Below are 72089 nucleotides of genomic sequence, written 5' to 3' on the forward strand. Positions count from 1 at the left end.
AGGCCTCTCTTGAACCCCTCGACTGAGTTCGCCATCACCACCTCCTCAGGCAAGCAATTCCAGATTCTCTCTGCCCTAACAGTAAACATATCAATAATAACATAATAATAACCACTACACACCTTAACCATGACCAAAGAACAGGCCCAAGATTAATGCTTGCAAGCCCTATACCCAGGTTACCAATTACAAAACAAAAATCTGTAAGTGAGGGTTACAGCCCACCACCAGGAACTGGAGACCATCGAGGCTCTCACCCTAATCTACCGCACATCACCCTGACCCTCCCTAACAACACAAAAGAGAAAATCCTGTCCCTATAGCCCTACCAATCTCTCCCTACCTGTCCCTCACTGACCCTCACTACCAACCTAATACTAACTACCTGTCCCTAAAGACTGTCCCTATCTGTCCCTCCCTGTCCCTACACATCTATCTGACCCTACAAAATAAAGATAAAAAGATAAAAAAGACTAACTCAACGCTATCACAGGCACACAGAACCTAACTCTCCCTAGGGCACATTAAAGGAGAAACCCCTCCATAGAAGTGAGGCCCTCCCTGCACCCAGCGTCTCAAACTCCAGCAAGCGCACTTTTGCCAGGTCACCCAGGATGTTCCTAATCACCTCTTCCCCGGGGAGGACTTTCCGCTGGGTAGAAACTAGATACCGTGCATTCCACATGTGGAACCTAGTTACTAAACTAACTAAGAAAACAGTGCCCCGATCTCGGCCACCAAGGGACCTGAATGCCCCATAGGCCCACTCCGCATAGGAAAGGCCTGCCAGCCTGGGCCAGCCAATGGAAGCACCCACCCTGCTATAGACCTCTGTATTAAAAGGGACACCGCAGCAGGAAATGCTCCATGCTTTCAAGCATACCGCCACACTCCTTGCGGGGACAATCCCGGTCATCAGAGCGTCTGCACTTCAGGTTGTCCCTCACATACAGCTTCCCATGGAAGCAGCGCCAAGCCAAGTCCCAAAACTTCAAGGGGATCCGCTTAGAGTTCAATAACCCGAGCCCCACCTCCAGATCCCATCTTGGGCAATCCCTGAGCGCCAGGGGCTTCTGAAAGTGGGTCAACAGGACCCTATTGTCAAGAAACCTTTCTCAACATGGTCCTGATCTCCCACCCTCCCAGACCCCACTGACGGATCACCTTCAGAACCGGGGTAGCATAAGCCAGAAGATGCCCATGAGGTGTACGAAGGTCCTTCACCTGCCCTCCTGTCTCTCATTCCTGGAAGAAAGGCCGAAACCACCCCCTACAGGAGAATACCCACAGAGGAGCCCTCTCTAACCAGAGGTTGGCGATGTTTGCCTTAAGAAAGGTGTTTACTAGAAACACCACTGGGTTGACCATACCCAACCCTCCTAGTCTCCTCGTGCGGTACGTGACCTCCCTCTTGATTAGGTTCAGCCTATTTCCCCATAATAATTGGAAAAAACAGGCTGTAGACCCGTGTCCAAAGAGGCTCTGGCAAGATGCAGACGCTGCCCAGATATATTAGCAAAGGAAGCAAATAGCCCTTGGCAAGACTAACCCTTTCCCTTAGGGTCAAAGACCAACCCTTCCACTGATTCACCTTCTGGGCGGCAATCTTAAGTCTGCCCTCCCAGTTTTGCTGGGGATAGTCCCCCGGGCCGAAACTGATGCCTAATATTTTTGCTGTGGCCTGAGGCCCTGGAAAGGTGTCCGGGAGATCAAAACTTGGATCTCTCCCTCCCAGCCAGAGACTCTCACACTTGTCCCGGTTGATCATGGATCCGGATGCCACCGAGTAGCGTTCAACCTCAGACATCACCCAATCTGCCTCCTTTTCAAGGATACAAAAAGGGAAACATCGTCAGCGTACGCCACTACCCTCAAGGCAGCCTCTGGCTCCGCCTGGTCCATCCCGACTCCCACCAACGGTCCACGCTCCACCTTCCTTAAAAGGGGGTCGATCGCAAACACGTATAACAGTGGTCTCAGAGGACAGCCCTGGCGGACACCAGACCTCACCTCAAAAGGGTGTCCGACCCAACCGTTCACGAGCGGAAAAGTCTCTGCCCCATTGTATAAAACTCTCAACCAATCAACAAACCTCCCAGGCAGACCATACCTCAGAAGGACGGACCAGAGGTACTCATAGTTAACCCGGTCAAAGGCCTTCGCCTGATCTAAGGACAGCAAGTACCCCTTCCAGTGACCTGCCCTGCCCTGCTCCACTGCCTCCCGGACACCGAGCACAGCACTAAATGTACTGTGGCCTGGAACAGAGCAGTGCTGGGCCCCTGAAAGGAGCCGGGGCGCAAACTGCACCAACCGATTAAAAAGCACCTTTGCCAGAACCTTTCGGTCCGTATTGAGAAGCACTATGGGACGCCAATTCTCAATACGGGATGAGTCTTTACCCTTTGACAGGATAATCAGGGCTGACTTCCTCATTGAACTGGGCAGAATGTCCGAGGAGAGACACTCATTAAACATCTCAGTCAAGAGGGGGACCAAAGAGTCCCTAAAAGTCTTGTAGAACTCGGATGTTAAGCCATCCGGACCAGGCGACTTTTTGGGCCGGAGCCCATCAATCGCCCGTCTCACTTCCTCTTCCCTGATTGCTTCTGTCAAAACATGAAGAGAGGGGTCATCCCCTGGCTCAGGGATGGTTTCAGTCAGGAAAGCCGACATCTCATCTCGATCAGGATCCCTCCTCCCCAAGAGGTGCAAGTAGAAGGATCTGACCACCTCCAGGATCCCCGATTTGGATCTGTTCAGGGACCTCGTACTGTCAATCAGTCCTCTCACCATCTTACAATTCACTGACAACCTGCAGTTTCTGTAAGGGTCGGGCGAGCGGTACCTCCCGAAATCCCTCTCAAAAACCAAGGATGTGTGCCTATCATACTGGCACCCCTTGAGCAAGGTCTTCACCCTGGAGATTTCCTCTCGGTCCCCTCCAGTCGAGACGAGCTGCTCGAGTTTCCTCCCCAGCTCCCGATACAGGCGGTACCTGTTCAGGCCCCTGAGGCTCGAGAGCTGACGGAAGAACCTTGCGACCCTTCTTCTGAAGATCTCCCACCACTCAGACTTACTGCTACAAAGACCTAAGAGAGGTACCTGGCTCTGAAGAAATTCCTCAAAGGACTGTCTTACTTCCGCCTCTTCCAGAAGGGACGAATTCAGCTTCCATAGGCCTCTCCCCATCTGGGGGGTCTCTGTAACATTCAAAGTAAAGAAAATGAAACAGTGATCGGAGAACTCCACCTCAACAGCGGACACTGCCGAAGAGACGGCTTCCTCCTTTAAAAAAAACCTATCTATCCTAGACCTACTGCTTCCCCTAAAAAAGGTGAAACCCCCGTGACCTGGGGTGTGCCGGATGTGGACATCCACCAGGCGAGCTTTGCTTACTATGCTATTCAAGGCTACGCTATCATAAGCCAGCCGGTCTCCGGGGCCTCCCCTATCACGGAGTCTGGTTACAGTATTAAAATCCCCACCGAAGACCACCTGCCGGCTTGTAAAAAGATAGGGCTTGATCCTCAGGAAGAGACATTTACGGTCCCACTTAGATTGCGGGCCATAGATATTGATGAGCCGAAGCTTCTGTCCCCTCATGAAGACGTCAAGGACCAAACATCTCCCCATTTCTACCTCGATCACCCGTCTACATTCCACCTCCGCGGTCTTAAAAAGGACCGCTACCCCGCTATACGGCTCGGCCGCAAGAGACCAGTATGAGGGCCCACTCCTCCATTCCCTCTTTGCTTTGTAGATGGACCCCAGGTCCGTTAGTCTGGTCTCCTGCAAAAATAAAATATCAGCCTCAACCCGGGTGAAAAAAATCAAAGGCCGTAAATCTAGCCGTATCTGACTTTATGCTGGCGACATTAATCGACGCCAGAGTCAACGGGGTAGGTTCCGCCATCATGGGTGATTGAGTTAGATGGCCTGTTTTTTAACCGTACCCCCTGATTTCCTCTCCCCCTCTGAGGAGGAGCCTGACTCACCCCTCCTCTTTAAAGACACCGAGGTGTCCATATCCTCCTTTACAGCACAGGACTTCCCAGAAATAGATTTCTCGCCCCTGGACCCCAAGGTAGTCCCCCCTCCAGAGGAGTGTGAATCCCCCGGAGGACAGACCTCACCACTCCCCGAAGGCACCCCAGATGTTGCGTCCGGCCCCTCACCCCCGACCTCTGGCACAGCAGAGTCATCGAGGGCTTGGAACCGATTGGAGAGGGGGATCAGAGGGGAGTCGGTGAGCCCTTCCGTAGGCACCCTAGTAGCCAGGGGGGAACTTAGATTTTTTAGCCTTGTTCTTCCGACTCTTACCGGTACGATTCTCACCCTTTTTTTAGGCTGCTCCACCACCTCTTCATCCAGACTTTCATACTGGGAAGAGTTATCAGAAGCAGCCAACTCCTCCCTCTCCATCCTCCGGATCTCCTCTCTCACCGCCCTCTCCCCAGGGCCTCAAAGGCTTCGGCTGCCGCCTCCAGGGTGGGGGCAGTCATCGCCCCAGTTGCCTAAGGCTTATCCTGCCCCCTGCCCTTACGGCGCCTCACCTGTTGCCACTGGTGGGCAGATGTACCAGCCTCGCCTTTCCTCACTGACCCCTCAGCTCCCCCCACGCCTCCACCCTCAGCCCCAGCAGAAGTTGCACCACCGGGGACCCCCCTGGGCTCCCCCCTGCCGGGCCAGAGATGGTGCTGGAAAAGGAAGGGGGGCAGTGGCTATACGGGTGACTTTTAGGTCACCACACAGGTGACACCTAATGTCACCACAGGCCGCGGCAAGATGGCCTACCCCGCCACACAAGGCACATTTCTGCACCTTGCAGCCTGCGCTGAAGTGGCGGGGATCACCGCACCTGTGGCAGACCTTCGGTTGCCCCTGGTAGAAGATCTGGATTCTGTCCCTCCCCAGAAATGCTGAGGAGGGGATGTGGGTGACCGTACCTCCTGAAACCTTCAACTTTACCATGAAGGTCCAGCCCCCTGACCAAATGCCAAATTCGTCCCTATTTTTTTAGGGACCTCGGTGACTTCCCCATAACGGGAAAGCCACGTCATTATGTCGACCCCAGAGAGTGACTCGTTACTTGTCACAACGGTCAGCCTCTTTACACTATTTTGGCGAGACACCGCCTGCATGGCAAAGTCTCGCCAGCCGGGCTCCCCCTTTGCCAGTTCGAAATTCGACCAGAAAAGCTCCAAGCCCTCCGGCCGAACAAAACTGACATCGAAGAAGGAGGTGCCAAACGGATGAATCAGGGCAAAGATGTCAGTCGCCCTGAAGCCCATCTTCAGAAGGAGCTCCACAACCCTCGCCCTTGGCGGGCACGCTTCACTGCCCCTCCACCGAAGACGGACCACATTCCGCCTGGCCACCCCCTGCCCAGCTGTCGGGAGGGACCAAACCGTTTCCCCTTCCCTTTTATCTTGGAAGGCAGCCAGGCCGTGTCTATCCAGCCAAAAGGCCAAGTCCACCACTCTTCCCTCTACTTCGATCGTCCGTTCTCCCTTTTTGAGGGCCTCCAGGAAACGGCGCCGCAAGACGCTATCCCTGAGGTCCAGAGGCGAGGAAACCCCTTGACTAGACCCCGAGGCTCCAGCCACCACCCCCGAATAACTCAGAGGACCTGTGGCCGGGGGGGCAGATGGACCGGCCCCCTCCCCCCTCCACCATCAGACACCGTACTCACACTTGCCACGATATTCACACTTGCCACCTTAGACGCACTTCCACTCGCATCCTCAACCACAGACACTTCCATACCCGCACCCTCCTCATCCACTCCATCAGTCACCCCACTCTCACTCACATGCACACTGGGGTCAGTATTATTTTGCCTCACCTTTTGGGTATTTCCAGGTTTTGTTTTCCCACTGCTACCGCCACCTACTGGTGGCATCTTCCCTGCTGGGGGGTTTGGCACACACAGTGCTGCTGTCCCTTTAAGAGTCCTGCTGCCATTGGGTTTAAGCAGCACTGTCTTACCTTCCACCACAGCAGGCACAGAGCTTCCTCCCTCACTGGCAGGTAGGAAGTCAGGAGCAGACCCGCCTCCAGCTCCATCCTGCCTTGTGGCCGGTGCCCCCAGCGCAGGTAAGCCCCCCGACACAGGGGACCCCGCCAGAAGGCGCCCTTGCTGCTATCTGCTGCAGCTGCAGTTCCTGCACCATTGCTGACCGCAGCTAAGACCATTTTTTTTTCTTTCGCTTGGGAAACCACGCCCCCAGCCTCCAGCCGCACAGGACAGCTATCCAAAGCTGCTCCTACATGGGCAGCGGGTGCCGAGGAGGCCACGCCCCCTGAGACCAGCTGCAGTGGGACCCCCAGAGCCGACCCAGAGCTGGATCTACCCCCAGGAATCCCCCTGGCGGTACCAGTCCCCTGAGGCACAGCACCCCCCACCACCACACCCTGGGCCACAAACAGCCTGGCCACAGCAACTCCAGCGGATGGCCCCAGGCTAGGCCACTCCCCCTCAGCATCCACCAGCGGCGGTGCCCCCAATGCAGGAGACCCCGATTTCACCGCAGACCCCGCCAGGGGAGCTTCCACCATTTTCTTTTTATGAACCATTTCTGCCGCAGCCCCCTCACCCTTTACTTTACTAGGTGCCTGGGTCCCCAGAAGCGATCCAGGTTTAACGGATCCGTAAGTGGGGGACCCAGACTCCTCAGCGCTCACCACCGGAGATGCGGTCCCGGCTGTCACTCTCTTGCCCACCACTGGGCCACCCTCCACATCATGCTCCATATCAGACACATCATTACCCCCTCCGTTACCACAAACAGAGGCAGCGCCCTGCGTGTCATGGCCTGTAATCTCCCCGCTCCCTCGCTGCGGACCCACAACAGAGGCCGAGCCGGGGTGGGTAGCGGGTGCCGCACAGCGGGACCGGGGGGCCCCAGAGAGGGGGACATACACAAATTTCTGCACAGTAGATGTTTTCTGCTTATTCCTCTTCTTAGCCTTTCTCTTCATCCCCCTCCTGGTTGCCTCGTCCTCGCAGATCTCATCCCCGAACCTCAGCTGGTTAAAACGGACCGGGGACTCGATCTGCCGGATCTGCTGCATGACGAGGCAGCCCCCCTCACTGCTACTACCACCATCCTCATCCTCCCCCTCACTCCCGCTGTCCCCTGAAGGGCCAGAATCTGACGGGAGAGCCACCTGCTCGGGGGCTATCCCGCTATGCAACGCCTGGAGGTTTCTTACCAGACCACCAGGCGGTGGGTAGGGCACGACCTCCTCCTCGCATTCCTCTTCCTCATCATCCTCCTCCACCACCTGGCCGGAGCTCCGTAACCCCTCCAGAGCCCCACCGGCCATGGCACTGAACCGGTCATCATTTTCCAACTATTCATGGGAGGGCCCGCTGCCATCCAGGATCTCACATCTCCAGCTTTCCAGGTCTTGTATGGATTTTTTGATCTTCTTGACCGCGGCAGATAGCTCGGCCTTCTTATTGCTGGAGGCCCTGTCAGACCTCTCCTTAGCTACCCCCAACTCCCCCCAGAGGGATTTTAGCTTCCTTGAGGCGTCCTCATACTCGCAGAGGTGTGCATGCATGCGGAAACAATAGCCCACGGCGGATTCTCTAGCCGCCTTGGTGCCCCAACCAAAAGGCACCGCTGCAGCACCCCTGCTCTTACTAGGCCTACCTCCGGGGGAAGGAGCCGCCGTGGCCTCAGGGGTCCTCCGGGTCTTCATGCTGGATCCCTTGCATGATCCTTGGCCAGATCTTGTGACCCGAGCCGGAGTTGGAGTCCTCTCACCCACCGCCGGCTTGGACCGGGAGGTGAGAGCCGGGGGCCAAGCCCCGGAGGCCAGTCCCAAAATGAGCCTTCTTTCCTGGGAAGGGGGCAGACAAAGTCCTGGATGGAAAACTTTACCTCCCTTCCCAGGAGCTCTCTCTAGGCAGCACACAGAGCACACGGCAAACAGCCTCCGCCTCTTCCTGTATGACACTCCAGAGCTGCACTCACTATTCTGCTGGTGCAGTCACTGTGTTCACACATTACATTACTGATCCTGAGTTACCTCCTGTATTATACTCCAGAGCTGCACTCACTATTCTGCTGATGCAGTCACTGTGTACATACATTACATTACTGATCCTGAGTTACCTCCTGTATTATACTCCAGAGCTGCACTCACTATTCTGCTGGTGCAGTCACTGTGTACATACATTACATTACTGATCTTGAGTTACCTCCTGTATTATACTCCAGAGCTGCACTCACTATTCTGCTGGTGCAGTCACTGTGTACATACATTACATTACTAATCCTGAGTTACATCCTGTATTATACTCCAGAGCTGCACTCACTATTCTGCTGGTGCAGTCACTGTGTGCATACATTACATTACTGATCCTGAGCTACATCCTGTATTATACTCCAGAGCTGCACTCACTATTCTGCTGGTGCAGTCACTGTGTACATACATTACTGATCCTGAGTTACCTCCTGTATTATACTCAAGAGCTGCACTCACTATTCTGCTGGTGCAGTCACTGTGTACATACATTACATTACTGATCCTGAGTTACATCCTGTATTATACTCCAGAGCTGCACTCACTATTCTGCTGGTGCAGTCACTGTGTGCATACATTACATTACTGATCCTGAGCTACATCCTGTATTATACTACAGAGCTGCACTCACTATTCTGCTGGTGCAGTCACTGTGTGCATACATTACATTACTGATCCTGAGCTACATCCTGTATTATACTCCAGAGCTGCACTCACTATTCTGCTGGTGCAGTCACTGTGTACATACATTACATTACTGATCCTGAGTTACATCCTGTATTATACCCCAGAGCTGCACTCACTATTCTGCTGGTGCAGTCACTGTGTACATACATTACATTACTGATCCTGAGTTACATCCTGTATTATACTCCAGAGCTGCACTCACTATTCTGCTGGTGCAGTCACTGTGTGCACTTCTTCTCCTGTATATTACTGTATATACCTGTACATCAGTGTCTCATAGGACAGAGGTCCTGATGTTATAACTCACGAGTCTGACACCTGTGATAGGACCACTCACTCAGCTTCATACATAGACACAGGAACCGTTTCTATTTAACGTCCCCCTGGTTTTTTGCAATCCCCATAAAGCACGTCACCAGAAAACGTAAATCCGGCCTTTCTCTGGCAAAAAGGTAAAACAAAGTAACAAGTGCATACAATAGTGCTGGTTAGAACCTGGCTTAGGTTCCAGCTTCCATGTCCTTTAGCAAAGGACATTAAATCCAGGATACCTGCAATCTCCATACGTCCAGTTTTGCTTAACCCCATAACGACCGCCGATACGCCTTTATAAGGCTATGTGCACACGTTGCGGATTAGGCTCAGGAATTTCTGGTGCAGATTCTGCCTCTCCTGGCCGAAAATGCAGCTGCAGATTTGTTGTGGTTTTTGTGCAGTTCCGCAGCGTTTTTTGTGCGTTTTTTTTACCCCTACGGTTTTCTATAATGGAATGGGTACAAAAACGCTGCAGGTTCACAAAAAAAGAAGTGACATGCTACTTCTTTTAATCCGCAGCGGATTTTCCGCAAAGTGTGCACAGCATTTTTTTTTTCTCATTGATTTACATTGTACTATAAATCAATTGCGGATCTGCAGCGTTTCTGCACTGCAAAAAACGCTGCGGATCCGCAGAGAATCCGCAACGTGTGCACATACCCTTACAGTGGCAGTTGAGTATTTCTTCCTCAGTGCCGCTTTTTAACGGCCCTGAGAAATAATGGTATAGCGCCCCCCAGCGTCGGAAAAATCACTGGTACCTGGGGTAGCGGAGACCCTGGAGAACATGATCAGGGCAGGTTTTTATGGTCCTCTGTCACCTGATCGCTTTTATTCATCAAATAACGGCGATCACAAAAAAAGTCTGATTTACAATTCATTTCTCTCTCTCCTCTAATATGATCTAGCATAGCAGCAGAGAGAGAGAGAAATGGGGTCCCGCGAGCCCCCACCCCAATACCTCAGCCATCCCTGGACCCTCCTGCTCCGTCCCCCGTCCTTCCACGTCATCTTCTTGGAAGAAAATGGCGGTTGCATGTGCCGTGTGCCCACCGAGATCTGCCAGCCTGTACCCGGCGACAATAGGAAATCTTTCTTTTTGGTTAATTTTGATCACTGTGATAGACACAACATGAAGAGCAGACTCACCAAAACTTGTCAGATGACAAATGCACTCGCAGGGTGCAGCAGACCCCTGATAATAAATGCTAAAGCAGCACAGGTGCAAGCTACTGATGAGCGCAACCACCCACTCGTCCAAACATTAGAGGGGTTGGCTGCCTAGTGGACAAAATGCACACAGGTAAGGCTTGCATAAGACACTATTCACACAGATAAATGTGATGCACAGTGTCTGGACAACCTAATGATCACGCCCATAGTACTAGCAGGCGGGCCGTCCAGCACTATATATATATATATACAGTGGGGCAAAAAAGTATTTAGTCAGTCAGCAATAGTGCAAGTTCCACCACTTAAATAGATGAGAGGCGTCTGTAATTTACATCATAGGTAGACCTCAACTATGGGAGACAAACTGAGAAAAAAAAATCCAGAAAATCACATTGTCTGTTTTTTTAACATTTTATTTGCATATTATGGTGGAAAATAAGTATTTGGTCAGAAACAAACAATCAAGATTTCTGGCTCTCACAGACCTGTAACTTCTTCTTTAAGAGTCTCCTCTTTCCTCCACTCATTACCTGTAGTAATGGCACCTGTTTAAACTTGTTATCAGTATAAAAAGACACCTGTGCACACCCTCAAACAGTCTGACTCCAAACTCCACTATGGTGAAGACCAAAGAGCTGTCAAAGGACACCAGAAACAAAATTGTAGCCCTGCACCAGGCTGGGAAGACTGAATCTGCAATAGCCAACCAGCTTGGAGTGAAGAAATCAACAGTGGGAGCAATAATTAGAAAATGGAAGACATACAAGACCACTGATAATCTCCCTCGATCTGGGGCTCCACGCAAAATCCCACCCCGTGGGGTCAGAATGATCACAAGAACGGTGAGCAAAAATCCCAGAACCACGCGGGGGGACCTAGTGAATGAACTGCAGAGAGCTGGGACCAATGTAACAAGGCCTACCATAAGTAACACACTACGCCACCATGGACTCAGATCCTGCAGTGCCAGACGTGTCCCACTGCTTAAGCCAGTACATGTCCAGGCCCGTCTGAAGTTTGCTAGAGAGCATTTGGATGATCCAGAGGAGTTTTGGGAGAATGTCCTATGGTCTGATGAAACCAAACTGGAACTGTTTGGTAGAAACACAACTTGTCGTGTTTGGAGGAAAAAGAATACTGAGTTGCATCCATCAAACACCATACCTACTGTAAAGCATGGTGGTGGAAACATCATGCTTTGGGGCTGTTTCTCTGCAAAGGGGCCAGGACGACTGATCCGGGTACATGAAAGAATGAATGGGGCCATGTATCGTGAGATTTTGAGTGCAAACCTCCTTCCATCAGTAAGGGCATTGAAGATGAAACGTGGCTGGGTCTTTCAACATGACAATGATCCAAAGCACACCGCCAGGGCAACGAAGGAGTGGCTTCGTAAGAAGCATTTCAAGGTCCTGGAGTGGCCTAGCCAGTCTCCAGATCTCAACCCTATAGAATCCTTTGGAGGGAGTTGAAAGTCCGTGTTGCCAAGCGAAAATCCAAAAACATCACTGCTCTAGAGGAGATCTGCATGGAGGAATGGGCCAACATACCAACAACAGTGTGTGGCAACCTTGTGAAGACTTACAGAAAACGTTTGACCTCTGTCATTGACAACAAAGGATATATTACAAAGTATTGAGATGAAATTTTGTTTCTGACCAAATACTTATTTTCCACCATAATATGCAAATAAAATGTTAAAAAAACAGACAATGTGATTTTCTGGATTTTTTTTTCTCAGTTTGTCTCCCATAGTTGAGGTCTACCTATGATGTAAATTACAGATGCCTCTCATCTTTTTAAGTGGTGGAACTTGCACTATTGCTGACTGACTAAATACTTTTTTGCCCCACTATATATATATATATATATATATATATACATATATATATGTGTGTGTGTGTGTGTGTGTGTGTGTGTGTGTGTGTGTGTGTGTGTGTGTGTGTATATATATATATATATATATATATATATATATATATATATATATATATATATACACATACATACATACATGCAACACATAAGGAACAACATAAAGGGGCCCTGCCGCACCCTGCAAAATGATGATAAAAAGTGCAAAAAAGATGAAAAATTGAATAATGTATATAATACATTAGATGAGGTATTAGTTACAATTTTGGCCAAAATGGATAAGCTCGCAACCCAACGTCAAGGGTCCTCATAAACTTGCGAGTCCTACTCTAATATCAAAAACAGCTAACATAGCTGCTAGGCAGCCAACCCCTCTAATGTTTGGGCAAGTGGGTGGTTGCTCTCATCAGTAGCTTGCACCTGTGCTGCTTTATCATTTATTATCAGGGGCCTGCTGATAACTCATCTAATGTATTATATACATTATTTAATTTTTCATCTTTTTTGCACTTTTTATCATCTTTTTGCAGGGTGCAGCAGGGCCCCTTTATGTTGTTCCTTGTGTGTTGCATGTACAGTTAGGTCCATATATATTTGGACAGAGACAACATTTTTCTAATTTTGGTTATAGACATTACCACGATGAATTTTAAATAAAACAATTCAGATGCAGTTGAAGTTCAGACTTTCAGCTTTCATTTGAGGGTATCCACATTAAAATTGGATGAAGGGTTTAGGAGTTTCAGCTCCTTAACATGTGCCACCATGTTTTTAAAGGGACCAAAAGTAATTGGACAATTGACTCCAAGGCTATTTCATGGACAGGTGTGGGCAATCCCTTCGTTATGTCATTCTCAATTAAGCAGATAAAAGGCCTGGAGATGATTTGAGGTGTGGAGATTGCATTTGGAAGGTTTTGCTGTGAAGTAAACATGCGGTCAAAGGAGCTCTCCATGCAGGTGAAACAAGCCATCCTTAAGCTGCGAAAACAGAAAAAACCATCCGAGAAATTGCTACAATATTAGGAGTGGAACAATCTACAGTTTGGTCCATCCTGAGAAAGCAAGAAAGCACTGGGGAACTCATCAATGCAAAAAGACCTGGGCGCCCACGGAAGACAACAGTGGTGGATGATCGCAGACTAATCTCCATGGTGAAGAGAAACCCCTTCACAACAGCCAACCAAGTGACCAACACTCTCCAGGAGGTCGGCGTATCAATATCCAAATCTACCATAAAGAGAAGACTGCATGAAAGTAAATACAGAGGGTTCACTGCACGGTGCAGCCACTCATAAGCATCAAGAATAAATAGGCTAAAAAACATCTAAAAAAGCCGCACAGTTCTGGAAGAACATTCTATGGACAGATGGAACCAAGATCAACCTCTACCAGAATGATGGAAAGAGAAAAGTATGGAGAAGGCGGGTACAGATCATGATCCAAAGCATACCACATCATCTGTAAAACCCGGCGGAGGCAGTGTGATGGCGCGGGCATGCATGGCTGCCAGTGGCACTGGGTCACTAGTGTTTATTGATGATGTGACACAGGACAGAAGCAGCCGGATGAATTCTGAGGTCTTCAGAGCCGCCATACTGTGTGCTCAGATCCAGCCAAATGCAGCCAAACTGATTGGTCGTCGTTTCATACTACAGATGGACAATGATCCAAAACATAAAGCCAAAGCAACCCAGGAGTTTATTAAAGCAAAGAAGTGGAATATTCTTGAATGGCCAAGTCAGTCACCTGATCTCACCCCAATTGAGCAGCATTTCACTTGTTAAAGACTAAACTTCAGACAGAAAGGCCCAAAACAAACAGCAACTGAAAACCACCGCAGTGAAGGCCGGCCGAGCATCAAAAAGGAGGAAACACAGCGTCTGGTGATGTCCATGAGTTCAAGACTTCAGGAAGTCATTGCCAACAAAGGGTTTTCAACCAAGTATTAGAAATGAACATTTTATTTAAAATTATTTAATCTGTCCAATTACTTTTGGTCCCTTTAAAAACAGGGTGGCACATGTTAAGGAGCTGGAACTCCTAAACCCTTCATCCAATTTTAATGTGGATACCCTCAAATGAAAGCTGAAAGTCTGAACTTCAACTGCATCTGAATTGTTTTGTTTAAAATTAATTGTGGTAATGTGTATAACCAAAATTAGAAAAATGTTGTCTCTGTCCAAATATATATGGACCTAACTGTGTGTATATATATATATATATATATATATATATATATATATATATATATATAGATATATATATATATATATATATATATATTAGTGCTGGACGGCCCGCCTGCTATTACTATGGGCGTGATACATAGGTTGTCCAGACACTGTGCATCACATTTATCTGTGTGAATACTGTCTTAGGCCGGTTTCACACGTCAGTGGCTCCGGTACGTGAGGTGACAGTTTCCTCACGTACCGGAGCCACTGAATCACGTAGACACATTGAAATCAAGGCATCTGTGCAGATGTCATTGATTTTTTTGCGGACTGTTTCTCCGTGTGCCAAACACGGAGACATGTCAGTGTTCGTGGGAACGCACGGATCACACGGACGCATTAAAGTCAATGGGTCCGTGTAAAACACGTACCGCACACGGACGCTGTCCGTGTGCAGTCCGTGTGCCATGCAGGAGACAGCGCTACAGTAAGCGCTGTCCCCCCCACTGGTGCTGAAGCCCCTATTCATATCTTCTGTGCAGCAGCGTTTGCTGTAGAGAAGATATGAATATTCCTTTTTTTTTTTGTTTCTGGTGTTTACAATAAAGATCCATGTCCCCACCCCCCTCCCACCCCCTGTGCGCCCGCCCGATGTTCTTAAAATACTCACCCGGCTCCCTCGCTGTCGCTGCTTCCTGTCCTGGCCGAACCTTCTACTGTATGAGCAGTCACGTGGGGCCGCTCATTTACAGTGATGAATATGCGGCTCCACCTCCCATAGGGGAAACAAACACGAAAAAAAAAAAAAAAAAAAAAAAAGAATATTCATATCTTCTCTACAGGAAACGCTGCTGCACAGAAGATATGAATGGAGGCTTCAGCACCAGATGCAGGGGACAGCGCTAAACTTTAGCGCTGTCTCCTGCACGGTGCATGTGGTACCCAGTGGGCACACAGGCGGCACACGTGTGCCGCACGTGTGCCACACTGATGTGCCACAGAAACGCAGGGGCACACGGACACGGATAATTCCGGTACCGGAATTATCTGGACGTGTGGGACTGCCCTTATGCAAGCCTTACCTGTGTGCATTTTTTCTACTAGGCAGCCAACCTATTATCAGGGGCCTGCTGCACCCTGCGACTGCATTTGTCGTGAGTTTGCTCTTCATGTTGTGTTTTTTTTTTAATTTTTCTATGTTAGCTGATCACTGTGATAGACCCTATCACAGTGATCAAAATAAAAAAAAAATAGTAAATCAAATTCCCCCTTTGTCACTTAAAAATTATCATATTTTTCCTAGGGTTGGGGCTGTGTTGGGGCGAGGGTTGAGATAGGGCTGGGTTTGGAGTTAGAACTGGGGGGTTTCAAAGTAAAAAAAAAAGTGATGACGATATGATGGCTAGTGTTGAGCACAAGTGCTCACGACTCTAGTTTGCATCGGGTGCTCTGGTATGCACAGAGTATTGCAGATCCCCACATTTTTTTTGGGGGGGTGTCTAAGAGCCACAAAACATGAGGGGCAGGGACCCGAGCACCCGCGATATTTGGTGCATACCAGAGCATCCAATGCAAACTGGAGTAGCGAGCACGTGCGCTTAACACTAATGACAACATATTCAATATGACGACCTAATGTTATCAAATTCTGCGTCGTACCTTTGGGTTCGAAATGCCCACTACCCCCTGGATAAAATCCTTGAGGGGTGTGGTTTCCACAGTGGTGTCAGTTGTGGGGGGTTTCCACTGTTTGGGCACATCAGGGGCTCTCCAAACGCGGCATACTGCCCGCCTTCAATTCCAACCAATTTTACGATTAAAAAGTCAAATGGCGCTCCTTCTGTCCCAAGCTCTGCCGTGCGCCCAAATAATAGTATTCATCCACATATGGGGTATCTGTGTACTCAGGAGAAATTGCACAACAAATTTTATCGTCCATTTTCTCCTGTTACCCTTGTGAAAATAAAAAAGTTGGATCTAAAGTAAATTTTTTGTGAAAAAAGTTAAATGTTAATTTTTTTTCCTTCCACATTGCTTCAGTTCTCGTGAAGCACCTGAAGAGTTAATAATAAACTTCTTGAATGTGGTTTTGAGCACCATGAGGGGTGCGGTTTTTAGAACGGTGTCACTTTTGGGTATTTTCTGTCATATAGACCCCTCGGAGTCACTTCAAATGTGAGGTGGTCCATTAAAAAAAAAAAAAAAAAATGGTGTTGTAAATTTTGTTGGATAAATGAGAAATCGTGGGTCAACTTTAACAAAAAAAATGATTGTTTCCAAAATTGTGCTCATGCAAAGTAAACAAGCGGGAAATGTTATTTCTGACTTATTTTGTGTGATATGACTCTCTGATTTAAGCGCACATCAATTAAAAGTTTGAAAATTGCTACATTTTCAAATTTTTTGCCAAATTTCCGCTTTTTTCATAAATAAACACAAGTCATATCTAAGAAATGTTACCATTATTATGAAGTACAATATGTCACGAAAAAAAAAAAGAATTAGTGTGATACGTTGAAGTGTTCCAGAGTTATTACCACATAAAGTGACAGTGGTCAGAATTGTAAAAATTGGCCTGGTCATTAAAGGGAACCCGTCACCCCAAAAATCGAAGATGAGCTGGGGCCACCGGCATCAGGGGCTTATCTACAACATTCTGTAACGCATTCTGTAATGCATTCTGTAGATAAGCCCCCGATGTATCCTGAAAGATGAGGAAAAGAGGTTAGATTATACTCACCCAGGGGTGGTCCCAGTATGATGGGCGTCGTGGTCCGGTCCGGGGCCTCCCATCTTCTTACGATGACGTCCTCTTCTTGTCTTCACGCTGCGGCTCCGGCGTACTTTGTCTCCCTGTTGAGGGCAGAGCAAAGTACTGCAGTGCACAGGCGCTGGCCCTCTGACCTTTCCTGGCGCCTGCGCACTGCAGTACTTTGCTCTGCACTCAACAGGGAGATAAAGTACGCCTGGGCGTGAAGACAAGAGGACGTCATCGTAAGATGGGAGGCCCCGGACCGCAGCGGGACCGCCCTGGGTGAGTATAATCTAACCTCTTTTTCTCACCTTTCAGGATACATCGGGGGCTTATCTACAGCATTACAGAATGCATTACAGAATGCTGTAGATAAGCCCCTGATGCCGGTGGCCGCAGCTCATCTTCGATTTATTTTTGGGGTGACAGGTTCCCTTTAAGGTCAAAATTGGCTCTGTCACTAATGGGTTAACACAAAACTCATCTCTAGAACTTGCACCTCCAGACCCACTCACATGCTCTAGAAAGCTGGGTATTCATCCTCTGGACTCCTCCCACTCTACAGCTGTTCAATCACCCTAGCACTAAACATGGCTGATTAACCCTTCTCATCACTTAGTGTGCTGGATGATTTTTCCAAGGTTTATATTACTGAAGCCAGCAACCTCAGTGATACATATCTCCCCTCTAGTACTTTGACAGTAACTTTGTCACACACCCAACAAGTTTCCCTTTTTTTCTGGGAGTCATGTTAATATGCATAATTACATTATTGCTATTATTATTATTATTTCGATCTTGGTCTCTTACATACAATTCCTCTCGGTGGAGTGAAGTCCTCTGGGAGTTCCCGATTGTACCCAAGCTCCTCATATCTTCTCCTTGGAATCTTCACACATTTCTAAATATTACTGTAGTGGAACATGTAATCAGGGTCATATCCTAAAACTGGGGGTCATGGAGGGGGCGGGGGGGGGGGCAGCCGTATGTTCTTCCAGCCATCACCCTACACCCTGGCTGTTACCAGGACATAGCCCGTTCTGTGGGCAGGCTGATATATAATTCCCATGATGTGCGGCCTCTAGAATCTCTCGAGTAATTTCGGTGCACTCGGTGGTTATGGATAATTATCACGTGGTCTCCAGGGTTTCTGTGTTCAGCTTCTCTGCTCTCTACGGTGACACAATTATGTGCAGAGTCCTCATGTTTAGAGTGCAGATATTCAGAAACACACAAGACCGTGGCCCCAGAGACTGGCACAAGCCCGAGCCCGCCCGCTGCTGTGCAACTAATGTGCCTACCCAACCTCTGCACACAGCCGCCGCTCTGTCCCTCCACATGGACTATGACCAGACCCCAATTTCTCAGGGTGCGTGAGGCCGTGTCATGTCAGTGCAGACAGCTCATAAAATACACTTTACATTATGGGGGACACATGCAGAACCACAAGAACCACAGGAGACACCGCTCATCATAAAGCTTTATTGTCAGCTCCAGATAAATCAGATTTCATACATCTGATTAATCTCCACAGGTTTCTGTACAGGATTCACATTCCCTAAACAGGGAGTTAAGGTGCAGATCAGTCGCGCTACAGCAAAGAAACAACTGCAAAACACAACAATTATCGAGACAATGTGACTGAGTAGTGGACCCACTGTAACCAGTGGTTGATCGTTCGGAGACAGTGTAACCGAGCTCTGGACCGCTGTAACCAGTGGTTAATCGTTCGGAGACAGTGTAACCGAGCTCTGGACCGCTGTAACCAGTGGTTGATCGTCCAGAGACAGTGTAACCGAGCTCTGGACCGCTGTAACCAGTCGTGGATCGTTCAGTGTAACCGAGCTCTGGACCGCTGTAACCAGTCGTGGATCGTTCAGTGTAACTGAGCTCTGGACCACTGTAACCAGTGGTGGATCGTCCAGAGACAGTGTAACCGAGCTCTGGACCGCTGTAACCAGTGGTGGATCGTCCGGAGACAGTGTAACCGAGCTCTGGGCCGCTGTAACCAGTGGTTGATCGTCCGGAGACAGTGTAACCGAGCTCTGGACCGCTGTAACCAGTGGTTGATCGTCCGGAGACAGTGTAACCGAGCTCTGGACCACTGTAACCAGTCGTGGATCGATCAGTGTAACCGAGCTCTGGACCGCTGTAACCAGTGGTGGATCGTCCGGAGACAGTGTAACCGAGCTCTGGACCGCTGTAACCAGTGGTGGATCGTCCGGAGACAGTGTAACCGAGCTCTGGACCGCTGTAACCAGTGGTTGATCATCCGGAGACAGTGTAACTGAGCTCTGGACCGCTGTAACCAGTGGTTGATCATCCGGAGACAGTGTAACCGAGCTCTGGACCGCTGTAACCAGTGGTTGATCATCCGGAGACAGTGTAACCGAGCTCTGGATCGCTGTAACCAGTGGTTGATCGTCAGGAGACAGTGTAACCGAGCTCTGGACCGCTGTAACCAGTGGTTGATCGTCAGGAGACAGTGTAACCGAGCTCTGGACCGCTGTAACCAGTGGTTGATCGTCAGGAGACAGTGTAACTGAGCTCTGGACCGCTGTAACCAGTGGTGGATCGTCAGGAGACAGTGTAACCGAGCTCTGGACCGCTGTAACCAGTGGTTGATCGTCCGGAGACAGTGTAACCGAGCTCTAGACCACTGTAACCAGTCGTGGATCGTCCAGACACAGTGTAACCGAGCTCTGGACCGCTGTAACCAGTCATAGACACTCCAGAAACAGTGTAACCGAGCTCTGGACCGCTGTAACCAGTCATAGACACTCCAGAAACAGTGTAACCGAGCTCTGGACCGCTGTAACCAGTCATAAACACTCCAGAAACAGTGTAACCGAGCTCTGGACCGCTGTAACCAGTGGTTAATCGTTCGGAGACAGTGTAACCGAGCTCTGGACCACTGTAACCAGTGGTGGATCGTTCGGAGACAGTGTAACCGAGCTCTGGACCGCTGTAACCAGTGGTTAATCGTTCGGAGACAGTGTAACCGAGCTCTGGACCACTGTAACCAGTGGTGGATCGTTCGGAGACAGTGTAACCGAGCTCTGGACCGCTGTAACCAGTGGTTGATCGTCTGGAGACAGTGTAACCGAGCTCTGGACCACTGTAACCAGTCGTGGATCGATCAGTGTAACCGAGCTCTGGACCGCTGTAACCAGTGGTGGATCGTCCGGAGACAGTGTAACCGAGCTCTGGACCGCTGTAACCAGTGGTGGATCGTCCGGAGACAGTGTAACCGAGCTCTGGACCGCTGTAACCAGTGGTTGATCATCCGGAGACAGTGTAACCGAGCTCTGGACCGCTGTAACCAGTGGTTGATCATCCGAAGACAGTGTAACCGAGCTCTGGACCGCTGTAACCAGTGGTTGATCATCCGGAGACAGTGTAACCGAGCTCTGGATCGCTGTAACCAGTGGTTGATCGTCAGGAGACAGTGTAACCGAGCTCTGGACCGCTGTAACCAGTGGTTGATCGTCAGGAGACAGTGTAACCGAGCTCTGGACCGCTGTAACCAGTGGTTGATCGTCAGGAGACAGTGTAACCGAGCTCTGGACCGCTGTAACCAGTGGTGGATCGTCAGGAGACAGTGTAACCGAGCTCTGGACCGCTGTAACCAGTGGTTGATCGTCCGGAGACAGTGTAACCGAGCTCTAGACCACTGTAACCAGTCGTGGATCGTCCAGACACAGTGTAACCGAGCTCTGGACCGCTGTAACCAGTCATAGACACTCCAGAAACAGTGTAACCGAGCTCTGGACCGCTGTAACCAGTCATAGACACTCCAGAAACAGTGTAACCGAGCTCTGGACCGCTGTAACCAGTCATAAACACTCCAGAAACAGTGTAACCGAGCTCTGGACCATTGTAACCAGTGGTGGATTGTCCGGAGACAGAGTAACCAAGCACTGGACCGCTGTAACCAGTCATAGACCCTCCGGAATCAGTGTAACCGAGCTCTGGCCTGCTGTAACCAGTCGTGGATCGTTCAGTGTAACTGAGCTCTGGACCGCTGTAACCAGTGGTGGATCGTCCGGAGACAGTGTAACCGAGCTCTGGACCGCTGTAACCAGTGGTGGATCGTCCGGAGACATTGTAACCAAGTTCTGGACCACTGTAGCCAGTAGTGGATCGTTCAGAGAGTGTAACCGAGCTCTGGACCTCTGGAACTAGTCGTGGACCCTCCGGAGACAGTGTAACCGAGCTCTGGACCACTATAACCAGTCGTGGACCCTCTGGAAACAGTGTAACTGAGGACTTGACCTCTGGAACCTGTCGTGGATCCCCCAAGACGATGCAACTAAGCAGTGGACCACTGTAACCAGTCGTGGACCTGCTATAACAGAGCAGTGGACCACTGTAACCAGGAGACAATGTAAGTGAGCTTCAGCCCCACTAGAAACAATGTAACTGAGAAGTGTACCACTGTAACTAACTGTAGACCCCCCGGAGATGATGCAACCAAGCAGTGGACCACTGACAATGCCAAGGAGGACCACTGTAACCACTCATGGACTCAGCGGAGACAGTGTAACTTAACAGTGGACGACTGTAACCAGTTGAGACAATGTAAACGTTTGGTGAACTACGATGGGTTGGACCCATCAGAGACGATGTAACCAAATGGGCACCTCATCAAAAATAAAATGTCTGTTTTCAACCCACTGGAAACAATGTATCTATGAGCTCACCCCACCAAGGACAATAAGGAGAATCTATCACAGTGTTGCAGCACTATTTTGAAATACAAATGTAGCAAAGTTTGGTACGTACTGATACCTGGACACATTTTTCTTTATGCTGACACTTCTAAAAAGTGTTTACAAAAAGTAGGCGGGTAATTGGAAGGGGATGGGACCACCACTGGTAGGGCAGATTAATTATCAACGACAATGGAAATTGTCGTAACATATAAAGAAAATGGACCGTTGATTTCAATGTCTTTTTTTTTTTTTTTTTTTTAAGCCCAAGATTTCCCAAATTTACTAAGAAATCCAGCTTTGAAGCCACATGCAAATAACCTGCAGGTGCATTAGAGGGGGTAACAAAAGCCAAAAATATGGAGATGCTCCCAATGTACTGCCAGGCTTATTTGCACAGCGCCGGCTCGTAAAATCATCCCAACAGGTTCCCTATAGGGCAACATTTGAGCTTCAGTTGGGTAAAAGAGGCGAATGTTTATCAATTCTAATCTGAATTAGTGAGATCAGGCCAGATACCGAGTCCCCTCCTTCCCTCCACGAAAAAAAATGGTGTCCCGCTCCACCCAACAGGTAAGAACATTTTTTGTGGCCCCGGCCTGAGGATCTGTAAACATGTATAGAAATCACAGAAAGTTCTGCAACCAATCTGCCGCGTGTGACTACACCGCACCATATAAAGCGGAGTCGCAAATCACAATATGTCCGAGACTCTAGTCACATCCAAAGCTGCAGTCACAATCCGACTGGTTGTTAATTTGAGGGGAAATCAGTGCATTATGGGAAGTCAGAAGTCACATGGCTGCGGAGCAAAACCAATTTATGTCCAAGGGCAACCAGCTGATTAGTGAATGCAGCTTTGGCTGTGACTGGAGTAATACAAGTGAAAAAACCCTTAAAAAAAAACCCCAGTGAAGTATTTAACGTCACTCTTATGTATTTGCCATGAAAGGTTGTAAAATGTTGAGTTTCCCTTTAACTACAAAACAGAAACATCGAGATGACAGAGTTCATGTCAGCGCATTCATGGTCCATAGAAAAATAGTGTCGATCTATGTACAGGTCAGAGGCAGAGGGGAACGCTGCTCGTCTCTACAGACACGATACAATAGAAATGTTCACATTGCTCCTGTAAATAAACCTCGAGGGTGTGACCCCATCGGCCGGACGGAAGGGTCGATCCTGGAAATCAGGATAGAGGACGGTAGAACGAACTCCAGGGCGGGGATCTGGGGTGCAGGCACTTTGGGGACATCGTCACAAACCATTGCCAGAAGAACCAGGTTTAGGAACCCTCCCGAATGCTATAGATATGGATCTCCATAGTATACGATCTGTGGCATTTAGTTCCTGGGGGGTGGGAAGTCCGTGTGACCCCTCCTCCGAGGAGCTACAGCGTGACTACCTCCCATCTATAAACTTTATTCATAGCGTCTTGCTGGTCACAACAGAACCACAGACATCAGGCTTGTGGGTTTACATTTCTGAAGAAGGTAATGGGGAGACCCGTCCTGGAGGTTGGGGGCTCGTGCTATAATAAGCATTAACTGGAAGCGCACAGACCTAGACACATGATTGGATAACTCGGGCCAGCTTCGCTCTGGTGCTCCACATTCTCAGATGGCGACTTTTTCCTCCACCAAATGTCATGTGCTTTACCCATGTGCAACTGAAGTTTCTTATACTCCAGTCACATCCCAAGCTGCATTCACAAGTCTACATTTCCCATGATGCACCACAGCAGACCATGCTCTGTACTGACACTGAACCAGCAGGCAGCCTTGTGAGGTCATGCAGCCTGAGAGCCAACAGAAGAGCAGCAGTATTGAGAGTGCAGCTCTGGATGTGATTGGAGATGGGATCAGCACAAGAGAAGTAAAGCCAATATACAAAGTGACTCATCATGAAAGCGAACGCGCAGGGGTGCAACACCCAACATCAGGGCGCAGGTAGCGCAGTCCCACCTCCCCACAAATTACACACAGCACAAGGACCCCCGACATGGAATAGAAAAGCACTTCTTGCTACTAAAGCCCCACAAACATCAAAGACATAAGAGACCCACTAATGACACGAGTTCCCTTGTAGAGCAGCTTCTCGTGGCACCGCAGGCGGAGGCTTCTCCACCATCACATTAAATACGGGATCAATTCTGATCATCGCCGCACAGGTCTCCGCCAGAATTAGCCCCATAAACTGCAGGACCCGAATGAGGTTACTGATTCCTGAATCTGCAGAATAGCGAGTGCAGCTCTGAAGCCCAAGATAACATTTCCCAGTATTCCGTTTGCTCAGGATCGCCTTCACACCTGGTGTCCATTCACATTGGGCTAAAACTGACAAAAATGGATGAGAAACGATCATCCGCCAGGCAATCAATCATTGGCTCAAGGGCTGGTTATCCAATACCCTACTTCTATCACATATGTGGCCTTCTTTAAGGGGTATTCTGGTTTGTCCACGGCATTGGTGATAATTGTTAGATTAAGCTAGGTCTCACAGATACCTCCAGGGCTGGTCATACGTGCACCCTGTGACTGCAAGGTACTGATGAAGATCACCAAGCTCCCCGTCTTCCAACTCTTCCTGCGCAAAGTTGGCCAAGGGAGAGTGAGGGTTCAAAAAGCCCCGATTCTAGAAATCGGTGGGACCTACACTGCTCCGACAGTTATCACCTATGTACAACATAGGTGAGAATGTATGTAAACCAAAGTAACCCTGTAGCTGCCATTATGGGATAGGAGTGTCTGTTCACAGACAAGAAGCAGAACAGAGAGTGCAGCTCTTGAGTATGGTCATTGGCTCTGCAGTTTATGTAGGACAATTCTGTGTGGCCTGTACGGCGCTGCTCATATTCTTCCAGTCTTTACATAAAGTGATATTTTGCAGAACAAACAGTCATTTCCCGACGTGCGCTGAGGGAAGAGTTTATTTCACAGCTGGGAGTGCGGCTCCTTACACCAGCCCGCTCTGCAGGTGTATGTGAAACTGGTAGGGCTGGTAGAAGATAGCCGACTGTCCTTGAGGGATGTAATAGTTGCTGAAGTTTCTGTCGCTCATGTAAGGGGCCGGCTGGTAATAACACGTCACGTTGGCCGTGTTGGGGATGATGTTCTGTTCTCCGAGGACTTTCAGAGCTAAGATGGTGATCATGTTAAGAGTCTGCCTGCGCTCGTGCCCCATCAGACACACCGTGCTCTCATTGACCACGGAGCGCAGGGTCATCAAATAGTCGTACTTGGTCTTCTCTTCCCCGATGAAATGATTGCGCAGGTAAGACTCGATTTTCCTCTGCTGTTCAGTCACGTCAGGAAAGTCAATGAAGAACCGGGAACACATGTAACGCTCCAGGCACTTGATCTCTGTCTCACTGGCCGGCTTGTAATCACGGACCAGGAGGTTGCTGTATTTTAGAAGTCCTCCCCCGCGGATCTCCTCCGGATTCCTGGTGGAGATAAGCTTGCCCCTTAAATGTTCCATTGCTTCCTGGAAATCTCCGTACATGCTCTCAGCCACAACAGTGGGGTAGGTATCTGGGGTCAGCTCACTGTCCTCATCCGTGTAGACATCGAGGATGGAGTCCAGGATGATCTGGAAAGAGTCCACACTAAACTCAAACTGTCTACGGAGGGAGTTCACAAACTTCAGCTCCACGTTCTTCCCGCTGTTGTTGGATAGAGAGATTAAGCTCCAGCGGTCATGGTCTGTGAACACCTTCACCATCTTCTGGACATACGCCTCGTTCATGGTGACCGCGGTGATCTTCTCCTTGTTGACGCATTTTGGAAGAAAGTCTAAGAGGGAATCCAAGACGATGTCCTTGACTGTCTGGAAGGCTTGCTCATCTGGAAGTTCAACGCCAAAAATGATGTCCAAGTCCTTGCAGCTGGTCCCATTCTGCTGCATGAGGATGTGACTGGCCGTGGAGCCGTTGAGTCGAATGTCTCGTATAGCGATTTTCTTCCTTATCAGCTGCTCCTTCACTACGTGAATAATGTCTTTGGGTTTCACCTCCATAGTGGGGAAGTTCCCCCGGCCATGGATGGGGACGATCTCCGTCAGAACCTGATTGAGGATGGGGACTTGATCTTGGCTCAGATTGCTGAATCTGCAGTCTGACTCTTCGGTCATGGCGGACAGTCAGTGATGAAACTGCGTAAAAGAAAAGGTTATAAGGGCGTTAGTACAGTATACAGAGGACAAGAGAGCAAAATCCACCTGCTCTAAAAACCAAAAAAAACTGCACAATTTTGGCCACGAAGTGTGAACAGATTTTTTCTAAATCTCAGATTCGGTAACTGAATCGCTTTCAGAGATAATGAGAGCTGGATATGATGATGATGATGATGAGGCGAGTAATGAATGCTCAGAAACAATTTTGTCCTGAAGCGTTTAATGCAGAGTGAACATCATTCCTTGGAGGCCGATGACAGCGATGTGCGAGCTCTAAGCGGCGCATCATCTCCCTGGTGTCTGCAGATAATTACAGGTTAATGAGAGGCGAAGTACGAGTGCGGCTGCTGCCTGGGACCTGGGGGCTGCGCTGCTTAACCCCCTACGGGGGGCCGACTCTGGAGCCGCTGAGCTGGGAGTCATCATCCTGCTGTATGACCAGGATATAGAATGGCAGGGGTGGGTCCGGGGGGCAGCGGGGCATAGACCCCCAGGTATCTGATAAGGGCTGTGTGGACCGGCACTATACCTTAAAGGGGTGGTGACACAGACAAAAGTATATTTTCAGTAACAGATCTTGGAATAAAAACTAACTCCACAATTGGATGTGTTATATATATATATATATATATATATTTCTGTCCTGAGATAATCATATAAATGTGCCCCTGTGTAATGGTCGTGTCCGACCGTGCAGGAACAGGTCTGATCATACCACATCTCCTGGCCATGGGAGGAAGCAAAAGCGTGTACAGACATTACAGCAGGCATCACAGACAACTCATTCTTTGGGGTAAAATATTGTTTAAAAACAGGCAGGGAAATGTTTTACTCACAAAAAAGAATAATCTGCGATCCCGTGCTGTCCTGTCTGAGTACTCTCTTTTGCTTCCTTCCCTGCTGTGGTACGATCAGACCATGGTCCTGCACGGTGAGACTCGGCCATTACACAGCAGGGCATGTGTGTAAGATTCTCTCAGCAGAGGAACAGTTCATTTAAACAACCAATTGTGGAGTTTACTTTTATTCCAAGATCTGTTGATTAAAATATACTTTGTTTTCGACACAACCACTAAGTATCTATATATGATGGCCCGGGCCGGTGGAATCACAGTTTTAAGGCTACGCACATGCAGTGCCACTTCTGCCCGCCAGATAGGAGCTGCTGTCTGTGAGCAGGACACGAGATAGATTGTAGGTACGAGCTCCGCATAGTGCAGGGCAGGAGGCTGCTCATCTGATCAGTCTGCAGGGCCCTGGACCCGCCCCATGGACGCTCTCTACGGGGCCCCGCCCCGCGGACGCTCTCTACAGGGCCCCGCCCCGCGGACGCTCTCTACAGGGCCCCGCCCCGCGGACGCTCTCTACAGGGCCCCGCCCCGCGGACGCTCTCTACAGGGCCCCGCCCCGCGGACGCTCTCTACAGGGCCCCGCCCCGCGGACGCTCTCTACAGGGCCCCGCCCCGCGGACGCTCTCTACAGGGCCCCGCCCCGCGGACGCTCTCTACAGGGCCCCACCATGTGGACGCTGTGAAGAGCCCCCGCCACACGAACGCTCTGCAGGGCCCCCGCCACGTGGACACGGACGCTCTGTGGAGGCTCCCTGTGATCTACTGCAGCAGTTGTGATGCAGATCAGAGTCAGTTGTGGTCAAAGTCATCGCACGATCTAATGATTATGTTACAGAAAAAAGATCTTTGCACCATGTTTATTAGTAAATAGAAAATAATCAAAAGTGAGAGTCCTCAGAGGCTGATGCCTTTTAATTGCTCAAAAGATGGCAACAAATAGCCGCTTTCCTGACCCCTGTGGTCTCTTTGTCACGCGTCAGTATAACACAAAATAGTGGAGTAATAAGAAGAGGAATGGAGAGAAGTATCAGTATGGGAAGAGACCGCATGGCCGGACATACTGGTGCTTCTCCCCTTCCACGCTCATACTTTATCAATAGTTCACCTGACACTTGATGAATGGACCGGAGGGGTCTAAGAAGCGGCTATTTGTCACCATCTCTCCAGTCAGCCATTAAAAAAAAAGCATCAACCTCTCTGGATTCTCGATTTTAACAATTTCGATTATGTTTTTCCAACTTGCATAAAAGTTCAGGCTGCCCAATAAATCACAGTGTCCCAGATAGAGCGACTGCAGACAACACTATAGAGGGGCCTGCACGGACAACGCCTGGGCCGAGCTACAGGGGGGTCACATACAGTACAGAGCCATACACTACGCGATGTCCTGTAGGGCCAGGTGTGATCAGTGCAGCGTATATACCACCGAATGTCTCTGCATAAAGTGCAACATGTCCCATATACCGGAGAATATGTGACTATGTCTAGTATAACATATACCAGACATATACCAATCTGTGTGCTGGATGTGCACAGACATAGCAGTCACGTATTATCCTGCATATAACATATATATATATATATATATATATATATATATATATATATATATATATATATATATATATATATATATATATATATATATATATATATATATATATATATATATATATATATATATATATATATATATCCTAGACTATGTGGACACACACTATATGTGACATGCAGGATAAGTGCCCGATACATCATATATGATCTGCTTCTACAGTGGGGGAAATAAGTATTTGATCCCTTGCTGATTTTGTAGGTTTGCCCACTGACAAAGACATAAACAGTCTATAATTTTAAGGGTAGGGTAATTTTAACATTGAGAGATAGAATATCAAAAACAACATCCAGAAAATCACATTGTATAAATTATATAAATGTATTTGTATTTTGCAGTGAGAAATAAGTACTTGATCCCCTACCAACCATTAAGGCTTCTTTCACACTTCCGTCTTCAAAATCTGCACAGCATCCGTCAAGACGTTGACATTACAGATCCTGTACAGAAAACGGACCCATTGAGCCTATGTGCACCTGTTGTGTATGCGTCTTCGCAGCGGTTGTCACAACACAAACTAGGTTTTAAAAAAAAAAACAAACAAAAAAAAAATGCAATATTCTCACCTACCGCCGTTCCACGCAGCGATGCTCCCGGCAGCTAGCGTTCCTAGTAATACATTGCGAAATCTCGCGAGAAGTCGCAATGTATTACTAGAAACGCTAGCTGCTGGAAGAAACGCTAGATGCTGGAAGAAAAAGCTAGCTGACGGTGCGCGGGAACGCCGGTAGGTGAGAATATTGCGATTTTTTATTTTTTTTAAATTATTTTTAACATTATATCTTGTTACTAATGATGCTACTATAAAATGCTTGTGCATGCCCTAATCATCTCCCGCCTCGACTACTGCAACATCCTCCTCTGTGGCCTACCTTCTAACACTCTCCCACCACTCCAGTCCGTCCTTAACTCTGCTGCCCGACTAATTAATCTCTCTCCTCGCTACACTCCTGCTTCCCCTCTTTGCAAATCCCTTCACTGGCTCCCAATTTCCCAGCGTATCCAGTTTAAACTACTAACACTGACCTACAAAGCCATCCATAACCTGTCTCCTCCGTATATTTCCACACTTATCTCTCAATATCTTCCCTCACGTAATCTCTGGTCCTCCCAAGACCTCCTTCTCTCCTCCACACTTACTCGCTCCTCACCCAATCGCCTCCAAGACTTCTCCCGAATATCCCCCATCATCTGGAATTCTCTGCCCCAACACATCCGGTTATCCACTACTTTTGGATCCTTCAAAAGAAACCTGAAAACCCATCTCTTCAAGGAACCTTACAGCCTGTAATGACCACACGGCCACCTCAACACCATCGGAGCTACTGCAACCCCCGACCTACTGTCTCCTTCCCCACAATCCTGTAGAATGTAAGCCCACAAGGGCAGGGTCCTCGCCCCTCTGTATCAGTCCGTCATTGTTAGTTTGTTTACTGTAAGTGATATGTGTATTTTGATGGAACCCCTTCTCATGAATAGCACCATGGAATTAATGGTGCTATATAAATAAATAATAATAATAATAATAATAATAATAATAATAATAATAATAATAATAATAATAATGCTGCTGCTGCATAGGCAGCATCAATAGTAAAAAGAGAAAGAGAGCGAGCGAGAGAGAATTTCCCCGACTGGAAATTCTTCCACGCATGCTCTTTGAAAAGGCTGGACGCGTCGCTGGATTCCCGCTTTTCACAGGAAGCGACGCATCCTGCACCCATAGGCTTCCATTGTAGCCAGTGACGGGCAGCGCAGGATGCGTAGCTGACCGATTTTCCGACATGCAGAAAAAATGTTCCTCTGAACGTTTTCTCTGCCCGACGGACCGTTTTTTTATGCAGGATCCAGTGAAAGATGGATGAAACGGATGGCCATCCATCGCAATCCATCGCGAATAGAAGTCTATTAAAAAAATGCAGGATTCTGCATTCTCAAAAAACGATGGATTGTGACGGGAGCTGAAAGACATAAGTGTGAAAGAGGCCTTAGAGTTCTGGCTCCTACAGACCAGTTAGACTCCTAATCAACTAGTTACCTGCATTACAGACAGCTGTCTTACATAGTCACCTTTATAAAAGACTCCTGTCCACAGACTCCATTATCAGTCAGACTCTAACCTCTACAACATGGGAAAGACCAAAGAGCTTTATGAGGATGTCAGGGACAAGATCATAGACCTGCACAAAGCTGGAATGGGCTACAAAACCATAAGTAAGACGCTGGGTGAGAAGGAGATAACTGTTGGTGCAATAGTAAGAAAATGGAAGAAATACAAAATGACTGTCAATCGACATCGATCTGGGGCACCATGCAAAATCTCACCTCGTGGGGTATCCTTGATCATGAGGAAGGTGAGAGAGCAGCCTAAAACTACATGGGGGGAACTTGTCAATGATCTCAAGGCAGCTGGGACCACAGTCACCAAGAAAACCATTGGTAACACATTACGCCGTAAAGGTTTAAAATCCTGCAGTGCCCACAAGGTCCCCCTGCTCCAGAAGGCACATGTGCAGGCCCGTCTAACGTTTGCCAATGAACACCTGGATGATTCTGTGAGTGATTGGGAGAAGGTGCTGTGGTCAGATGAGGCAAAAATGACCTCTTTGGCATTAACTCAACTCGCCGTGTTTGGAGGAAGAGAAATGCTGCCTATAACCCAAAGAACACCATGCCCACTGTCAAGCATGGAGGTGGAAACATTATGTTTTGGGGGTGTTTCTCTAATGGCACAGGATTACTTCACCTCATCAATGGGAAAATGGATGCAGCCATGTACTGTAAAATCCTGAGTGACAACCTCCTTCCCTCAACCAGGACATTAAAAATGGGTCGTGGCTGGGTCTTCCAGCAAGACAATGACCCAAAACATACAGCCAAGGCAACAAAGGAGAGGCTCAAAAAGAAGCACATTAAGGTCATGGAGTGGCCTAGCCAGTCTGCAGACCTTAATCCCATAGAAACAATATGGAGGGAGATGAAGCTCCGAGTTGCCAAGTGACAGCCTCAAAATCGTAATGATTTAGAGATGATCTGCAAAAAGGAATGGAGCAAAATTCCTCCAGACATGTGCGCAAACCTCATCATCAACTACAAAGACATCTGACTGCTGGGCTTGCCAACAAGGGTTTTGCCACCAAGTATTAAGTCTTGTTTGCCAGAGGGATCAAATACTTATTTCTCACTGCAAAATGCAAAGACATTTATATAATTTATACAATGTGATTTTCTGGATTTTGATTTTTGAAATTCTGTCTCTCAATGTTAAAATTAACCGAGCCTTAAAATTATAGACTGTTAAACAGTAATACTTATTTCCCCCACAGTTTGTATTGTAGGGGCCTCACTCGCACTGGTAAGCATTAGTCCTTAGTTCACACAGGCAATGCAGTTTTGGTCCAAACACATGCAGTTTTTATTGAATTCCACAGCGCCAAAACAACAAACTCATGAACATAAATCCAGGCCTTGTCCAGGCGCTAACTAAACAGGACCAACCTGGATACTGGCTGGGCTAGTCCCAGCTCAATCACACAAAACAGGTATTGTCCATAGTAACATAGTAACTAGCGATACTTGCGGTTCTCACCACACGGCCTAATGGGGAGAACCGCACAAAGGCATAACGAGGAAGGTTTCTGCCAGACAAATTCATTGGATTAAGAGAGCAGCTGCCAAAATACCATTACAAAGCAGCAGTTATTTGAAGCTGCTGGTGCCTCTGGAATCCCTCGAACCTCAAGGTGTAGGATCCTTCAAAGGCTTGCTGTGGTGCATAAACCTACTATTCGGCCACCCCTAAACAGTGTTCACAAGCAGAAACGGTTGCAGTGGGCCCAGACATACATGAGGATTAATTTCCAAACAGTCTTGGTTACTGATGAGTGTCGAGCAACCCTGGATGGTCCAGATGGATGGAGTAGTGGATGGTTGGTGGATGGCCACCATGTCCCAACAAGGCTGCGACGTTAGCAAGGAGGTGGAGGAGTCATGTTTTGGGCCGGAATCATGGGGAAACAGCTGGTAGGGCCCTTTAAGGTTCCTGAAGGTTTGAGAATGACCTCTGCAAAGTACATAGAGTCTCTGACTGACAACTTTCTTCCATGGTATAAAAAGCAGAAACGTCAGGAGCAAAATGATCTTCATGCTGACAATGCCCCATCTCATACTGCAAAGAAACCTCTGAGTCATTGGCTGCTATGGGCATAAAAGGAGATGAACTCATGGTGCGGCCACCATCTTCCCCTGACCTCAACCCTATAGAGAACCTTTGGAGAATCATCCAGCACAAGATCTATGAGGGTGGGAGGCCGTTTACATCAAATGTTTGACAAGTTCAAAGCCCGCCAGTACCCATTGGATCTCCTGAACACGGAATCCTCTAGAGCACTCCATGACTCTGACAACCTAAACTCAGGGACACAGAAACAAAAAAATCCTCGTCTACCCTTTGTACATAATTATCACCCCACAATAAACAAAATACATAACTTGATTCGAGGACACTGGCCTCTTCTCAACAAGGCCTATCCCAACATCCCCATTTTCAAAGATCCACCGTTGATGTGCACTAGACGACCCAAGAATATAAGGGACAAAGTAGTAAGAGCAGATTTAGGGTCACAAAAAACGGCTCAAAACAGAACTCTGACGGGCCACAGCAGAACAGGTACTTTCCCCTGTTTGAGCTGTCGCTGCTGTTCCAACGTTATTAAAGGCAATGAGGTGGTCCACCCACGGACCGGGAAGTCATATCCCATTAAGGAACACTACACTTGTGACACAAACTATGTGGTCTACATCATCAAGTGCCCATGCGGATTACTATATGTGGGAGAAACGACTCAGGCCATTAAAGATAGAATATCTAGCCACAAATCCACCATTAGATGCGAAAAAACCTGGTTACCATTACCACTGCATTTCAAGGAGGCAAGACACAATGTGTCACAACTTAGGTTTCAGATTATAGAAAGAGTACCTCGCCCAAGAAGGGGAGGAAACCATGTTCGATTACTAAAACAGCGAGAAACGTTCTGGATCTATACCCTTGATAGCCTTCACCCTAGGGGATTGAACCGAGAGATAGACTGGTTAATATGACTTAATATATTCATTTATTTTCTCTAGACTTAATCATCTGCACTAGTAGCCTCACCTTTCGGCACAATAGAGACGGTAAGATTGTGTTCCTCCATAGCCAGTTTATTAATACCCAGTTTTATTTTTATTTTTTCTATTATTTTTTCAATTCTTTTTATCAATTTTTATTTTTTAGTTTATTTTTCATTTCATTTTCATTATTATTTTTTCATTTTTTCATTACTTCATTCATTGAAGTATCCATTAGTTTTATTTATTTCCATTTAGTTCATCCATTCTTATTTATTTCATTCATTTCATTCTTTTCATTCTTTTCCTTTTTCTTTCATGGGTTCATTTCTTTTATTTCATTTATTTCATTTAAGTTTGGACTCCTACCATGCATTTGTATGTTTAATTATGTGACCGTGTTATACTGCCCATTATGTATCCTCATGAAATATGCTTCAATACACAGCGCTTAATCTATCTCATCATAGCGCTCCCCCACATCTCTACAGCATTTTCTAATAAGTGTCCACATACAAGGCACGGCACTAGCACCTATGTCCTCTCACAGTAGCGTTCTATCTACAGCGCCTACGGCGCTGCCCCTTTCTCTTCTGTCCTTACAGGACAAGCGCTCCTTCCATTCGGTCATCGACTGGCCTGGGCTTGCATATACTGCGCAGGCCCAGCCATTCTGTGGCAGACTGATGCGTTCCGCTTCCACTGCGCACGCGCGAGCGGCCAGAATCGCCATTGCGCATGCGCCGGCGTCCCTACACTGGTCCCGGACGCATCTTCACCCGGGACCATAAATAGGAGCCTTTTGGGCTCCTTTAGACAAGCGCTACCCCATGCAGTGACACGGTTAGTGTCTGCTCTTCTCACTTGACCACCAACGCTGGTCCTGGCTACCTGTCTCCACGGACTCCCGAGGACGGATGTGAGCAACCATTTACAGATAAGTTTCCTATGCTATATAAACACTAGCCAAGCGCCATATTCATGACTCCTTCCTCTTTCTAGTGACATTGGGTCCCCTACTCCGGTGGCTTAGTACATTATACACTGGCTTTGACTGGCTCCACAACCCAGCAGGTAGTTTTTTCTTCCTTCTCTCTGCTGCATACATGTTAATAATAGCATCTTAGAGACTTACGTACTCCCTACTGCCCTTCTTCACAGTTACACAAATCTTCCCACAATACTGGGTGAACTCCTCTAAGATATTCGAGCGTTGCTCTGGTTGGTCTCCTATAGCGCACAGGTAGCTATACATATATGTATGTATATATAGATTTGTAAAACATACCCCGAATAACCTTTTTTCTACCTACACGCTGAGAGCTTTATGTTATTTTATCTGTCAATACAGCATATGGTACGTAGACTTGTCTGCCCTATACCACGGCAACTACAGCACCTGTACCTCTAAGCCATACGAATTTCCTTACATCATTGGTTGTACTTTCCCAAGGTATCCTACTTGTACTCAGGCTGGTCCCTTAAAGCACAGAGGTAGTTATGTACTTGTAACCTTCTATCATTTATTGATTCATTTTACACACCAGAATATCTAATATATCTATATCTACCCATGTCTACCCATACAGCCGTTGAAATTTACCAGTCTGCCCTTCATCACGGCAACCACAACATTATTAATACTAAGGTGAAGTACATACACCCTATGGTGGCCACACTATACCTACCTATAACTATACCTGAGGTCATAAAAGCACCCTCGCTCATCTCTCCCATTACCCTTTTCAGGTTGTTAACCCCCTTTTTTTCCTCTTGGCTGAACACCCCAGCAGCAACATCTGCGCTTACAAGGGAAGAATCCACTACCTTAGGGTACGCTGAACCATCTTTTCATACCGTCTCTACTATATCCAATTATGTACTGTATCTCTCTTGTTCCTTTGCCTTTTGGTTCCTTGTTAATGATGTTTAGGTCAAGCCTAAAATGGCTTCTATTTCCTCAAACACAAGCATTGGCATGTTTTCTGAACTGTATATATGTATATATGTATATGTAATCTTGTCTTTGTCCTGAGAATAGGTATTTAGTATTTTTTTCGCTCTATTTGTTTCAGCGATTTAGTGATCAAGGCCACGGGCTGGCCGAAACGTTTTGTACTTATCGCCTCACCTGAACATTTACTTAATAAAAGCATCCACATGAATTGAATCTCTTCATCGTACGAGTGCAGTGATTTTACGTTCTATGATTGAGAGGACCACGGGTTCCGTTCATTTGCACCGTCACCTTCAGAACTGTCGAGTGCTAGCCTTCTGTAATTCTCTACATCAAAACAGCGGCTCTGGGAGGCGATTCTGACTTCATGCAAAGAAATACAAGCAGAAACTCTCCAAAAACTCACAAGTTCAATGGATGCAAGAATTGTGAAGGTGACATCAAAGAAGGGGCCTATGTTACATGTAACTTGGCCTGTTAGGAGGTTTTGGAGTTAAATAGCTTTTTAGTTCAGTGAATGTGACCTCCTAATGCTGCAAATTCCACAAATGAGCATTTTTAGTTCTTTAAAACACATCAAATATTTAGAAATTCTACTGGGCCTAATAATGTGGAACAGTGCATTGTGAGGTTTTATTCATTTTGGAGATTATACTGTTATTATCATTGGGAGGTTTCTTCAATAAAATTCGATGTATAATCCAACGGGTGATGACTTTTATTAGACTGACAGTCATTGGCACCGACCATTTAGCAAAATCCGAGAAAAATGTAATTTGCATAATATTGCATTTGGAGCACTGTGTAGTGATGGCCACATGTGTCAGTGCGGCTCACCCGCACAGATTAGTCCTTTCTCACGGAGCAGACTTCATACACAGAAGAGGCCCGATCCCACCAGTCTCAGTATGACCTTCAGCCCGAGCTCCAGCATCAAACATAAGTGTTCAACTTTGAGCACGGTTCACACTGAACAGGCTGCAGCTTCCGCACGGTTCTCAGCAGCTCTCTCAAACACACTGCTTAGCACAGTCTCCATTCATGGAGAGATCCCGTCACGTCTCTCTTTCAGCTATAGTTCACATTTTGACTGATCACTCATCAGAAGCACACTCACCCTGCTTCATTCAGCAGACTGACACGTTCTCAGGAGACTGACACGTTCTCAGGAGACTGACACGTTCTCAGGAGACTGACACGTTCTCAGGAGACTGACACGTTCTCAGGAGACTGACACGTTCTCAGGAGACTGACACGTTCTCAGGAGACTGACACGTTCTCAGGAGACTGACACGTTCTCAGGAGACTGACACGTTCTCAGGAGACTGACACGTTCTCAGGAGACTGACACGTTCTCAGGAGACTGACACGTTCTCAGGAGACTGACACGTTCTCAGGAGACTGACACGTTCTCAGGAGACTGACACGTTCTCAGGAGACTGACACGTTCTCAGGAGACTGACACGTTCTCAGGAGACTGACACGTTCTCAGGAGACTGACACGTTCTCAGGAGACTGACACGTTCTCAGGAGACTGACACGTTCTCAGGAGACTGACATTCCATGAAACTACTTCCTGCTCTGTAGAGAAACCCTGCAGGTGTATCTAATCAAGACCCTGCAGAGCTGGGATGTAACTCAATCCTTTCCAGCTATGCTACAGTATGTAAACTTTGTTCTGTAAAAGCATCTATGTAGTGAGCCTAGCTTTAGTACCATATACAATACACACACTGTATATAGATATAAACGTGCAGTGTGACTGGATATCTCTGTATTGAGCTTGGTTCTGTATCTGTGTAATAAGTGCCGCACCTTTGTGTGAAGGTATTTCAGAGTGTTAGATGTGTTGAGTCCCTTGTATGGTCATTTCATAAAAAATTCCATTTGGGATGATGATTTATACCTATTTATAAAAGGTCCTTGCATCACTGAATAGGTCTATGATGTCCCAATATCACACCATCTTTTGGCTTTTTTTGAAGGCCATGTTCTCAGGATGAACATTTGCTGAGTTTTTGATGTTGCAGATTTTTTTGCAGCATTTCTGCACTTATTTCCTATATTAGATTACTTGCGTTTTTTCATAGTGTTTTTTTTCTGCGTTTTTAATGCTGCGGTTTTTGTCTCTTTCTAGTATGCTGTGTTGGAATACGTCAAAAGGGTCAACCCTCCAGCGCCGTCTATTTGGGCATGCAAGTCATAGAAAGATGAATAAAATGACACTTTGACATCTGTGATCTGATGTCATATTACATGAAAATTCAGTGTTTCCTTTATATGTAAATGAGCTGTTCAGGAGTATGGACGGGACAAAGATCTCGCCGAGAATATGCCTCCGGATTCTGTTGTAAATGAAAGCGGGTCTTTATCAGTTTGAGACATGTAATGACTGACAGTACTTAGCAGAACTGAACTTTGTCTGCTTAGGCTAAGTTAACACTGCGTTGTGTGAACCCGTTTAACGGACTACGTTACACCGCGGCGTAACGTAGTCAGTTAACGCCGCCATTGCTTGTAATGGTAAACGCATCGCTAGCGCACGCCCACATTGGGCGGGCGCTAGTGATGTGCCGTCATTTGAGTGACGGACCTCGAACGCTGCTTGCAGCGTTCGCGGTCCGTTCCTCGCTAGCGCAGATCGGGACATTGCGTTATCGCATTGTCACATTGGGACATTGCGTCAGCGCAGTCCGTAGCGCTATGCGCTAAACGGACTGCCCTAACGCAATGTGAACCTAGCCTTAGACACAGCTTCCGTATCACAGGCAGCCAGTGTGGGGGGGGGAAGGGCAGTACCGCAGAGCTGACAACACTAGGAAAGAACAACATCAGTGTTTCCAACAAAACAAAGTTCTGCTGTGCTCCCCTCCCCCCACACTGGCTGCCTGTGATACGGAAGTCTTAGTTGGCACAGCTCTGCAATAGAGCATACAGCACTATGGAAGGAAAGCTGCAGCTGTGTTTGTAATGAGACAAAGCTCAGCTCTGCTGTACTGTGCTGGATGCGATCCCAGTGCAGCCGTGGGTGATTTTGAGAACAGACGGTCAGTCACTACATGTCTCACACTGGTAACTCTTCCTCTCATTTAGAATTAGTTCTGGAGACAGATTCTCAGGGAGATCCATGTCCGACCCATAGACGTTAACAGGTCGTTTACGTATTAAGAAAAATTTGAATTTCTCTGGAATAAAAATGTACTTTTTATCAATGGATTATCCACATTTAAAGAGAACCTGTCACCAGGTTTGGCTGATAAGAGATACAGCCATCGCCTTTCCGGGCTGATATACAGCATTAAAGAATGCTGTATATCTGCCCCCAACCCGACCTGCAAGAGAAGAAAAATAACTATTATTATACTTACCTGCGGGGTGGTCAGGTTCGAGGGATGTCGCCCTTCTTGGTCCGGCGCCTCCCATCTTTTTACGATCCCCGTCCTCCTGCTTGCTTCTTGTGGATGACGCGTCCCTTCGTCATCCACACAGTCTCCTCGGCACAGCGCTCCTGCGCAGGCGCACTTCTCTGCCTTGTCGAGGGCAGAGCAAAGAACTGCAGTGCGCATGTGCCGAGGCTCCTTGACCTTTCCTGGCACCAGCGCACTGCAGTACTTTGCTCTGCCCTCGACAAGGCAGAGAAATACGCCTGTGCAGGAGCGCTGTGCCGAGGAGAGGTGTCATCCACACGAAGCAAGCAGGAGGGCGGCATTGCAAGAAAACGGAGGCGCCGGACCAAGACCAACGACGCCACAAAAAAATCCAGAGTGGTACAGGGATATTATTCCGTCGGCCTATTCTGTCCCCTAGTCTTGACCCTACCTGCCAGCGGAGATTTGCACCTTCTTGGACACAAATGGCGCCCCGGCTCCACAACCTGAGCAAGAATATAGCACAAATCGCTCATAACAAAATACAGTGTATGCAACACAATGAGAGCTACTCAGCATGTTGTTATTTTTGCTTGAGAACTAGGGGACAGAATAGGGAGACGGCCCTGTCCTCTCGTAATAGCCCTGTGCCGTTATGGAATTAATATTTTTTTGTGCGGATGATTTTTTTTAATGTTAATTGATACCAATAAATAGCGATTTTGTGTGTCTATTGTAGCGAGACTCCAAAAACTTATTATGTCCTGTATATTCCATAAATTATGGGTGCACATACTTTTTTCATGGTAATCAGAAAATAACCATTGTCTAATGTACTATTGCGTAAGTGCAAAGCTGCTCCTCCATTATGTTACACCTGTCTCAGGTTACTCTCACACTCCCGTTATTCTGGGATGGGTGCCAGATGGCATTATTTAGGGTATGTGCACACGTTGCGGTTTTTGCTGCGGATCCGCAGCGGATTTGACGCTGCGGATCCGCAGCAGTTTTCAATGTGGTGTACAGTACAATGTTAACCTATGGAAAACAAAAACTGCAGTGCACATGCTGCGGAAAATTCCGCGTGGAAACAAAGAAGTAGCATGTCACTTCTTTCTGCGAATTCCGCAGCGGTTTGCAACCTGCACCAATAGGAAAGTGCAGTTGAAAACCCGCAGAGGAATCCGCAGAAGAAACCGCGTGAAAATCCGCAGTGAAAACCGCAGTGGTTATGCACTGCGGATTTTCCAAATCCGCTGCGGAAAAATCCGCAGCAAAATCCGCAACGTGTGCACATACCCAAATACTACACCCTATAAAGATGAACTCCGCCTGCAGAGATTAAAGGGGTGGTGCCACACAGATTTTTGTTCCCAGAAAGCACCCAGCAAGGTGTATAATTATCATACCAAATCCCCACCGGTCCTCTACAGCGATTGGCTGCAGCAGTCATACCGGTCCTCTACAGCGATTGACTGCAGCAGTCATACCGGTCCTCTGCAGCGATTGACTGCAGCAGTCATACCGGTCCTCTACAGCGATTGACTGCAGCAGTCATACCGGTCCTCTACAGCGATTGACTGCAGCAGTCATACCGGTCCTCTACAGCGATTGACTGCAGCAGTCATACCGGTCCTCTACAGCGATTGACTGCAGCAGTCATACCGGTCCTCTACAGTGATTGGTGATTGGCTGCAGCAGTCATACCGGTCATCTACAGCGATTGACTGCAGCAGTCATACCGGTCCTCCACAGCGATTGACTGCAGCAGTCATACCGGTCCTCTACAGTGATTGGCTGCAGCAGTCATACCGGTCATCTACAGCGATTGACTGCAGCAGTCATACCGGTCCTCTACAGCGATTGACTGCAGCAGTCATACCGGTCCTCTACAGTGATTGGCTGCAGCAGTCATATGCCCACCCAGCCAGAAGAGGAGGCACAAAACCAGTGAAACGCAGTAAGATTATTATGTCTTCATTTTCCACTTTGCTGGGTGCTCTTTTAAACCACAGATTCGGGGGGCGGACAATCCCTTGAACCCACATCAGGTGCAGACTTATTGCAGTAACATGGAGGCAGCGACTGGTTAAAGGCCGCCATTCGCATCTGCGCCACTCACCAGAGACGTCTCTGCCGCTCGCTACTTTATAGAGGGGGGGATTAGTCCGATGGCTCATGTGATGATCAGGAGATTCTCGTCCGATCACATACAAACAGGAGACACCTGCAAGGAGACAAGAGACGACAATGGATGAGAAAGAGACTACGGCACAGCTGAGATGCGTTACTGTGTGCAATGACATCCCCATAATACGGCATGGGAGATTATAATCAGAGGATTAGTCCTCTGTAATTGATGATTAATCACTATGGAAAGAGGTTCTGCAGCCCTGGACAGATTTCACACCGCATTCAGTATTGCATTTGCGCCTGTTTATATTTATTTATTTGTAACAAATTCATCTTTCCTTTTGTGCCTTTTATTCATAATTTGCGACCTTTCAAAAAGTTGAAAAATTTGTTGCAAATTTACCCCCGTTAATGTACGTCAGACACTTTTGATGAATTTTTGCAACATTTTGAGAAAGATGCAACATTTTGATCTAAAACTGACAAAAATGGTTAAAGACAGAAAAATAAGAGACTTTTTGACTTTGCGCAAATTTCATGAACCGAATACTCCAGTTTGATCAATTGGGTGCAATAAATGTCAGCGAATACCACAAGATAAAAAACACAAAAATGACAACAACAAAAAAAAACAACCCAAACCCTATGCATGATGAACAGTGAGCTTGGTATCTCATTTTTCAGCATTATTAAGACCTATGCTTGCCATCACTGAATAGAAACCCATACTGCCCCTATTCGTGCTCTCAAAGCTGAGCTTCTGTTGGGCAATGTGCACACGTTCAGTATTTCTTGCAGAAATTTCCTGAGCAAAACCGGACATTTTCTGCAAGAAATCTGCATGCATTTTTTCCGCGTTTTTGACACTTTTTTTGCACGTTTGACGCGTTTTTTTCCCAGAGCTTCTCAATGCATTAAATAGCGGGAAAAACACGGCAAAATTAATGAACATGCTGCGTTTTTTTTTTACCGCAATGTGTTTTTTTCGCGGAAAAAAAACGCATCATGTGCACAAAAATTGTGGAATGTATTCTAAATGATGGGATGCATATGTCTGAGTTTATGAGTTTTTATAGCGAAAAAAAAAACGCGAAAAATCCGCAACGTGTGCACACCGCCTTACAATTACATCCTTTGATATGTGCAGATGGAAGTCTCAGTTGATACATTGTAGCACACAGGTAAAATATTTCTACTGCTGAATCATTTACAGAATAGTCTGTACTAAAGGGGCAACAACGTGCGGCAGGTGAGCTGCTGGGAAACTAAGGCTGGGAGGACATGCTGGGAGTTGTAGTTTCCTAACAGCTGGAGTGCCGCAGGTTGCTGAGCTAGACGGGTCAACTAGAATAACCAATGACAAAAAAATAAATACATTAAAAACAGTCTTGGCTCCAGCCGCGTGCAGCAGCGATAGGAGCGTCTTCCACAGATCCGGCGATCCTCCAGCACTACAGGTCCCAGCATTACCTGCTGATACGAGCTGCGCTCTCCGCTCCGTGCAGCTCATCTAATTTGAAAGCCGCTTTCTCCCACTCGTCATCTCTGATGGATCCAGAAGTGGAGGGAGGCGCACACACCACCTGCGCTCGCTGACATTTCACTGTCTGCACCGATTTCCCTGCCCGCCACTAATAACCTCACGAGCAGCGATCAGATGCCTCCTGCCTCATGCATTATACATCCCGCGTAATGTGCGCTCGTCAGAGACGGCTACATCCAGGTGCGCACACGGAGCCTTCCCCACCGCCACCACCAGCCTCATCATCTTCACACTGCCGCTAACAAGAGACCCGATAACTGAAGCAACAGGAAGGAGGCGAGGAATCTGGCAGCACAGCCTCACGAAAAGCGAGATGTTCCCCCCCCCCCCCCCCCCCCCCCGTGCCCAGTAATTAGAGTCTGTTACACTCAGTGGAATGTCGGCGTCCTACTGATGTACATTGTGCTTCAATTCATTACTGTTTAAATACCTCTGCTTGCTGTCACCAAATATGCACATTCGTACAGATCGCAGAGCTGATGAGCTTGTTACAGTGTATCGTTGCAGGGAAGATTTATCAGACTGTGAACCAGAACAACAAGAGATGAGCTTAGCCCATAGAGGATCGTGCACACTGGACCTACGGCGGCACCAGATGTGAACACTCCAATCCTTACACTAATAGCAAGCCAACATTACCTCAATTCTGCACTGTTCAAAGTCTAGAAAGTTGCAGAACTTCATGCATGGATTATAGCAGATTATTTATTAGCACGTCTATTAAGGATTATCGCTGACCAGGATTCATTGTACTTAAAAGGGTTGCTCTTAAAGAGTGGACAACCCCTTTAAGGGTCATGATTAGTGATGAGCGAATATACTCGTTACTCGAGATTTCCCGAGCACGCTCGGGGGTCCTCAGAGTATTTTTTAGTGCTCGGAGATTTAGTTTTCATCGCTGCAGCTGAATGATTTACAGCTATTAGCCAGGCTGAGTACATGTGGGGGTTGCCTGGTTGCTAGGGAATCCCCACATGTAATCAAGCAGGCTAGTAGCTGTACATCATCCAGCTGTGGCGAAGAAAACTAAATCTCTGAGCAGTCATAAAATACTTGGAGGACCCCCGAGCGTGCTCGGGAAACCTCGAGTAACGAGTATATTCGCTCATCACTAGTCATGACCATTGGCTGTGAAGGTGGTAAATATAATATTAGACGTTCTCATCTATCTTTTCACATTCATGCACATTACAGCCGAGATCGGATTTTTGAATGAAGAAGGCGCTAATGTGGGAAACTGTAACAATGGAATTGTCCATATGGTGCAACAAATATAGATCCGGGGTGAGGATCCAAGCGCAGAGGGGGAGGCAGAATATGTGATAGCAGTGGGATGTGAGGGTCCAGAAGAGCCAGACAAGGCGAGATTGTGACAGGAGTGGGGTGTGAGGGTCTAGAAAAAGCCGGACAGGGCGGATATTGTAACAGCTGAAGGTGTGAGGGTCCAGGAGGGGAGGAAGAGGCAAATGTGACAACAGCAATATGCAACGCTCTATAGGAGGAAGACGAGCCCAACATGTGGGGTGTGAGGGTCCAGGAGGGTAGGAAGAGGCAAATGTGACAACAGCAAAAAGCGCAAGGCTATATAGGAGGAAGACGAGCCCAACATGTGGGGTGTGAGGGTCCAAAAGGGGAGGATGAGGCAAATGTGACAACAGCAAAGTGCAAGGCTCTATGAGAGGAAGAAACAAGTGGGGTGTGAGGGTCCAAAAGGGGAGGATGAGGCAAATGTGACAACAGCAAAGTGCAAGGCTCTATGAGAGGAAGAAACAAGTGGGGTGTGAGGGTCCAAAAGGGGAGGATGAGGCAAATGTGACAACAGCAATATGCAACGCTCTATAGGAGGAAGACGAGCCCAACATGTGGGGTGTGAGGGTCCAGGAGGGTAGGAAGAGGCAAATGTGACAACAGCAAAAAGCGCAAGGCTCTATAGGAGGAAGACTAGCCCAACATGTGGGGTGTGAGGGTCCAAAAGGGGAGGATGAGGCAAATGTGACAACAGCAATATGCAAGGCTTTATAGGAGGAAGACTAGCCCAACATGTGGGGTGTGAGGGTCCAGGGGGGAGGAAGAGGCAAATGTGACAACAGCAATATGCAAGGCTCAATGAGAGGAAGATGAGCCCAACATGTGGGTGTGAGGGTCCAAAAGGGGAGGATGAGGCAAATGTGACAACAGCAAAGTGCAAGGCTCTATGAGAGGAAGATGAGCCCAACATGTGGGGTGTGAAGGTCCAAAAGGGGAGGATAAGGCAAATGTGACAACAGCAAAGTGCAAGACTCTGAGAGGAAGGCTAGCCCAACATGTGGGGTGTGAGGGTCCAAAAGGGGAGGATGAGGCAAATGTGACAACAGCAAAGTGCAAGGCTCTATGAGAGGAAGACTAGCCCAACATGTGGGGTGTGAGGGTCCAAAAGGGGAGGATGAGGCAAATGTGACAACAGCAAAGTGCAAGGCTCTATGAGACGAAGACTAGCCCAACATGTGGGGTGTGAGGGTCCAAAAGGGGAGGATGAGGAAAATGTGACAACAGCAATGTGCAAGGCTCTATGAGACGAAGACTAGCCCAACATGTGGGGTGTGAGGGTCCAAAAGGGAAGGAAGAGGCTGATATTGTGACAGTGTTTGTCAGTGAATAGGACAAGAATAAGCAGTCGCAGGTGAAGACCAGCACCAGACTAATGAATAATGGAGCAGCGCCTCACCGCCCTCATCCTCTAGGCACAGGAGCCCCGCACAGGCGACATGATGAGGCTCTAGTATTACACCCCACCCTGGTCCTCCCCGCTGAGGGTCTGGGTCAGGGGGTACGCAGCTTCTGTTGAGGTCAGCTCGTGTGGTGGACAGAATCTTCTGGGACCCCAAAGCAGAGACATTTTAAAGACTTCAAAAGACCAAAACTCAGAGCAGTTCAGCTTCCTCCAGGGAGTTGTCAGGTCAGAAGGGCCAACCTCAACCCACTGGTGCTGCCTACAAAAGAAGTGGTCGGTCCCCATTACCTCCCACTGCCGGGAACGTTCTGCCTCCTGGAGATCCCCTCTTTCTCAGCTCCACTTCTTTTCAGGCAGAATTATCCATAAATTCATATGACCTTACTGAAGCTCTGCATGTGTTCAGTCCACAGCAGCTCCTCCTGTGAGGCCGGCGCTGATCCCGATCTGCTCTGTCTGGATCCCAGTAACCTACATCTTCAGGACCATTCCAGAAATGTAATGAAATGGGGCATCCTCCCGGAGCTGCGGTGGAGGATCAGTGGGCATCCCTGGCAGCACTGAGCGGCGGTGTCATTTCACAGTCCGGCAGCTACGATGCTGCTGTCATTAATATCCCTGACGCTCGCTCACATGGGCCGGAGCCAGCAGCTTCTGGAGAGCGTCCCTGTGTGGATCCAACACGCAGCTTATTCACAAATCCAACAGCAACAATGACGACACGTCACACAGTCATCATCCCGAGCACAGGAGAGCGCCGGCCATCACTGATCCAGCACCACAACTACCAGCATAACACACAGTGCAGCACCACAACTACCAGCATAACACACAGTGCAGCACCACAACTACCAGCGAGACAGAACATGACTCCCCTTGGACTTGTGATCTGGTTTGCATACTTTCTGGGCATGATCCATGAGACTCACATTGTGGCCGTTATTGCAGATACTTAGATCAAGCTGGTGCATGTTTTGATCTATGTGGCTACATGGTATATACCGTATATCCTTCTCTTCCGGTATGTTGCTATATTTGGAGTTAGAATGCCAGTTGTCTGCTTGCAAATCTGTGACACACGGTATTTCTCTGTGTAGCTCGGCTGGTCATACATGACTACATTATTCTGCCTGAGTAATTTACAAACCTTGAATAGACCCACATAATAGCAGTTGATTTTGCTGGGAGGGATTACATTACATCACTTAACTATGTGATTTGTAATTTTTTGAATGGGTCTACATAATAGCAAGTGATTTTCTGGTATGAGTTACCACCTGTATCCATGTTTGATGAAGGTTCCCCATCTGGACAAGTTATTAACATATTCCTATATATTTTTGGGGGTAGATTCAAGAGTTCTCAGGCAGTGGGGCTTTGTATAATAGTGCGAGCATATATGTTTATTGATCAGCTTATGAATAACTTATGTGGCCTGCAATGTCCATTAGAGATTCTTATAAATATTTGTACTGAGTATATGTATTGTAGTATTGGAATACCATAATCATTGACAATTGACTCATGTGTCTGGTTCCTGGGGGCTCTACCTCTCTATGGGGTTGTTTGTTTATTGTTTTTAATGTATTGTTGTTGTGTGTTTTTTGGACTAATAAATTATTCTAATAAATAATACACTTTGTATTGAGGGTGTTCCCCAGTTTATGGTACGTCTCTTTTCCCCTTAGCGTACCACAACTACCAGCATAACACACAGTGCAGCACCACAACTACCAGCATAACACACAGAGCAGCACCACAACTACCAGCATAACACACAGTGCAGCACCACAACTACCAGCATAACACACAGTGCAGCACCACAACTACCAGCATAACACACGGCCCAGCACCACAACTACCAGCATAACACACAGAGCAGCACCACAACTACCAGCATAACACACAGTGCAGCACCACAACTACCAGCATAACACACAGTGCAGCACCACAACTACCAGCATAACACACAGTGCAGCACCACAACTACCAGCATAACACACGGCCCAGCACCACAACTACCAGCATAACACACAGAGCAGCACCACAACTACCAGCATAACACACAGAGCAGCACCACAACTACCAGCATAACACACAGTGCAGCACCACAACTACCAGCATAACACACAGTGCAGCACCACAACTACCAGCATAACACACGGCCCAGCACCACAACTACCAGCATAACACACAGAGCAGCACCACAACTACCAGCATAACACACAGTGCAGCACCACAACTACCAGCATAACACACAGTGCAGCACCACAACTACCAGCATAACACACGGCCCAGCACCACAACTACCAGCATAACACACAGAGCAGCACCACAACTACCAGCATAACACACAGTGCAGCACCACAACTACCAGCATAACACACGGCACCACAACCCCCAGTATAACACACAGTGCAGCACCACAACTACCAGCATAACACACAGTGCAGCACCACAACTACCAGCATAACACACGGCCCAGCACCACAACTACCAGCATAACACACGGCACCACAACCCCCAGTATAACACACAGTGCAGCACCACAACTATAAGCATAACACACAGTGCAGCATAACACATGGCCCAGCACCACAACGCCCAGTATAACACACAGTGCAGCACCACAACTATAAGCATAACACACAGCACCACAACCCCCAGTATAACACACAGTGCAGCACCACAACTACCAGCATAACACACGGCACCACAACCCCCAGTATAACACCACAAACTACCAGCATAACACACGGCACCACAACCCCCAGTATAACACACAGTGCAGCACCACAACTATAAGCATAACACACGGCACCACAACCCCCAGTATAACACACAGTGCAGCACCACAAACTACCAGCATAACACACGGCACCACAACCCCCAGTATAACACACAGTGCAGCACCACAACTATAAGCATAACACACGGCACCACAACCCCCAGTATAACACACAGTGCAGCACCACAACTACCAGCATAACACACGGCACCACAACCCCCAGTATAACACACAGTGCAGCACCACAAACTACCAGCATAACACACGGCACCACAACCCCCAGTATAACACACAGTGCAGCACCACAACTATAAGCATAACACACGGCACCACAACCCCCAGTATAACACAGTGCAGCACCACAACTACCAGCATAACACACTGCACCACAACCCTTAGTATAACACAGTGCAGCACCACAACTACCAGCATAACACACGGCCCAGCACCACTACCCCCAGTATTACACACAGTGCAGCACCACAACTATAAGCATAACACACAGCACCACAACGCCCAGTATAACACACAGTGCAGCACCACAACTACCAGCATAACACACGGCCCAGCACCACTACCCCCAGTATAACACACAGTGCAGCACCACAACTATAAGCATAACACACAGCACCACAACCCCCAGTATAACACACAGTGCAGCACCACAACTACCAGCATAACACACGGCACCACAACCCCCAGTATAACACACAGTGCAGCACCACAAACTACCAGCATAACACACGGCACCACAACCCCCAGTATAACACACAGTGCAGCACCACAACTATAAGCATAACACACGGAACCACAACCCCCAGTATAACACACAGTGCAGCACCACAAACTACCAGCATAACACACGGCACCACAACCCCTAGTATAACACACAGTGCAGCACCACAACTATAAGCATAACACACGGCACCACAACCCCCAGTATAACACACAGTGCAGCACCACAACTACCAGCATAACACACGGCACCACAACCCCCAGTATAACACACAGTGCAGCACCACAAACTACCAGCATAACACACGGCACCACAACCCCCAGTATAACACACAGTGCAGCACCACAACTACCAGCATAACACACTGCACCACAACCCTTAGTATAACACAGTGCAGCACCACAACTACCAGCATAACACACGGCCCAGCACCACTACCCCCAGTATAACACACAGTGCAGCACCACAACTATAAGCATAACACATGCTCTTTTGTGTCTTCAGGTTTCTTGGTGGTGTGTGAACAGGTTCCTACAGACTTGTTCACTGTGCAGGTAGCCCATGTGTTCCTGTTTCCATAATTGTTCTCTTGTGTCTACATGACTAGGGAGTTACCCACCACTCCTCGTGGGCTATCTGCACAAAAGCTGTTCCACTCAGCATGTCCACATGGACTTTTCCTCTCTGAACCCTGTTCACACAGGTAATATACAGATGATCAGGTTTTTAAATAAATCAGATAGGGATTGCATACATCAGTTAGGACTGCTCTGATATGGGTATACCTTCACGTTTGGAGGAGCAGCTTAGTATACATTTTTTGCAAAAAAAAGTATCAACCAAATACCCTGTTTTTTACATCTTTTTTCTAGCACTTGCGGATTACTGTGATTTTTTTAAACTGAGTGTTTTTTGTTTTACTATGCTCTTTAGTGTCTTCAAGCATAACACATGACACAGCACTACAACACCCAGTATAACATAACACACAGTGCAGCACCACAACTACCAGTATAACACACAGTGCAGCACCACAACTACCAGTATAACACAGCACCACAACCCCCAGTATAACATAAGACACAGTGCAGCACCACAACTACCAGTATAACACACAGTGCAGCACCACAACTACCAGTATAACACAGCACCACAACCCCCAGTATAACATAAGACACAGTGCAGCACCACAACTACCAGTATAACACACAGTGCAGCACAACTACCAGCATAACACAGCACCACAACCCCCAGTATAACATAACACACAGTGCAGCACCACAACTACCAGCATAACACATGACACAGCACCACAACCCCCAGTATAACACAAAGTGCAGCACCACAACAATATTAATTTCCGACTATAGTACAAGATGCACAGCGCCCTCAATGACATAATACACAATGTACTACAAGTCCCAGGATATCATATCATGCATTAAAGGGTACTACAATAGATATAACCACAGCCGTTTGAGCGAATATCCGCCATCATCAGTCACTATGTCAGGGGACGCCCAGCCGCTCTCTCCACTTGTTTATGTCTCTCTTCCTCATATTTAAGATCTCTGCTTGCAGTCAGTGAATGAGCACGTTATTTACATCTGAACCTGAGCTTAGATGCAGCGGTTGAGAAGATGATGAGGACACAAGTATCACTGCTGGTCGTACAGGCGCACTGACTGTTAGCGGCTTTGGTGAGAGATCAGCGGTCTCATGAATCACTGCTCTGTTACAGCCCCGAGTGCTGCGCTCAGTCACTACCTAGCAGCAAAGGCACAAACACACAGAGAGGCAACCCCGTATATAGGACGGCACATCACCGTACTGTCACCTATATAATATAATCACAGGCGGACATTATAGCAGTTCTATATGTCCTAGACGAGCATTATACTGCACATCTATAATGTATACATGTCATAGCTGTACATTATATCACCTGTATGCAGCACCCAGCCGTACATTATATCACCTGTATGCAGCACCCAGCCGTACATTATATCACCTGTATGCAGCACCCAGCCGTACATTATATCACCTGTATGCAGCACCCAGCCGTACATTATATCACCTGTATGCAGCACCCAGCCGTACATTATATCACCTGTATGCAGCACCCAGCCGTACATTATATCACCTGTATGCAGCACCCAGCCGTACATTATATCACCTGTATGCAGCACCCAGCCGTACATTATATCACCTGTATGCAGCACCCAGCCGTACATTATATCACCTGTATACAGCACCCTGCTGTACATTAGATCACCTGTATGCAGCACCCTGCTGTACATAATATCACCTGTATACACTACAGCGCAGATAGACTCAATATGATGGAGGCAGCCGCGCTGTGAGACAGTTTTGTGGCGCAGCTGCAGCAATGTTTTGCAGTTTTTATGATCTGAGGATCAGAATGGAGATCAACGTGTGGATAGAATGGAGCTGGGCAAACAATGAGGCACGAGCCACAGCCTAGGGGTGAGGTATATCCAGATATGAGGCATAATGAGCCACAGCTTCTATATGAGTTACCAGGCAAAACGTCAGGACAGGGGCAGGAAATATCATTCCTAATAATTCTAAGACAAAACCTCACTGTGACCTCGTGTTCCTCACCTGTCTCTCCCATCTCTCCCCGCGCTCCTCACCTGTCTCTCCCCGCGCTCCTCACCTGTCTCTCCCATCTCTCCCCGCGCTCCTCACCTGTCTCTCCCGTCTCTCCCCGCGCTCCTCACCTGTCTCTCCCGTCTCTCCCCGCGCTCCTCACCTGTCTCTCCCGTCTCTCCCCGCGCTCCTCACCTGTCTCTCCCGTCTCTCCCCGCGCTCCTCACCTGTCTCTCCCGTCTCTCCCCGCGCTCCTCACCTGTCTCTCCCGTCTCTCCCCGCGCTCCTCACCTGTCTCTCCCGTCTCTCCCCGCGCTCCTCACCTGTCTCTCCCGTCTCTCCCCGCGCTCCTCACCTGTCTCTCCCGTCTCTCCCCGCGCTCCTCACCTGTCTCTCCCCGCGCTCCTCACCTGTCTCTCCCGTCTCTCCCCGCGCTCCTCACCTGTCTCTCCCGTCTCTCCCCGCGCTCCTCACCTGTCTCTCCCGTCTCTCCCCGCGCTCCTCACCTGTCTCTCCCGTCTCTCCCCGCGCTCCTCACCTGTCTCTCCCGTCTCTCCCCGCGCTCCTCACCTGTCTCTCCCGTCTCTCCCCGCGCTCCTCACCTGTCTCTCCCGTCTCTCCCCGCGCTCCTCACCTGTCTCTCCCGTCTCTCCCCGCGCTCCTCACCTGTCTCTCCCATCTCTCCCCGCGCTCCTCACCTGTCTCTCCCATCTCTCCCCGCGCTCCTCACCTGTCTCTCCCATCTCTCCCCGCACTCCTCACCTGTCTCTCCCGTCGCTCCTCACCTGTCTCTCCCATCTCTGCCCCGCGCTCCTCACCTGTCTCTCCCCACGCTCCTCACCTGTCTCTCCCATCTCTCCCCGCGCTCCTCACCTGTCTCTCCCGTCTCTCCCCGCGCTCCTCACCTGTCTCTCCCATCTCTCCCCGCGCTCCTCACCTGTCTCTCCCCGCGCTCCTCACCTGTCTCTCCCCGCGCTCCTCACCTGTCTCTCCCCGCGCTCCTCACCTGTCTCTCCCCGCGCTCCTCACCTGTCTCTCCCATCTCTCCCCGCGCTCCTCACCTGTCTCTCCCATCTCTCCCCGCGCTCCTCACCTGTCTCTCCCGTCTCTCCCCGCGCTCCTCACCTGTCTCTCCCGTCTCTCCCCGCGCTCCTCACCTGTCTCTCCCATCTCTCCCCGCGCTCCTCACCTGTCTCTCCCGTCTCTCCCCGCGCTCCTCACCTGTCTCTCCCGTCTCTCCCCGCGCTCCTCACCTGTCGCTGCCCCGGGTCTCACCTGTCTCTCCCCGCGCTCCTCACCTGTCTCTCCCATCTCTCCCCGCGCTCCTCACCTGTCTCTCCCATCTCTCCCCGCGCTCCTCACCTGTCTCTCCCATCTCTCCCCGCGCTCCTCACCTGTCTCTCCCGTCTCTCCCCGCGCTCCTCACCTGTCTCTCCCGTCTCTCCCCGCGCTCCTCACCTGTCTCTCCCGTCTCTCCCCGCGCTCCTCACCTGTCGCTGCCCCGGGTCTCACCTGTCTTTCCCCGCACACCTCCCCGCTGGACGCCCCGGCTGTCGGGAGAGATGTGCGGGCCTCCGGGGTTGGTGTTCGGGCCAGTGGTGAAGCGGGAGCGGTTCCAGGGAGCGCTGTATCCGAGGAGTGAGGAGCCGAAATAGCGGAGCCTCTACCTCAACTGCCTCATTATCTGTCCGGCGTAATCCTGTCTCCATGACTACGTGACGTCACTAACATGAGCCCGCCCTGCAGAGACCGCCTGCCTTGTGACGTCACAGGGAAGCCACGAGAGCGGCGCATAACTCAGGAGCAGGACCCGAATAGTCCCGTCCAGAACTCAGTGTCAACTGCGGCTGCGCGAAGAAATAGGACTGCGTGACAACATGGTGAATAATAGAACGACCCAACGTGACACCTCAGTCACACATCCCACTGAGGCGCTGAGCTCTGCGGTTACTCTTCATACTGAGGCGCTGAGCTCTGCGGTTACTCTTCCCACTGAGGCGCTGAGCTCTGCGGTTACTCTTCATACTGAGGCGCTGAGCTCTGCGGTTACTCTTCATACTGAGGCGCTGAGCTCGGCGGTTACTCTTCATACTGAGGCGCTGAGCTCTGCGGTTACTCTTCATACTGAGGCGCTGAGCTCTGCGGTTACTCTTCATACTGAGGCGCTGAGCTCTGCGGTTACTCTTCATACTGAGGCGCTGAGCTCTAAGGTTACTCTTCATACTGAGGCGCTGAGCTCTGCGGTTACTCTTCATACTGAGGCGCTGAGCTCTGCGGTTACTCTTCATACTGAGGCGCTGAGCTCTGCGGTTACTCTTCATACTGAGGCGCTGAGCTCTGCGGTTACTCTTCATACTGAGGCGCTGAGCTCTGCGGTTACTCTTCATACTGAGGCGCTGAGCTCTGCGGTTACTCTTCATACTGAGGCGCTGAGATCTGCGGTTACTCTTCATACTGAGGCGCTGAGCTCTGCGGTTTCACTTCATGCTGAGGCGCTGAGCTCTGCGGTTACTCTTCATACTGAGGCGCTGAGCTCTGCGGTTACTATTCATACTGAGGCGCTGAGCTCTGCGGTTACTCTTCATACTGAGGCGCTGAGCTCTGCGGTTACTCTTCATGCTGAGGCGCTGAGCTCTGCGGTTACTCTTCATACTGAGGCGTTGAGCTCTGCGGTTACTCTTCATACTGAGGCGCTGTGCTCTGCGGTTACACTTCATACTGAGGTGCTGAGCTCTGCGGTTACTCTTCATACTGAGGCGCTGAGCTCTGCGGTTACTCTTCATACTGAGGCGCTGAGCTCTGCGGTTACACTTTATACTGAGGCGCTGAGCTCTGCGGTTTCACTTCATGCTGAGGCGCTGAGCTCTGCGGTTACACTTCATACTGAGGCGTTGAGCTCTGCGGTTACTATTCATACTGAGGCTCTGAGCTCTGCGGTTACACTTCATACTGAGGCGCTGAGCTCTGCGGTTACACTTCATGCTGAGGCGTTGAGCTCTGCGGTTACTCTTCATACTGAGGCGCTGAGCTCTGCGGTTACACTTCATACTGAGGCGCTGAGCTCCGCGGTTACACTTCATACTGAGGCGCTAAGCTCTGCGGTTACTCTCCATACTGAGAACACTGAGCTCTGCGGTTACTCTTCATACTGAGGCACTGAGCTCTGCGGTTACTCTTCATACTGAGGCACTGAGCTCTGCGGTCACTCTTCATACTTAGGCGCTGAGCTCTGCGGTTACACTTCATAGTGAGGCGTTGAGCTCTGCGGTTACTATTCATACTGAGGCGCTGAGCTCTGCGGTTACACTTCATACTGAGGCGCTGAGATCTGCGGTTTCACTTCATGCTGAGGCGTTGAGCTCTGCGTTTACTCTTCATACTGAGGCGCTGAGCTCTGCAGTTACACTTCATACTGAGGGGTTGAGCTCTGCGGTTACTCTTCATACTGAGGCGCTGAGCTCAGCGGTTACATTTCATACTGAGGCGCTGAGCCCTGCAGTTACATTTCATACTGAGGCGCTGAGCTCTGCGGTTACTCTTCATACTGAGGAGCTGAGCTTGGCGGTTACTCTTCATACTGAGGAGCTGAGCTCTACAGTTACACTTCATACTGAGGCGTTGAGCTCTGCGGTTACTCTTCATACTGAGATGCTGAGCTCTGCGGTTACTCTTCATATTGAGGCGCTGAGCTCTGCGGTTACACTTCATACTAAGGCGTTGAGCTCTGCAGTTACTATTCATACTGAGGCGCTGAGCTCTGCGGTTACACTTCATACTGAGGCGCTGAGCTCTACGGTTACACTTCATGCTGAGGCGCTGAGCTCTGCGGTTACTCTTTATACTGAGGAGCTGAGCTCGGCGGTTACTCTTCATTCTGAGGTGCTGAGCTCGGCGGTTACTCTTCATACTGAGGCGCTGAGCTTGGCGGTTACTCTTCATACTGAGGCGCTGAGCTCTGCGGTTACTCTTCATAATGAGGCGCTGAGCTCTGCGGTTACCCTTCATACTGAGGCGCTGAGCTCGGCGGTTACTCTTCATACTGAGGCGCTGAGCTCTGCGGTTACTCTTCATACTGAGGCGCTGAGCTATGCGGATACTCTTCATACTGAGGCGCTGAGCTTTGCGGTTACTCTTCATACTGAGGAGCTGAGCTCTGCGGTTACTCTTCATACTGAGGCGCTGAGCTCTGCGGTTACTCTTCATACTTAGGCGCTGAGCTCTGCGGTTACTCTTCATACTGAGGCGCTGAGCTCTGCGGTTACTCTTCATACTGAGGCGCTGAGCTCGGCGGTTACTCTTCATACTGAGGCGCTGAGCTCGGCGCTTACTCTTCATTCTGAGGCGCTGAGCTCGGCGGTTACTCTTCATACTGAGGCGCTGAGCTCGGCGGTTACTCTTCATACTTAGGCGCTGAGCTCTGCGGTTACTCTTCATACTGAGGCGCTGAGCTCTGCGGTTACTCTTCATACTGAGGCGCTGAGCTTGGCGGTTACTCTTCATACTGAGACGCTGAGCTCTGCGGTTACTCTTCATACTGAGGCGCTGAGCTCTGCGGTTACACTTCATACAGAGGCGCTGAGCTCTGCGGTTACTCTTCATACTTAGGCGCTGAGCTCGACGGCTACTCTTTATACTGAGGCGCTGAGCTCTGCGGTTACTCTTCATACTGAGGCACTGAGCTCTGCGGTTACTCTTTATACTGAGGCGTTGAGCTCTGCGGTTACTCTTCATACTGAGGCGCTGAGCTCTGCGGTTATTCTTCATACTGAGGCGCTGAGCTCGGCGGTTACTCTTCATAATGAGGCGCTGAGCTCTGCGGTTACTCTTCATTCTGAGGCGCTGAGCTCTGCGGTTACTCTTCACACTGAGGCGCTGAGCTCTGCGGTTACTATTCATACTGAGGAGCTGAGCTCGGTGGTTACTCTTCATACTGAGGCGCTGAGCTCTGCGGTTACACTTCATACTGAGGCGCTGAGCTCTGCGGTTAGTCTTCATACTGAGGCGCTGAGCTCGGCTGTTACTCTTCATAATGAGGTGCTGAGCTCTGCGATTACTCTTCATTCTGAGGCGCTGAGCTCTGCGGTTACTCTTCACACTGAGGTGCTGAGCTCTGCGGTTACTATTCATACTGAGGAGCTGAGCTCGGTGGTTACTCTTCATACTGAGGCGCTGAGCTCTGCGGTTACTCTTAACACTGAGGCGCTGAGCTCTGCGGTTATTCTTCATACTGAGGCGCTGAGCTCTGCTGTTACACTTCATAATGAGGCGCTGAGCTTGGCGGTTACTCTTCATACTGAGGCGCTGAGCTCTGCGGTTACTCTTCATACTGAGGCGTTGAGCTCTGCGGTTACTCTTCATACTGAGGCGCTGAGCTCTGCGGTTACTCTTCATACTGAGGCGCTGAGCTCTGCGGTTACTCTTCATACTGAGGCGTTGAGCTCTGCGGTTACTCTTCATACTGAGGCGCTGAGCTCTGCAATTACTCTTCATACTGAGGCGCTGAGCTCGGCGGTTACTCTTCATACTGAGGCGCTGAGCTCTGCGGTTACTCTTCATACTGAGGCGCTGAGCTTGGCGGTTACTCTTCATACTGAGGCGCTGAGCTTTGCGGTTACTCTTCATACTGAAGTGCTGAGCTCTGCGGTTACTCTTCATACTGAGGCGCTGAGCTCTGCGGTTACACTTCATACTGAGGCGCTGAGCTCTGCGGTTACTCTTCATACTGAGGCGCAACGCTCGGCGGTTACTCTTCATACTGAGGCGCTGAGCTCTGCGGTTACTCTTCATTCTGAGGCGCTGAGCACTGCGGTTACTCTTCACACTGAGTGGCTGAGCTCTGCTGTTACCATTCATACTGAGGAGCTGAGCTCGGCGGTTACTCTTCATACTGAGGCGCTGAGCTCGGCGGTTACACTTCATACTGAGGCGCTGAGCTCTGCAGTTACTCTTCTTACTTAGGTGCAGAGCTCGGCGGTTACACTTCATGCTGAGGCACTGAGCTCGGCGGTTACTCTTCATACTGAGGCGCTAAGCTCTACTGTTACTCTTCATACTGAGGCGCTGAGCTCTGCGGTTACTCTTCATACTGAGGCGCTGAGCTCTGCGGTTACACTTCATACTGAGTCGCTGAGCTCTGCGGTTAATCTTCATACTGAGGCGCTGAGCTCGGCTGTTACTCTTCATAATGAGGCGCTGAGCTCTGCGGTTACTCTTCATTCTGAGGCGCTGAGCTCTGCGGTTACTCTTCACACTGAGGCGCTGAGCTCTGCGGTTACTATTCATACTGAGGAGCTGAGCTCGGTGGTTACTCTTCATACTGAGGCGCTGAGCTCTGCGGTTACTCTTCATACTGAGGCGCTGAGCTCTGCGGTTACTATTCATACTGAGGAGCTGAGCTCGGTGGTTACTCTTCATACTGAGGCGCTGAGCTCTGCGGTTACTCTTCATACTGAGGCGCTGAGCTGTTGTGAATTCTGTGGCTGAATTCACTCCTGTGGTCACAAGTGGTATTGCAGCCTCTGGGCTTCCTCCCTCAGGTGTTTTGGTGAGCTCGTTGGCTGCCTTGCTATTTAACTCCACCTGAGTCTGTCTTCCTTGCTCCTTGTCAATGTTCCAGTGTTGGATCTGAGCTACTGCATCTTTCCTTGGGCCTGCTGCTCTGCTAGATAAGTGTTACTTTGTTTTTGTTTCCGTTTTTTCTGTCCAGCTGTGCTATTCTCTTTTGCTGGAAGCTCTGAGACGCAAAGGGTGCACCGCCGTGCCGTTAGTTCGGCACGGTGGGTCTTTTTGCCCCCCTTTGCGTGGTTCTGCTTTAGGGTTTTTTGTAGACTGCATAGTTCTCTTTGCTATCCTCGCTCTGTCTAGAATATCGGGCCTCACTTTGCTGAATCTATTTCATTCCTACGTTTTGTCTTTTCATCTTGCTAACAGTCATTATATGTGGGGGGCTGCCTACACCTTTGGCCAAGAATAAGCCTCAGTACTGGGCCCAGCTGACCATGTGCATGGCTCCTGCACATCAGGAAGTTATTCGCTTTCTGGTACTGCATAATCTGCATGATGTGGTCGTGTTGGGGTTGCCATGGCTACAAACCCATAATCTAGTATTAGATTGGAACTCTATGTCGGTAACCAGCTGGGGTTGTCAGGGAGTACATGGTGATGTTCCATTTTTGTCTATTTCGTCATCCACCCCTTCTGAGGTCCCAGAGTTCTTGTCTGATTATCAGGATGTATTTGAAGAGCCCAAGTCTGATGCCCTGCCTCCGCATAGGAATTGTGATTGTGCTATCAATTTGATTCCTGGTAGTAAATTCCCTAAGGTTCGTTTATTTAATTTGTCCGTGCCTGAACACACCGCTATGCGCAGTTATGTGAAAGAATCCCTGGAGAAGGGACATATTCGCCCATCGTCATCACCATTGGGAGCAGGGTTCTTTGTAGCCAAGAAGGATGGTTCGCTAAGACCGTGTATTGATTACCGCCTTCTTAATAAGATCACTGTTAAGTTTCAGTATCCCTTGCCATTGATATCTGACTTGTTTGCTCGGATTAAGGGGGCTAGTTGGTTTACTAAGATTGATCTTCGTGGTGCGTATAATCTGGTGAGAATCAGGCAGGGAGATGAATGGAAAACGGCATTTAATACGCCCGAGGGTCATTTTGAGTATCTGGTGATGCCGTTCGGACTTGCCACTGCTCCATCTGTTTTTCAGTCTTTTATGCATGACATTTTCCGTGAGTATCTGGATAAATTCCTGATTGTTTACTTGGATGACATTTTGATCTTCTCTGATGATTGGGAGTCTCATGTGAAGCAAGTCAGAATGGTTTTCCAGGTACTGCGTGCTAATTCCTTGTTCGTGAAGGGATAAAAGTGTCTCTTCGGTGTGCAGAAAGTTTCATTTTTGGGGTTCATCTTTTCCCCTTCTACTATCGAGATGGATCCGGTTAAGGTCCAAGCCATCCAGGATTGGACTCAGCCGACATCTCTGAAAAGTCTGCAGAAATTCCTGGGCTTTGCTAATTTTTATCGTCGCTTCATCTGTAATTTTTCTAGCATTGCCAGACCATTGACCGATTTGACCAAGAAGGGTGCTGATTTGGTTAATTGGTCTTCTGCTGCCGTGGAAGCTTTTCAGGAGTTGAAGCGTCGTTTTTGCTGTGCCCCTGTGTTGTGTCAACCAGATGTTTCTCTTCCGTTCCAGGTCGAGGTTGATGCTTCTGAGATTGGAGCAGGGGCGGTTTTGTCACAGAGAGGTTCTGGTTGCTCAGTGTTGAAACCATGTGCTTTCTTTTCCAGGAAATTTTCTGCTGCTGAGCGTAATTATGATGTGGGCAACCGAGAGTTGCTGGCCATGAAGTGGGCATTCGAGGAGTGGCGTCATTGGCTTGAGGGAGCTAAGCATCGCGTGGTGGTATTGACTGATCATAAGAATCTTACTTATCTCGAGTCTGCCAAGCGCTTGAATCCTAGACAGGCCCGTTGGTCGTTATTTTTTGCTCGTTTTGATTTTGTGATTTCGTACCTTCCGGGCTCTAAAAATGTGAAGGCGGATGCTCTGTCTAGGAGTTTTGTGCCCGACTCTCCGGGGTTATCTGAGCCGGCGAGTATCCTCAAGGAAGGAGTCATTGTGTCTGCCATCTCTCCTGATTTGCGGAGAGTGTTGCAGAAATTTCAGGCTAATAAACCTGATCGTTGTCCGGCCGAGAAACTGTTCGTCCCTGATAGGTGGACTAGTAAAGTTATCTCTGAACTTCATTGTTCGGTGCTGGCTGGTCATCCAGGAATCTTTGGTACCAGAGAGTTAGTGGCTAGATCCTTCTGGTGGCCATCTCTGTCACGGGATGTGCGTGCTTTTGTGCAGTCCTGTGGGATTTGTGCTAGGGCTAAGCCCTGCTGTTCACGTGCCAGTGGGTTGCTTTTGCCCTTGCCGATCCCGAAGAGGCCTTGGACACATATTTCGATGGATTTCATTTCTGACCTTCCCGTTTCTCAAAAGATGTCGGTCATTTGGGTGGTCTGTGATCGCTTTTCTAAAATGGTCCATCTGGTGCCCTTGGTTAAATTGCCTTCCTCCTCTGATTTGGTGCCTTTGTTCTTCCAGCATGTGGTTCGTTTGCATGGCATTCCTGAGAATATTGTTTCTGACAGAGGTTCCCAGTTTGTCTCGAGGTTCTGGCGAGCCTTTTGTGGTAGGATGGGCATTGACCTATCTTTTTCCTCGGCCTTCCATCCTCAGACTAATGGCCAGACCGAACGAACCAATCAGACCTTGGAAACATATCTGAGATGTTTTGTTTCTGCTGACCAGGATGATTGGGTGTCATTTTTGCCGTTGGCTGAGTTCGCCCTTAATAATCGGGCCAGCTCGGCTACCTTGGTCTCTCCATTTTTCTGCAATTCTGGGTTCCATCCTCGTTTCTCTTCAGGACAGGTTGAGTCTTCGGACTGTCCTGGTGTGGATTCTGTGCTGGACAGGTTGCAGCAGATCTGGACTCAGGTAGTGGACAATTTGACCTTGTCCCAGGAGAAGGCTCAGCTTTTCGCTAATCGTAGACGCCGTGTGGGTCCCCGACTTCGTGTTGGGGATCTGGTTTGGTTATCTTCTCGTCATATTCCTATGAAGGTTTCCTCTCCTAAATTTAAACCTCGTTTTATTGGTCCGTATAGGATTTCTGAGATTCTCAATCCGGTGTCTTTTCGTCTGACCCTCCCAGACTCCTTTTCCATACATAATGTATTCCATAGGTCGTTGTTGAGAAGATACGTGGCACCTATGGTTCCATCTGTGGAGCCTCCTGCCCCTGTTTTGGTGGAGGGGGAATTGGAGTATATTGTGGAGAAAATTTTGGATTCTCGTGTCTCTAGACGGAAACTCCAGTATCTGGTCAAATGGAAGGGTTATGCTCAGGAGGATAATTCCTGGGTTTTTGCCTCTGATGTCCATGCCCCAGATCTTGTTCGTGCCTTTGATGTGGCTCATCCTGGTCGGCCTGGGGGTTCTGGTGAGGGTTCAGTGACCCCTCCTCAAGGGGGGGGTACTGTTGTGAATTCTGTGGCTGAATTCACTCCTGTGGTCACAAGTGGTATTGCAGCCTCTGGGCTTCCTCCCTCAGGTGTTTTGGTGAGCTCATTGGCTGCCTTGCTATTTAACTCCACCTGAGTCTGTCTTCCTTGCTCCTTGTCAATGTTCCAGTGTTGGATCTGAGCTACTGCATCTTTCCTGTGGCCTGCTGCTCTGCTAGATAAGTGTTACTTTGTTTTTGTTTCCGTTTTTTCTGTCCAGCTGTGCTATTCTCTTTTGCTGGAAGCTCTGAGACGCAAAGGGTGCACCGCCGTGCCGTTAGTTCGGCACGGTGGGTCTTTTTGCCCCCCTTTGCGTGGTTCTGCTTTAGGGTTTTTTGTAGACTGCATAGTTCTCTTTGCTATCCTCGCTCTGTCTAGAATATCGGGCCTCACTTTGCTGAATCTATTTCATTCCTACGTTTTGTCTTTTCATCTTGCTAACAGTCATTATATGTGGGGGGCTGCCTATTCCTTTGGGGTATTTCTCTGAGGCAAGTCAGGCTTATATTTCTATCTTCAGGCTAGTCAGCTCCTCAGGCAGTGCCGAGTTGCATAGGTAGTGTTAGGCGCAATCCACTGCTGCTTTTAGTTGTGTGAGGATAGGTTCAGGTATTGCAGTCTGCAGAGGTTCCACGTCTCAGAGCTTGTTCTATTGTTTTTGGGTTATTGCCATATCACTGTATGTGCGCTGATTACTGCACACTGTGTTGCCTGATAGCACAGCATAACACTGAGCGCTGCGGTTACTCTTCATTCTGAGGCGCTGAGCTCTGCGGTTACTCTTCATACTGAGGCGCTGAGCTCGGCGGTTACACTTCATACTGAGGCGCTGAGCTCTGCGGTTACTCTTCATACTGAGTCGCTGAGCTCGGCAGTTACTCTTCTTACTGAGGCGCTGAGCTTGGCGGTTACACTTCATGCTGAGGCACTGAGCTTTGCGGTTACTCTTCATACTGAGGCGCAAAGCTCGGCGGTTACTCTTCATACTGAGGCGCTGAGCTCTGCGGTTACTCTTCATTCTGAGGCGCTGAGCTCTGCGGTTACTCTTCACATTGAGTGGCTGAGCTCTGCGGTTACTATTCATACTGAGGAGCTGAGCTCGGCGGTTACTCTTCATACTGAGGCGTTGAGCTCTGCGGTTACTCTTCATACTGAGGCGCTGAGCTCTGCGGTTACTCTTCATACTGAGGCGCTGAGCTCGGCTGTTACTCTTCATACTGAGGCGCTGAGCTCTGCGGTTACTCTTCATTCTGAGGCGCTGAGCTCTGCGGTTACTCTTCACACTGAGGCGCTGAACTCTGCGGTTACTATTCATACTGAGGAGCTGAGCTCGGTGGTTACTCTTCATACTGAGGCGCTGAGCTCTGCGGTTACTCTTCATTCTGAGGCGCTGAGCTCTGCGGTTACTCTTCATACTGAGGCGCTGAACTCTGCGGTTACTATTCATACTGAGGAGCTGAGCTCTGCGGTTACTCTTCATACTGAGGCGCTGAACTCTGCGGTTACTATTCATACTGAGGCGCTGAGCTCTGCGGTTACTCTTCATTCTGAGGCGCTGAGCTCTGCGGTTACTCTTCACACTGAGGCGCTGAACTCTGCGGTTACTATTCATACTGAGGAGCTGAGCTCGGTGGTTACTCTTCATACTGAGGCGCTGAGCTCTGCGGTTACTCTTCATTCTGAGGCGCTGAGCTCTGCGGTTACTCTTCATACTGAGGCGCTGAGCTCGGCGGTTACACTTCATACTGAGGCGCTGAGCTCTGCGTTTACTCTTCATACTGAGGCGCTGAGCTCGGCAGTTACACTTCTTACTGAGGCGCTGAGCTCGGCGGTTACACTTCATGCTGAGGCACTGAGCTCGGTGGTTACTCTTCATACTGAGGCGCTAAGCTCTACGGTTACTTTTCATACTGAGGCGCTGAGCTCTGCAGTTACACTTCATACTGAGGCGCTGAGCTCGGCGGTTACATTTCATACTGAGGCGCTGAGCTCGGCGCTTACTCTTCATACTGAGGCGCTGAGCTTTGCGGTTACTCTTCATACTGAGGCGCTGAGCTCTGCGGTTACACTTCATACTGAGGCGCTGAGCTCTGCGGTTACTCTTCATACTGAGGCGCTGAGCTCGGCGGTTACTCTTCATACTGAGGCGCTGAGCTCTGCGGTTACTCTTCCTTCTGAGGCGCTGAGCTCTGCGGTTACTATTCATACTGAGGAGCTGAGCTTGGTGGTTACTCTTCATACTGAGGCGCTGAGCTCGGCGGTTACTCTTCATACTGAGGCGCTGAGCTCTGCAGTTACTCTTCATAATGAGGCGCTGAGCTCTGCGGTTACTCTTCATACTGATTCACTGAGCTCGGCGGTTACACTTCATACTGAGGCGCTGAGCTCTGCGGTTACTCTTCTTACTGAGGCGCTGAGCTCGGCGGTTACACTTCATGCTGAGGCACTGAGGTGGGTGGGTACTCTTCATACTGAGGCGCTAAGCTCTACAGTTACTCTTCATACTGAGGCGCTGAGCTCTGTGCTTACTCTTCATACTGGGGCGCTGAGCTCGGCGGTTACTCTTCATACTGAGGCGCTGAGCTCTGCGGTTACTCTTCACACTGAGGCGCTGAGCTCTGCGGTTACTCTTCATACTGAGGCGTTGAGCTCGGTGGTTACTCTTCATACTGAGGCGCTGAGCTCTGCGGTTACTCTTCATACTGAGGCGTTGAGCTCTGCGGTTACTCTTCATTCTGAGGCGCTGAGCTCTGCGGTTACTCTTCATACTGAGGCGCTGAGCTCGGCGGTTACACTTCATACTGAGGCGCTGAGCTCGGCAGTTACTCTTCATACTGAGGCGCTGAGCTCTGCGGTTACACTTCATACTAAGGAGCTGAGCTCGGCGGTTACTCTTCATACTGAGGCGCTGAGCTTGGCGGTTACCCTTCATACTGAGGCGCTGAGCTCTGCGGTTACTCTTCTTACTTAGGCCCTGAGCTCGGCGGTTACACTTCATGCTGAGGCACTGAGCTCGGCGGTTACTCTTCATACTGAGGCGCTAAGCTCTACGGTTACTCGTCATACTGCGGCACTGAGCTCTGCGGTTACAGTTCATACTGAGGCGCTGAGCTCTGCGGTTACTCTTCATTCTGAGGCGCTGAGCTCTGCGGTTACTCTTCACACTGAGTGGCTGAGCTCTGCGGTTACTATTCATACTGAGGAGCTGAGCTCGGCGGTTACTCTTCATACTGAGGCGCTGAGCTCGGCGGTTACTCTTCATACTGAGGCGCTGAGCTCTGCGGTTACTCTTCATACTGAGGCGCTGAGCTGTGCGGTTACACTTCATACTGAGGCGCTGAGCTCTGCGGTTACTCTTCATACTAAGGCGCTGAGCTCGGCTGTTACTCTTCATACTGAGGCGCTGAGCTCTGCGGTTACTCTTCATTCTGAGGCGCTGAGCTCTGCGGTTACTCTTCACACTGAGGCGCTGAACTCTGCGGTTACTATTCATACTGAGGAGCTGAGCTCGGTGGTTACTCTTCATACTGAGGCGCTGAGCTCTGCGGTTACTCTTCATACTGAGGCGCTGAGCTCTGCGGTTACTCTTCATACTGAGGCGCTGAGCTCTGCGGTTACTCTTCATACTGAGGCGCTGAGCTCGGCGGTTACACTTCATACTGAGGCGCTGAGCTCTGCGTTTACTCTTCATACTGAGGCGCTGAGCTCGGCAGTTACACTTCTTACTGAGGCGCTGAGCTCGGCGGTTACACTTCATGCTGAGGCACTGAGCTCGGTGGTTACTCTTCATACTGAGGCGCTAAGCTCTGCGGTTACTCTTCCTTCTGAGGCGCTGAGCTCTGCGGTTACTATTCATACTGAGGAGCTGAGCTTGGTGGTTACTCTTCATACTGAGGCGCTGAGCTCGGCGGTTACACTTCATACTGAGGCGCTGAGCTCTGCGGTTACTCTTCTTACTGAGGCGCAGAGCTCGGCGGTTACACTTCATGCTGAGGCACTGAGGTGGGTGGGTACTCTTCATACTGAGGCGCTAAGCTCTACAGTTACTCTTCATACTGAGGCGCTGAGCTCTGTGCTTACTCTTCATACTGGGGCGCTGAGCTCGGCGGTTACTCTTCATACTGAGGCGCTGAGCTCTGCGGTTACTCTTCACACTGAGGCGCTGAGCTCTGCGGTTACACTTCATACTGAGGAGCTGAGCTCGGTGGTTACTCTTCATACTGAGGCGCTGAGCTCTGCGGTTACTCTTCATACTGAGGCGTTGAGCTCTGCGGTTACTCTTCATTCTGAGGCGCTGAGCTCTGCGGTTACTCTTCATTCTGAGGCGCTGAGCTCGGCGGTTACACTTCATACTGAGGCACTGAGCTCTGCGGTTACTCTTCATACTGAGGCACTGAGCTCTGCGGTTACACTTCATACTGAGGCACTGAGCTCTGCAGTTACTCTTCATTTTGAGGCGCTGAGCTCTGCGCTTACTCTTCATACTGGGGCGCTGAGCTCGGCGGTTATTCTTCATACTGAGGCGCTGAGCTCAGCGGTTACTCTTCATACTGAGGCGCTGAGATCTGCGGTTACTCTTCATACTGAGGCGCTGAGCTCTGCGGTTACTCTTCACACTGAGGCGCTGAGCTCTGCGGTTACTATTCATACTGAAGAGCTGAGCTCGGCGGTTACTCTTCATACTGAGGCGCTGAGCTCGGCGGTTACTCTTCATACTGAGGCGCTGAGCTCGGCGGTTACTCTTCATACTGAGGCGCTGAGCTCTGCGGTTACTCTTCATACTGAGGCGCTGAGCTCGGCGGTTACACTTCATACTGAGGCGCTGAGCTCTGCGTTTACTCTTCATACTGAGGCGCTGAGCTCGGCAGTTACACTTCCTACTGAGGCGCTGAGCTCGGCGGTTACACTTCATGCTGAGGCACTGAGCTCGGCGGTTACTCTTCATACTGAGGCGCTAAGCTCTACGGTTACTTTTCATACTGAGGCGCTGAGCTCTGCAGTTACACTTCATACTGAGGCGCTGAGCTCGGCGGTTACACTTCATGCTGAGGCACTGAGGTGGGCGGGTACTCTTCATACTGAGGCGCTAAGCTCTACAGTTACTCTTCATACTGAGGCGCTGAGCTCTACGGTTATACTTCATACTGAGGCACTGAGCTCTGCGGTTACTCTTCATACTTAGGCGCTGAGCTTGGCGGTTACTCTTCATACTGAGGCACTGAGCTCTGCGGTTACTCTTCATACTGAGGCGTTGAGCTCTGCAGTTACTCTTCATACTGAGGCGCTGAGCTCTGCGCTTACTCTTCATACTGGGGCGCTGAGCTCGGCGGTTACTCTTCATACTGAGGCGCTGAGCTCTGCGGTTACTCTTCATACTGAGGCGCTGAGCTCTGCGGTTACACTTCATACTGAGGCGCTGAGCTCTGCGGTTATTCTTCATACTGAGGCGCTGAGCTCAGCGGTTACTCTTCATACTGAGGCGCTGAGATCTGCGGTTACTCTTCATTCTGAGGCGCTGAGCTCTGCGGTTACTCTTCACACTGAGGCGCTGAGCTCTGCGGTTACTATTCATACTGAAGAGCTGAGCTCGGCGGTTACTCTTCATACTGAGGCGCTGAGCTCTGCGGTTACTCTTCATACTGAGGTGCTGAGCTCGGCGGTTACACTTCATACTGAGGCGCTAAGCTCTACGGTTACTGTTATGATACGGTGGTCTAGGAGAAACATGGAACGAGCTCTGAAGGACGTGGTAACTGTACTGACCGCAGTCCCTAAGCTCAACACAACACTAGAAGTAGCCGTGGAATGCTCCTAACTCTCCCTAGGCATCTCGTCACAGCCTAAGAGCTAACTACCCCTAAAGAAGGAAGCAGGAAAACTATCTTGCCTCAGAGAAAATCCCCAAAGGATAGTTTAGCCCCCCACAAATAATGACTGTGAGTGGAGAGGGAAAAGAAAAACACAGAATGAAACCAGGATGAGCACAGGAGTCCAGTCTAGCTAAATAGATAGGACAGGATGGAATACTGTGCGGTCAGTATTAAACACTACAAAAATCCACGCAGAGTTTACAAAAAAAACTCCACACCTGACTAAAGGTGTGGAGGGCAAATCTGCCTCCCAGAGCTTCCAGCAAGGCAGAATAAATTCACACTGATAAGCTGGACAAACATAGAAAGCACAGAATGGATAAGTCCACAATCTATGGACAGAAAAGAGCAAGCAAAAACTTAGCTTAGCTGAACTGGTCAGGATAACAGGGAACTCCAAAGAGATGTGAATCCAACCAGAAACCATTTACAAGTGGCACTGGCTGAAGACAGAGCCAGACCTAATTAGCCGAGCAGAAGAGAAGATAAGTGGAGGTAGCTGATGACAGCTAACTCCAAGGAGCAGCCATACCACTAGAAACCACAAGAGGGAGCCCAAGAGAAGAACTCACAAAAGTGCCACTTACAACCACCGGAGGGAGCCCAAGAGCGGAATTCACAACAGGTTATTCTTCATACTGAGGCACTGAGCTCTGCGGTTACTCTTCATACTGAGGCGCTGAGCTCGGCGGTTACTCTTCATACTGAGGCACTGAGCTCTGCGGTTACTCTTCATACTGAGGCGTTGAGCTCTGCGGTTACTCTTCATACTGAGGCGCTGAGCTCTGCGGTTACTCTTCATACTGAGGCGCTGAGCTCGGCGGTTACTCTTTATACTGAGGCGCTGAGCTCTGCGGTTACTCTTCATACTGAGGCGCTGAGCTCTGCGGTTACACTTCATACTGAGGCGCTGAGCTCTGCGGTTACTCTTCATACTGAGGCGCTGAGCTCTGCGGTTACTCTTCATTCTGAGGCGCTGAGCTTTGCGGTTACTCTTCACATTGAGGCGCTGAGCTCTGCGGTTACTATTCATACTGAGGAGCTGAGCTCGGTGGTTACTCTTCATACTGAGGCGCTGAGCTCTGCGGTTACTCTTCATACTGAGGCGCTGAGCTCGGCGGTTACACTTCATACTGAGGCGCTGAGCTCTGCGTTTACTCTTCATATTGAGGCGCTGAGCTCGGCAGTTACACTTCTTACTGAGGCGCTGAGCTCGGCGGTTACTCTTCATTCTGAGGCGCTGAGCTCTGCGGTTACTATTCATACTGAGGAGCTGAGCTTGGTGGTTACTCTTCATACTGAGGCGCTGAGCTCTGCGGTTACTCTTCATACTGAGGCGCTGAGCTCTGCGGTTACACTTCATACTGAGGCGCTGAGCTCTGCGGTTACTCTTCATACTGAGGCGCTGAGCTCGGCTGTTTCTCTTCATACTGAGGCGCTGAGCTCTGCGGTTACTCTTCATTCTGAGGCGCTGAGCTCTGCGGTTACTCTTCACATTGAGGCGCTGAACTCTGCGGTTACTATTCATACTGAGGAGCTGAGCTCGGTGGTTACTCTTCATACTGAGGCGCTGAGCTCTGCGGTTACTCTTCATACTGAGGCGCTGAGCTCTGCGGTTACTCTTCATACTGAGGCGCTGAGCTCTGCGGTTACTCTTCATACTGAGGCGCTGAGCTCGGCGGTTACTCTTCATATTGAGGCGCTGAGCTCGGCAGTTACACTTCTTACTGAGGCGCTGAGCTCGGCGGTTACACTTCATGCTGAGGCACTGAGCTCGGCGGTTACTCTTCATACTGAGGCGCTAAGCTCGGCGGTTACTCTTCATACTGAGGCGCTGAGCTTTGCGGTTACTCTTCATACTGAGGCGCTGAGCTCTGCGGTTACACTTCATACTGAGGCGCTGAGCTCTGCGTTTACTCTTCATACTGATGCGCTGAGCTCGGCGGTTACTCTTCATACTGAGGCGCTGAGCTCTGCGGTTACTCTTCATTCTGAGGCGCTGAGCTCTGCGGTTACTATTCATACTGAGGAGCTGAGCTTGGTGGTTACTCTTCATACTGATTCGCTGAGCTCGGCGGTTACACTTTATACTGAGGTGCTGAGCTCTGCGGTTACTCTTCTTACTGAGGCGCTGAGCTCGGCGTTTACACTTCATGCTGAGGCACTGAGGTGGGCGGGTACTCTTCATACTGAGGCGCTAAGCTCTACGGTTACTCTTCATACTGAGGCGCTGAGCTCTGTGGTTATACTTCATACTGAGGCACTGAGCTCTGCGGTTACTCTTCATACTTAGGCGCTGAGCTTGGCGGTTACTGTTGTGAATTCTGTGGCTGAATTCACTCCTGTGGTCACAAGTGGTACTGCAGCTTCTGGGCTTCCTCCCTCAGGTGTTCTGGTGAGCTCGTTGGCTGCCTTGTTATTTAACTCCACCTGATTCTGTCTTCCTTGCTCCTTGTCAATGTTCCAGTGTTGGATCTGAGCTACTGCATCTTTCCTTGGGCCTGCTGCTCTGCTTAGATAAGTGCTTCTTTGCTTTTGTTGCTGTTTTTTCTGTCCAGCTTGTCTATTCGTTTTTGCTGGAAGCTCTGAGACGCAAAGGGTGTACCGCCGTGCCGTTAGTTCGGCACGGTGGGTCTTTTTGCCCCCTTTGCGTGGTTTTTTGCTTTAGGGTTTTTTGTAGACTGCAAAGTTCTCTTTGCTATCCTCGCTCTATCTAGAATATCGGGCCTCACTTTGCTGAATCTATTTCATCCCTACGTTTTGTCTTTTCATCTTGCTAACAGTCATTATATGTGGGGGGCTGCCTTTTCCTTTGGGGTATTTCTCTGAGGCAAGTCAGGCTTGTATTTCTATCTTCAGGCTAGTCAGTTCCTCAGGCTGTGCCGAGTTGCATAGGTAGTGTCAGGCGCAATCCACAGCTGCCTTTAGTTGTGTTTAGGATAGGTTCAGGTATTGCGGTCTACAGAGATTCCACGTCTCAGAGCTCGTTCTATTGTTTTTGGGTTATTGTCAGATCACTGTATGTGCTCTGATTACTGGCACACTGTGTTACTGGATTGCCTACATAACAGGTTACTCTTCATACTGAGGCACTGAGCTCTGCGGTTACTCTTCATACTGAGGCGTTGAGCTCTGCAGTTACTCTTCATACTGAGGCGCTGAGCTCTGTGCTTACTCTTCATACTGGGGCGCTGAGCTCGGCGGTTACTCTTCATACTGAGGCGCTGAGCTCTGCGGTTACTCTTCATACTGAGGCGCTGAGCTCTGCGGTTACACTTCATACTGAGGCGCTGAGCTCTGCGGTTATTCTTCATACTGAGGCGCTGAGCTCGGCGGTTACTCTTCATACTGAGGCGCTGAGATCTGCGGTTACTCTTCATTCTGAGGCGCTGAGCTCTGCGGTTACTCTTCACACTGAGGCGCTGAGCTCTGCGGTTACTATTCATACTGAAGAGCTGAGCTCGGCGGTTACTCTTCATACTGAGGCGCTGAGCTCGGCGGTTACTCTTCATACTGAGGCGCTGAGCTCTGCGGTTACTCTTCATACTGAGGCGCTGAGCTCTGCGGTTACTCTTCATACTGAGGTGCTGAGCTCGGCGGTTACACTTCATACTGAGGCGCTAAGCTCTACGGTTACTCTTCATACTGAGGCGCTGAGCTCTGCGGTTACACTTCATACTGAGGCGCTAAGCTCGGCGGTTACATTTCATACTGAGGCGCTGAGCTCGGCGGTTACTCTTCATACTGAGGTGCTGAGCTCTGCAGTTACACTTCATACTGAGGCGCTGAGCTCTGTGGTTACTGTTATGATACGGTGGTCTAGGAGCAACATGGAACGAGCTCTGAAGGACGTGGTAACTGTACTGACCGCAGTCCCTAAGCTCAACACAACACTAGAAGTAGCCGTGGAATGCTCCTAACTCTCCCTAGGCATCTCGTCACAGCCTAAGAGCTAACTACCCCTAAAGAAAGAAGCAGGAAAACTATCTTGCCTCAGAGAAAATCCCCAAAGGATAGTTTAGCCCCCCACAAATAATGACTGTGAGTGGAGAGGGAAAAGACATACACAGAATGAAACCAGGATGAGCACAGGAGTCCAGTCTAGCTAAATAGATAGGACAGGATGGAATACTGTGCGGTCAGTATTAAACACTACAAAAATCCACGCAGAGTTTACGAAAAAAACTCCACACCTGACTAAAGGTGTGGAGGGCAAATCTGCCTCCCAGAGCTTCCAGCAAGGCAGAATAAGTTCACACTGATAAGCTGGACAAACATAGAAAGCACAGAATGGATAAGTCCACAATCTATGGACAGAAAAGAGCAAGCAAAAACTTAGCTTAGCTGAACTGGTTAGGATAACAGGGAACTCCAAAGAGATGTGAATCCAACCAGAAACCATTTACAAGTGGCACTGGCTGAAGACAGAGCCAGACCTAATTAGCCGAGCAGAAGAGAAGATAAGTGGAGGCAGCTGATGACAGCTAACTCCAAGGAGCAGCCATACCACTAGAAACCACAAGAGGGAGCCCAAGAGCAGAACTCACAAAAGTGCCACTTACAACCACCGGAGGGAGCCCAAAAGCGGAATTCACAACAGGTTATTCTTCATACTGAGGCACTGAGCTCTGCGGTTACTATTCATACTGAGGAGCTGAGCTCGGCGGTTACTCTTCATACTGAGGCGCTGAGCTCGTCGGTTACTCTTCATACTGAGGCGCTGAGCTCTGCGGTTACTCTTCATACTGACGCGCTGAGCTCGGTGGTTACTCTTCATTCTGAGGCGCTGAGCTCTGCGGTTACTCTTCACACTGAGGTGCTGAG

At 49.1% G+C, this 72089-nt stretch overlaps 1 protein-coding gene and 1 long non-coding RNA gene across 4 annotated transcripts; one reads left to right on the forward strand and one right to left on the reverse strand.

Annotated features, from left to right (window-relative positions):
* Positions 1–22649: 22649 nt before the first annotated feature.
* On the reverse strand, positions 22650–53032 carry TENT5D (terminal nucleotidyltransferase 5D). Of its 3 annotated transcripts, none has more exons than XM_069746131.1 (3): positions 52839–53032; positions 40926–41030; positions 22650–25882 (listed from the first exon to the last, which is right to left on the reverse strand). In XM_069746131.1, exon 3 carries the CDS (start codon positions 25859–25861, stop codon positions 24686–24688), a length of 1176 nt encoding a protein of 391 aa, XP_069602232.1. In that variant the 5' UTR covers positions 25862–25882; positions 40926–41030; positions 52839–53032; the 3' UTR covers positions 22650–24685. The 3 variants fall into 3 exon arrangements, with proteins under 3 accessions (XP_069602232.1, XP_069602234.1, XP_069602233.1); XM_069746133.1 differs by lacking the exon at positions 52839–53032 and adding an exon at positions 45478–45901; XM_069746132.1 differs by lacking the exon at positions 52839–53032 and adding an exon at positions 42407–42719.
* Positions 33914–35648, forward strand: LOC138667112 (uncharacterized). The gene is made up of 2 exons (XR_011318604.1): positions 33914–34721; positions 34830–35648. It is a non-coding gene; the product is annotated as an uncharacterized lncRNA (long non-coding RNA).
* Positions 53033–72089: the final 19057 nt, after the last annotated feature.

The sequence above is a fragment of the Ranitomeya imitator genome, chromosome 2, assembly GCF_032444005.1.
Source record: "Ranitomeya imitator isolate aRanImi1 chromosome 2, aRanImi1.pri, whole genome shotgun sequence".
In the NCBI taxonomy this organism is placed as follows: Eukaryota; Metazoa; Chordata; class Amphibia; order Anura; family Dendrobatidae; genus Ranitomeya; species Ranitomeya imitator.

Excerpts from the sequence above, each read along its gene's own strand:
- TENT5D (XM_069746131.1), bottom strand. The coding sequence starts at position 25,861 with ATGACCGAAGAGTCAGACTGCAGATTCAGCAATCTGAGCCAAGATCAA.